The sequence below is a fragment of the Monodon monoceros genome, unplaced genomic scaffold (assembly GCF_005190385.1).
Source record: "Monodon monoceros isolate NGI ecotype Baffin Bay Population unplaced genomic scaffold, NGI_Narwhal_1 Super_Scaffold_16, whole genome shotgun sequence".
NCBI lineage: Eukaryota > Metazoa > Chordata > Mammalia > Artiodactyla > Monodontidae > Monodon > Monodon monoceros.
The window spans coordinates 11,058,450-11,130,355 of record NW_021703772.1 but is presented as its reverse complement, the minus strand read 5'-3'; the positions used below and the strand labels follow the sequence as shown (position 1 = coordinate 11,130,355).

Genomic DNA, 71,906 nt, shown 5'->3' with positions numbered 1-71,906 from the left:
AAAAATCATTGCCCAACCCAAGGTCATGAAGATTTACTTCTATGTTTTCTTCTAAGAGGCTCAGAGTTTTAGCTCTTATATTTAAGTCTATGATCCATTTTGACTTAATCATTAACATGATTAACATCATTCTTTTGCATATGGATATCCAGTTGTCCCAGCATCATTTGCTGAAAAGACTATTCTCTCCTCCATTGAATGGTCTTGGCACCATAATAAACAGTCAGTTGACCATAGATATGAAGGTTTATGTCTGGACTCTCAATTCTATTTCCTTGATCTATGTGTCTACACTTATGCCAGTATCACATGTCTTGTTTAGTGTAGATTTATAGTAAGTTTTGTCATCAGGAGGCTATTCGGGATCCCTTGTAATCCTATATGAGTCTGAGTATCTTCCATTTCTGAAAAGAACTCAGCTGGGATTTTGATAGGACTTGTATTGAATATGTAGATCCATTTAGGGAGTAGTGCCATCTTAACAAGGATATCTTCCAATCCATGACATGGGATGTCTTTCCGTTTATTTATTTATTTAAATTAAAAAGTTTTTTTTTCATTTGATATCACTTATATGAGGAATCCAAAAAAAGTGATACAAATGAACCTATTTACAAAACAGGAATAGACCCACAGGCATAGAAAACAAACTCATGGTTACCAAAGAGGAAAGGATGTGGCGGTGGGGGGGGGGGGATAAATTAGGAGTTTGGGATTAGCAGATACAAACTACTATATATAAAATAGGTAAACAGCAAACTACCCTATATAAAATAGATAAACAACAAACTACTCTATATAAAATAGATAAACAACAAGGACCTACTGCATGGCACAGGGAACTATATGCAATATCTTGTAATGACCTATAATAGAAAAGAATCTGAAGAAAGAATATATATATATACACATATACATATAACTGAATCACTTTGCTGTATACCTGAAGCTAATACAACATTGTAAATCAACTATAATCACTTATTTGGTTTGAAAAAACACCACTATAAGCATTTGTGGAAAAATTTTTGTGGGGGCATATGCACTCTTTTTGGGTGAATACCTAGGAGTACAATGGCTGCGTCATATCGTAAGTGTATGTTTAGCTTCTTTTTTTTTTTTAATTTTATTTCATTTATTTATTTTATACAGCAGGTTCTTATTAGTTATCTATTTTACACATATTAGTGTATATATGTCAATCCCAATCTCCCAATTCATCCCACCGCTCGTCTTTCCATTTATTTAGAAGTCTTCTTTAATTTCTTTAATAAAGTTTTGTAGTTTTAAAGTTACTTTTCACTTGTTTTGTTAATTTTATACCTAGCTATTTTATTCTTTTATGCTATTGTAAAAGTAATTGCTTTTTTATTCTATATTCAAGTTGTTTATTGATATTGTATAGAAATACAATTAATTTTTTTTGTATATTGATCTTGAATCTTGCAACCTCGATGAACTTATTAGTTCTAATAGTTTTTTAGTAGATTCTTTAGGATTTTCTACATACAAGATTATCTCATTTGCACATTAAGATAGTTACTACTTCCTTTCCAATCTGGGTGCCTCCCCCTTTTCTTGACTAATTATCCTGGCTAGAACCTCCAGTACAATGATGAATAGTAGTGGTTAGAGTGGACACGCCTGTCTTGGTCTTGATCTCAGAAGGAAAGCATTCTTTCTGTCTTTCAACATTAAGTATGATATTAGCTGTGGGATTTTCATAGATGACCTTTATCAGATTGAAGACGTTCTCTACTATTCCTAGTTCACTGAGCGTTTACTATGATAGGGTGTTAAATTTTTGTCAAATGCTTTTCACACGGTTTTTGTTTTTGTTCAGCTAATATTGTGTATTACATTTCCTAGTTTATGTCCTTTTTATATGTTGTTGGATACGGATTACTAGTGTCTTGCTGAGGATTTTTGTGTCTGTATTCATAAGAGATACTGGTCTGTAGTTTTATTTTTCTTGTGATGTCTCTGTCTTATTTTGATATCAGTGTAATACTGTCCTTATAGAATAGTTAGAAATTGTTTCCTCCTCTTCCACTTTTTAAAAAAGTTTGTGAAGAATTGGTTTTCATTTTTCTTTGAATATTTGGTAGAATTAACCAGCGAAGCTATCTGTGTCTGGACTTTCCTTTGTGGAAATATTTTTAGTTACCAATTTGATATCTTGTTACATATTCAAACTTTCTATGTCTACTTGAGTCAGATTCATAATTTGTGTCTTTCATCTATTTTATCTAATGTATTGGCATACACTTATTCATCATATTCCCTTTTAGTCCTTTTTATTTCTTAAAGTTGGTAGTGACGCCCCTTCTTTCATTCCTGAGTTTAACAATTTGTCTTCTCTTCACTCCACCCCTCCCTTGTTTTTTCTTGGTTAGCCTAGTTAAAGCTTGTTAATTTTGTTGATCTTTTCAAAGAACCAAATTTTGGTTACTTTGATTTCCTCTATTTTTTGCTATTCTCTATTTTATGTATCCCTGCTATACGTTTCTCTCTGAGCAGCTGCATCATGTAAGTTTTTGTATGTTGTGTTTTCATTTTCATTCATCTCAAAGTATTTTCTACTTTCTTTATGACTTCTTTGACACATTGGTTATTTAGCCATGTAATGTTTAATATCCACATATTTGTGAATTTCTCAAATTTTCTTCAGTTACTGAATTCTAATTACATTGTGGTTTGAAAACATTTTGTATGATTTCAATCCTTTGAAATTTATTAAGACTTGTTTTATGGCCTAACATATGATTTATCTGGAAGAATGTTCCATATGAACTTTGGAAGAATGCCTCTTCTATTGTTGTTGGGTAGAATGTTCTAGTGATGTCTGTTAGGCTTAGTTGGTTTATAGTGTTGTTCGAATCTTCTGTTTTCTTCTGTCTAGTTTTTCTATTCATTATTGAAAATATGGTATTGAAATGTCTACCTTTATTGTTGAATTGTTTATTCTTCCCTTCAATTCTGTCAGTTTTTGCTTTATGTATTTTGAGGTGCTGTTGTTAGATGTATATATGGTCATGATTTTTATATCTTTCTGACAGATTGATCCTTTATCATTATGGAACTCCCTCTTTATCTCTAGTAACTTTCTTTTGTTTTAAAATTTGTGTTTTTAGACATAGGCATAGCAACTCCAGTTCTCTTTTGTTTATTCTTTGCATGGCATATCTTTTTTGATCTTTTACTTTCAATCTATTTGTTTATAGTGGACAGTTCTTTTTTTATGATTTTGATATCTTTAAACTTTATTTTTTAAATGATCATCTAATACAATTCACTTTTTTCTTTTGATGTACATTTCTGTGAATTTTAACACATGTAGTGATGTGTAACCATTCCCATAATAGGATAGAAAATAACTTCGTCACCCCCCCAAAACTCCCTTGTGGTGTTTCTTTATAGTCATACCCTTCCTGCAAACCCAGTTCCTAGCATACAATGATATTCTTCCTACTTTTTTCCTCTTTCTTTTTTTTCTTCTGAGGCTTTGTATTGAGTTATGTAACCACATTAGCATGAAGAGTTATGGGCAGATGAGGGTCATTTTCTGGGCTGCAATGTTGATTAGAGTCATGTAAAATGTAGAAGATTTAGAAGAGTGAGATTGAAACTAAGATAAAGCTGAAACTTGAGCCTCACTTAAGAGCTGGTATTTTCCACTAAAACTGGGGACACTACTAAGCATTGCTATATTACCTGCTCTGCATAATAGCCCAGAAATTCAAGGTCTTTGGTGACAGCTGAGCAGCAACGATGAAATTGTAAATGCCTGAGTACGCTTGGTGTCCTGCCTCATCCTCTCCCTCCCCTATTGGCTCTGGAAAGCAATCAGAGTGTAACAATAGGAGTTCTGGGATGTTCCCGAGTGCGGCTTATCTTTGTATCATTGTTAATCCTTGTCCTCTCTTTTCAGAGACAAGAGATTAAGTTAAAACAGGACAGACATCTTTTCTGGGATGCAGGGCTGAGCTGCGTTTCCTTCTTTGCAAATTCAAAGGATTTTACAGGATTTTCCCCTTCTTAACCCTCCCTCCCCCTCCATCCTGCCCTTCACACCTTCCCAACATTAGGGAAAGGCAGGAAGTTTTCCCTGTGGTTTCTTCTTTGTGACGACATGATGGGGCAGGTTAATCAATGGGGAAAACCCCATGTGAGAACACGCCTTCTATGTGCATTCAAATATTTGCTATAAGTAGGGCCATCCCAGGCCCAGGCTGCTATCAATCATAACAGCTCTCCCAGGCACTAGGTACCCAGCACTGAGACATCTATTCTTTGAGCTGAAAATGATGTGCAGTAGCAAGAGTGTGCTCCTGGCTGCTTTGATGTCACTGCTGCTACTCCACCTCTGCAGCAAGTCAGAAGGTAAGTGTCACTCCTTCTGCTGGCACAGGATGAAGAACTATTTTCATTTTTCTCTAAGCCTTGAGCTCATTTAGGGGTCCCCAAGGGTTGGAAGCCTGTTAGACAATCTTCAAAAGGAAGTGATGGGGGTTGTCATCTCATTGGTGAGTGGAAGAGGGAAAGGTTACTGCTGCCTATCAGGATTTTTTCTCTGCTGTCAATCCCAGCAAATTTGGGGGACGGTGGTGGTGGGCTCTTAGAGACCCTCTAACTCCAGAACAACCCAAAGTGCTATTCTGGGAGAGATGTAAATTGTGTAACATTACCAGTGAATGGGGCCATTTTGAAATGTAGAAAATTCTCCCATTTCCCTAGCTTTCTCATTTCCCAACTGAATAGTTTTAGCAGAGTTCAAAACTCATCCTTTAGGGGTAGATTATGGCACCTGAATTCATCCTTGCAAGGCCTTGGGGACATCACTTGCCAACTTTGGGATTACATTTATCACTTACAGCAGGTCAAGGATACAGTAGGTTGTAATTTAACTCAGGGGAGTGCCCAAGAATTGCTTTATTACTAAGAGGACATCACTTTTAGCAACAGGTGCATTCCTGAAAATACACGTGTTGAACTTTTATGAACAAAATTCCCATTAACTAATATTACAATTTCAAAGTGTTTTAATTGTAGCTCTTATTAACAGCTCCTATAAATTACATTTTTCTTTGTAACTTCTTGTCCTTGCCCTCCTCTCAATATTCAGTAGCCAGATAATAGATTAAAACTTGCCAATTTACTTTTTTTTCTGAATTTAGAAGGTTATTTATAAGGGTTTCTTCAAGTGGAAGGTACTCATATTCTTGAGTGATTATAGTGAATGAAATAAAATACTGTCAGTTTGTGTTTCTTACTAAAGATATTCCTTTTATGAGACTGATGTCTCATGTGCTTCTAAACTGTATTATTGAACCAAAATTTCCCAGTACACAAACTATTTTTTTTTAAGAGAACTGGAAACTATGTTAAAATGGGTCTCAAAGATATTGGAGGTGTTCCTCTAAATAGTTTATTTACCATATAAATCAGATTCTAGGTTTTCCACAACTTCAAGTAGTTCCACTATACCTATCACAGCATAAGTTCATTCATGTGGACTCAATGTCTTTCATTTCTTTTCAGCAGCAAGCAACTTTGACTGCTGCCTCCAATATACAGAAAAAATCCTTCATCCCAAATTTATCGTGGGGTTCACACAGCAGCTGGCCAATGAAGCTTGTGACATCAATGCAGTCATGTAAGTTATTAAGGGATTCTAATTCATTTGTATTAGGAGTACATGAGAATTTCAAGTAGAAAAAGCTTTGCCTTTTTGGAGTTTCATTCAGAAATAACTCATGTGGCAAAAATCTAGCTGTGTTTTAGTAGTACATTTATTCTTCAAAATTCACTTTAAATGGAACTGGAATAAGGCAAAACTTAGTTTAAAAAAATGAACATAGTTGAGGGCAAAATCACTTTTGAAGATAAACTTATAAGCTACTAAGATACTATCTCAGGAAAATATGAAAAACCTAAACTTTGAAATGAGCATCTTCTACCAGAAAGTGGCTGAGCTATAAGCTAAAGCTCAGAGTAGTTACACTATCTCATATAATATTCTTTTGTTTTTTTTGCGGTACGCGGGCCTCTCACTGTTGCGGCCTCTCCCGTTGCGGAGCACAGGTTCCGGACGTGCAGGCTCAGCGGCCATGGCTCATGGGCCCAGCCGCTCCACGGTCTGTGGGATCTTCCCGGACGAGGGCACGAACCCGTGTCCCCTGCATTAGCAGGCGGACTCTCAACCACTGCGCCACCAGGGAAGCCCCTCATATAATATTCTTGATTTATATAGGGTATTATATTTTCAAAGAAATAAGGTATTGATCAGATGTATACATATTTCATGTAGCCACCAACAACAAAATTAAATAATTCTGGGACTTTATCTTCCTGTTACTGCACAACTTTTTGTTAGATTGCAGAGAAAGTCAGGGAGAATCACTTTTATTTCTTGCATCAAACTTTATAAGAAGAAATTTTTTTTTTGCAATTTTTTTCACCTCTGAAACAAATAGAATGTTTAGGGCGTAGAGCCACCAATTGGAATATGAAATTTCCATTGCATGTCCTGTGGAAAAAAAGAAAAAAAACCCATTTAAACAATAAATGAAATTGAAACATAAATCAAATTCTCTGACTTTTTTCAGCTTATACACAAAGAGAAGATTAGCTGTGTGTGCAGATCCAAAGAAGAGTTGGGTGAAACATGTAGTGCATATCCTCAGGTATGGAACTAAAGTTTACAATCCACCAGCCTCTCTCCAAATGTTTGGGAAAGAGTGGTGTTCAGAGTGTTGCATCACAGGCTTGCTGGGATGCTTTAGCCTAAGCACTATGACATTTTTAAAGGGTAGTGTGAATTGGACAATGAAAACAAAAAATTCATTTTTTCAACCACTTACAGATAATTTTAATTTTTTAATTATAAATTTATTTATTTGTGGCTGCATTAGGTCTTTGTTGCTGCGCACAGGCTTTCTCTAATTGTGGTGAGCTGGGGCTACTCTTCATTGTGGTATGTGGGTTTCGCGTTGCGGTGGCTTTTCTTTTTGCAGAGCACGGGCTCTAGGGTGCAGGCTCAGTAGTTGCGGCACACGGGCTTAGTTGCTCCGCGGCATGTGGGATCTTCCTGGACCAGGGCTCGAACCCGTGTCCCCTGCATTGGCAGGCGGATTCTTAACCACTGTGCCACCAGGGAAGCCCCATTTTTATTTTAATTGTTTTTAATTTAATGATTTTTCACACGACGTATTAGATTCCTCTATGCATTTGATTCTTGTTGCAAAGATACCTCTTATTTATATAATTTACAGACTACATGACATTCGTTTGTTAAAAGCTAAAAAATAAACAGTTAAAAAGAGATCAATGGCTCTGATTTACACTGATGATAATGGAGTGATATGTTATCAATGGACAGAATCATCTCACACCAGGGTGCCAGATACTGAATATGAAGACACAACCTTAGTGTTCATATCCTGTTTCTGTCCTTAGCTAGCTGGGTTATGTTGGGCAGGGTCCATCCTCTCTGAACCCTGATTTCCTCATATGGCCTCTGAGCTGCCTGGTATCCTGAGATGAGATTGGGGTGTCTGAGGCAATCTGTAGGCACCAAAGACATTCCCACACACCAGGCACCCCATCTTTGCTTATTTTTTTCTTCTTTTTCTCTTTATAGTCAAAGAGTCAAGAAGATGTAAAAATGGATACTCCCTGGACTGGAACTGGACACGGCCCACGAACAAAAGGAACCTAGCTGAGTCGGCAGTTTCACTTACACACTGTTGCAGGTTCAGAGCTTATCTGATTTGTGTCTCATTGGACTTGTCCAATTAGTGAAGTTGATTCATATTGCATCACAGTTTGCTTTGTTAAGCATCACATTATACTCTATTTTATGTTATGTTATTTATATATGTGGTTTTGTTTGCGTTTTGCTATTTAATACTAGTTTTCTATAAGCTATTTGGTTTAGTATGCGGTATAAAGTTATACTTGGAGGAATAAGATAAATGGACTTTCTTGCAAGCAGAAGGCTATTAAAAAAAAACACTTAACATTCTTCTGTTTATATAGTTCTGTTTCCTAAATTGTTGTAATTACCTTGTTAAAGAGGAAAATGATAAGAAGAATAAATATTGAACATAAAAGAACCCAAACTTGTTTGTGGATTGAGTTAAATAGCATTTATTAAGAGGTGTATTAAGAATAGTTAAGAGTTTAGTAAATACGAAAATGTTGTGAAAATTGTATTCCCCATTTACTTCTTCCTGGTTTTCCCCTTTATCTCTACCCCTTGTGGTCCTGGACTTCATTCTATATGGATTATAATGGAAAGGTTTTTTTGAATTAAAAAAAAAATTCAAAGTCATTTAAACCAAAAATTAGAAAGATTCTATCTGTGACATAGGTCAATATTTCTTGATATAAAACTTTTCAAAATAAAAAAAGTATACCTATCTATTTTGTGACTCCAGGGACACAACAACTATTTAGAAAATTCCTTGAGCAATCACTTAGTCTGTCATTCTGTCACCAGCCATGGTCCTAGGAATGGGCATCTCAGCAGAGGAACATTTCTCTACTTTATAAGTCCTCCTGAGTCATCTTTAAGCACTTTCCAAAAAGAAAATGATTATGCAGAGGGTTTATTTTTAAAAATTTATTTATTTTATTTTTGGCTGTGTTGGGTCTTCATTGCTGCACACGGGCTTTCTCTAGTTGTGGTGAGCGGTGGCTACTCTTCATTGCGGTGCGCGGGCTTCTCAATGCGGTGGCTCCTCTTGTTGCGGAGCACGGGCTCTAGGCACTCTGCTTCAGTAGTTGTGGCATGTGGGCTCGGTAGTTGCAGCTCACGTGCTCTAGAGCGCAGGCTCAGTAGTTGTGGTGCACAAGCTTAGTTGCTCCGTGGCATGTGGGATCTTCCCAGACCAGGGCTAGATCCCATGTCCCCTGCATTGGCAGGATTCTTAACCACTGCGCCACCAGGGAAGTCCTATGCAGAGGGTTTTTAGAAACCGATTGCCTCAGTAACCAGAAGAGAGACAACAAATGTGTGAAACCTAGCAAGAACCCAGAAATAAGATGAAAAGACCCTGTACCAGGGTAGTTCTTGTCACAATAGTCATGTACTTAAGTTCACAGAGTGCCCGACACAGCACTCTGGACAGTCTGCTTCAGATTCCAAAAGCCACGCAGGATGAGTGGAGGAAGACACACTGATGATAGGATTTAAAATCCAGACACGCACATCCATAATGCAGGCAATGGTGGGTCATTTGGTGTAGAGCCAAACACTCAGTAGGCTCTGAAGGCATCTCTGTGCTCATAAATAACAACACTGAGCCATCAGGGAAAGTATGCTCAATATCCTGTTTGACTGTTCATCAAACATGAGTTAGCACCTATTATGAGCCAGGCACCGAGCCAAGTGAAGCTGGAGATGCCAAGAAATTAAGTTAGCACTTGGTGCTCACTCCCAGGTAATTAGTGCTGAGCAGCGTGGGAAGAGAGAGGGGATGGCTAGAAAATCAGCTATGACAACACAGGGTGGTAAGCACTTGGATAAAGGAAGGCACGGGACAGGGCATTAGTAGTGAGGGTTTCCAGAAGAAAAGAATATTCAGTTGAACCTTATTAAATAGCCGATATTCGATGCTCTTGAACTATGAAGATGGCAATTGTGTATGGTTCAGCCCTTGTTTGAGTCGAGGTATGAAGGGCAAGTAGGAGACACCCAATTGGAAAAGGAGCAGCAGGGGGTGTTTGGAAATATCTGGGGGCATATTTTAGTTGTCACCATGTCTAAAGGTGGGATACTAAGGTATTCAGTGGGCAGGAGACAGGGATGCTAAACCCACTGGAATGCACAAGATAGCCTGGCACAATGAAGAATTTTCTTACCCAGATATCAATTATGCCACCAGTTGGGTAACACTGGATGAAGCGGGACGTATGCAAGGAGTGGGTGTAGGATGGAGCAGCAGCAAATTAAGTAAAACTGTTACCTCAACTAAGCATAGTGGTTTGAACTTGAACATGGAAACACAGGGGAACCATGGAAGAAGTCAAAGCAGGAGGAAAGGGAGGTGGGATGGAAGATGGATGCAGAAATACAGAGAGAGCTGCAATGAGTAAGGTGAGAAACGGTGGGACCTCAGTTAAGGCCATGGCAAAAAGAAAGGAAGCAGAGATGGGCTTGGAATTGTTGAGACTCATGCTAGATAACTCTCCCTCTGCCACCCCTCCCCACCACCACCAGTCACCCTTTCCTGGAGCAGCACAGCCAGAGAGGACCACTGTCAAGGGCAGTGGCCCATTTGGCCGACTGCTGCTGGGAGGTCTCACCAGGTGAGCTTTGCTGAATCAGGAAAGTAGCACATTTTGTTAGTGCTCTGAATGTGTGTGAATTATTTGGGACTAGGAGTCCTAACACCTATTAGCTGAGTTTCTGGAGCCAATTTATTAATCACAATGAGAACATTCCACTGTCAAGTGCATGGGTAAAAGCACCTGTGCAAATCAGTGCATTACCCCCAGGAGTTCAAATTGGAATCACGAAGCCAGATCGTTAAGCCTGGGATCAGAGTACAGCACAGAGTCTCAGCCGTACAATTGAAAGTTTAATCCATTAGTCTCACTGCACTAACCATGTTCAAGGATTAGAGAAGTTGCTCCCAATTCGCAGCTCTTCTTTTTCTTTTTTTCATTTTGGAAAAGGTATTTTCTACTTAATTTTTTAATTAAGGTATAATTTACATACAGTAAAATGCACAAGTCTGTAAGTGTACAGCTTAGCTGAATTTTTGCATCTGTACACGCCTGTGTGATGACTCTGGGCCATTCAAGATTACCCAGATGGCTCCCTCATGCCCCCGTACATCCATCCAGCCCCAGAGTAACAGCTTCAACCAACCAATGGCCATCTGGTTACATATATTCTGCCCAACTTCTCCCCACTTATATACCCTGACTTACTTTGAAGGAATTCCCCAATATCAAATTATTATATATGAATATAAATATATACTTAAACATGCATACACATATTTATATGTATTTTTTAAACAGGGATTTTTAAAAAGACACAAACAATCTCATTATCACAGATTTAAAGATCAACACTAATTCCCCAATATCACCAAATATTCAGTCAATGTTCTAATTTCCCTGTTTGTTTCAAAAAAGGGTTGTATTTGTTTATTTATTACAGTTGATATGTTTGAGTGAAGCTCCACATAAGGTCCACACACTGCATTTGTGTCATTTGTTTCTTTTTAAGTTTAATCTATGTTTCTTATCATTACCATCCTTCTCTTTTTCCTTTGTGATTTATGTTTTGGAGAAACCAGGAAACTTTTTCTGAGTTCCCACCTTCTGGGTTTTGGTGGTTGCATTCCCGTGGTGTTACTTAGTTTGTTCCCTGACTCCTAGTTGTAAATAGAGGCTGGGTTGGGGAATGGGACCAGACCACTTTATAAGTGGCATTGTGCCGCATGGTTATAAAGTTGCCTAAACTGAGGTTAGCCAGAGGAGTGAAAGAGGATGTAGTGAACTTGGGCCAGATTTTTCAAGGCAAGTAAAGAACTGATCAAGACCTTCGACTGACAGCCAGAAAGAGGAGAAGTAGATGGTCTAATGACACACGTGTACTTCAAAGAATGGGGAGGTGTATAGAAATGAAGAAGTGCCATCATGGAAGCACAAGAATGTTGGTTTCTACCTGCTTCTGGCTCTGTGGACATCTTCAGAAAACCATAAGGGGAGTGCTGTTGCCATAGACTCAAGTTTCAACCAAGACAAGGAGATAGGGGAGCAAAAGCTGGAAGGACAGGAAAGAATTGTTAGGAAAGGCCAGAGCTGGACATCATGGAAATGGGTTGGAGGTATACAGCAGTATTCAGATGAAAGCATGAGAAATATGAGAAAGGACAGATGCATGCAAGTGTTTGGGTTTGGGTAGTAATCACATCGTTAATAAAACCTAGACTAGTAAGCAGCAAGTGATATGCTAATATCATTTGTAAGTTCATTAGTGTATTATCTCATTTAAACATGAGGTAGGTACTATTTTTATGCCCATTTTGGGGACAGAGAAACTGAGGGTCAAGGAAGCTAAGGAATTTACCTAAGGTCACACGGTCTTTAGAGATATGATGGAATTAGTTGGTATCAAGTTTCTGACCAGGCGACTGGTATAAATGTGTTTCTGTGTCAGTAAGGCAGCCCTGTGGTGTCTAATGTTCCTTGACGTTGGTTCTCTTGTTGGTTCTTTGTCATCTTTATAATCATCTGTATGCTCTGGTATTTTAGATGGTATCAAAGTGTTAGAACAGAGAACATTTTAGACTTTCTTACTTTGGTATCAAAAAGACTTAAAAAGTTTGCCTTGTCAAGGAGTAAGTTCCAGTTGTGATTTGGTTACCTTCTTCCCCAGCAGTGCTACGCACGTATCACAGGTTTTTCCTTCTGGTTAAATAATGGTTTATTGAGTGAAAGCTATGTTCTCCACCCATTCATTCCTTCAGTCAACGGCTATTTATTGAGCACCTACTATGAGTCAGTCATCGTTCTGGTCACTGAGAATGAGCAGGACAAAGTCCTTGCTTTCATGTGATTTATGGAAGGAGAGACAGGAAAAAAACATATAACCAAATAAATGTATAATATGAAAGAAGAATAAAGGCACTTGGGGATGGGGATGGGATGTAGAACTTCCCCATATCTGTGAAGAAGCTGCCACAATTTACTTTCTTTCTTTCAGAAGCAATGCCTGTGTCTTCCCCTTGGTTGAGCAAGGAATCTAGATAAAGTAAGAAAGACAAACGTGATTAAACCTACCCAAGAGTATACTATTAATTTTCTGTGATGAAATAAGGTCTATGGAGGACTGTTGTACTAGGCTTTGGCTTACTCTGACTTTTTCTGACTGAAAAAGGATAGGTCATAAGTTCGAATTACTCAGACTGTAAACTATTCCTCATTGTATTGACTTTTCCACCAAGTGTCAAGATTCCAACTGGGGACTAACGTAAGGTACTTAACTATGGCCTCAATTTGGTGATTGAATTAGCACAAAGCACCATTTATATCCACAGACTTTGGTGATTTTGCAAATTTGTTTTCTTTCTATGGTTCTGACTTAACTGAAACAGATAAACAAGGTTGATGAATAAATCTGGTACAATAAAGTAGTTATAGAAAACGCTGCCCAAGCTCTGGCATGGTACAACACATTCTCCATTCCTCTAATTACTAGAATCTGGGCATTTAAAAAAAAATAAATTTATTTATTTTGTTTATTTACTTATTTTTGGCTGTGTTGGGTCTTCGCTTCAGCACACGGGCTTTCCCTAGTTGTGGCATGTGTGGGGGGCTACTCTTCATTGTGGTGCGTGGGCTTCTCATCGCGGTGGTTCTCTTGTTGTGGAGCACGGCCTCTAGGCACGTGGGCTTCAGTAGTTGTGGCACCTGGGCTCAGTAGTTGTGGCTCACGGGCTCTAGAACGCAGGCTCAGTAGTTGTGGCGCACAGGCTTAGTTGCTCCGTGGCATGTGGGCTCTTCCCAGACCAGGGCTCGGACGTGTGTCCCCTGCTTTGGCAGGCAGATTCTTAACCACTGAGCCACCAGGGAATCCCAGAATCCAGGCATTTTTAATAGTCAATGGTCACACGTTTGAAAGGCTTAACATGGAAAACTTTTTTCATGTTTCTTGTTCTTGCTGTCCTCCTTCTTCACTTGAATATCAGTTATCTTAACAGGAATATATTAAGGTTGTTTTTTTAACATCTTTATTGGAGTATAATTGCTTTACAATGGTGTGTTAGTTTCTGCTTTATAACAAAGTGAATAAGCTATACATACATATATATCCCCATATTTCCTCCCTCTTGCGTCTCCCTCCCACCCTGCCTATCCTACCCCTCTAGATGGTCACAAAGCACTGAGCTGATCTCCCTGTGCTATGCGGCTGCTTCCTATTAGCTATCTATTTTACATTTGTTAGTATATATAAGTCCATGACACTCTCTCACATCATCCCAGCTTACACTTCTCCCTCCCTGTATTCTCAAGCCCATTCTCTACGTCTATGTCTTTACTCCTGTCCTGCCCCTAGGTTCTTCAGAACCATTTTTTATTTTTTTAGATTCCATATATATGTGTTAGCATACGGTATTTATTTTTCTCTTTCTGACTTACTTCACTCTGTATGACAGGCTCTAGGTCCATCCACCTCACTACGAATAACTCAATTTTGTTTCTTTTTATGGTTGAGTAATATTCCATTGTATATATGTGCTACATCTTCTTTATCCATTCATCTGTCGATGGACACTTAGGTTGCTTCCATGTCCTGGCTATTGTAAACAGAGCTGCGTTGAACATTGTGGTACATGACTCTTTTTGAATTATGGTTTTCTCAGGGTATATGCCCAGTAGTGGGATTGCTGGGTCATATGGTAGTTCTATTTTTAGTTTTTTAAGGAACTGCCATACTGTTCTCCATAGTGGATGTTTCAATTAACCCACAGCCAACATAGTTCTCAATGGTGAAAAACTGAAACCATTTCCTCCAAGATCAGGAACAAGACAAGTTTGTCCACTCTTACCACTGTTATTCAATATAGTTTTGGAAGTTTTAGCCACAGCAATCAGAGAAGAAAAAGGAATCCAAATTGGAAAAGAAGAAGTAAAGCTGTTGCTGTTTGCAGATGACATGATACTATACATAGAGAATCCTAAAGACTCTACCAGAAAACTACTAGAGCTAATCAATGAATTTGGTAAAGTAGAGGGATACAAAATTAATGCACAGAAATCTCTTGCAATCCTATACACTAATGAGGAAAAATCTGAAAGAGAAATTAAGGAAACACTCCCATTTACCACTGCAATAAAAAGAATAAAATACCTAGGAATAAACCTACCTAAGGAGACAAAAGACCTGTATGCAGAAAACTATAAGACACTGGTTAAACAAATTAAAGATGATACAAACAGATGGAGAGATATACCATGTTCTTGGATTGGAAGAATCAACACTGTGAAAATGACTATACTACCCAAAGCAATCTACAGAGTCAATGCAATCCTTATCAAACTACCAATGGCATTTTTCAGGAAATAGAACAAAAAATTTCACAATTTGTATGGAAACACAAAAGACCCCGAATAGCCAAAGCAATCTTGAGAAAGAAAAACGGAGCTGGAGGAATCAGGCTCCCAGACTTCAGACTATCCTACAAAGCTACAGTCATCAAGACAGTATGGTACTGGCACAAAAACAGAAATATAGATCAATGGAACAGGATAGAAAGCCCAGAGATAAACCCATGCACATATGGTCACCTTATTTTTGATAAAGGAGGCAAGAATATAGAATGGAGAAAAGACAGCCTCTTCAAGAAGTGGTGCTGGGAAAACTGGACAGCTACATGTAAAAGAATGAAATTAGAACACTCCCTAACACCATACACAAAAATAAACTCAAAATGGATTAAAGACCTAAATGTAAGGCCAGACACTATAAAACTCTTAGAGGAAAACATAGGCAGAACACTCAATGACGTCAATCAGAGCAAGATCCTTTTTGACCCACCTCCTATAGAAATGGAAATAAAAACAAAAATAAACAAATGGGACCTAATGGAACTTAAAAGCTTCTGCACAGCAAAGGAAACCATAAATAAGATGAAAAGACAACCCTCAGAGTGGGAGAAAATATATGCAAATGAAGCAATTGACAAAGAATTAATCTCCAAAGTTTACAAGCAGCTCATGCAGCTCAACATCAAAAAACAGGAATATATTAAGTTTAAATTCACCCAAATTCCAGGTGATGAGGAAAGTGTTGGATTTAGATTCATTCAGACTCAGGCCATAACGAGCTCAGTGCTTTAGAGGCCCAAATCTGGGGAAGAAGAGAACTTCTGGATTCCTAAGGGATGAAGTCTAGAGCCTGACCCAGGTAGATACAGGATCCAAGGTGAAGGGCTGTTATGGGCTGAACTGTGTCACCCACCCCCAAAACGCATATGTTGAAGTCCTGACCTCCACTGCCTCAGGTGTGACCGTATTTGGAAATAGGGTCTTTAAGGAGGTAATTAAGGTTAAAAAAGGTCATAGGGGTGGGTCTTAATCCAATATGAGTGGTGTCGTTATAGGAAGGGGACATTTGGACACAAATATGCACAGAGGAAGACCACGTAAACACACAGCAAGATGATGGCCATCTACAAGCCAAGGAAAGAGGCCTCAGAAGAAACCATCCTGCTGACACCTTGATCTTGGAGTTCCAGACTCTAAGACTGTGAAAAAATTAACTTATGCTGTTCAAGCCTCCCAGCCTGCGGTATTTGTTCCAGCAGCCCTGACAGATGGATAGAGAGGCCAAAGAGAGCGAATGGAAGCTGATCCTGAGAACTTTGGGATTTATCACAGGTGTTGATAAATTCACTCAGCGTGGTGCATAAATAGGTTTTCACACAAGATCTTCAGTTCCTTAGGTGACGTCTTCTGTCACAGAAGCTTTCTTGCATCTATCTCAGCCATGTTATTGGGATGGGACTACGTTCATTGCGAGGAAAAGTATTGGCAAAACTTAATAAATGAAGGTTCCCATCTGATCTGAACTACCTGCCAGTGATTGATTCACCTCTCAAGGCAGAAGCTGACACACAGTTGCTCTGTGAAAAAGGGAAGGTTACCACTGAGTCCCCCCAACTCTGCCCCCAATAACAGGAGAGTCAGGAAGCTCTTTTTTCTTTGTCACAGACCCCAACCGCCTGCCCTTGGTTCAATACATGTTGGATAGAGGCTCCAAATAGATAGGTCAGGTGGCATCTGTCTCCTTTAGTAAATCGAGTCTTAGGCAATTGCAGTGAATGCCTTGACCTTCCCTCACCCTGTTCGTGGCTCCCTGGATTCAACACATCTGGTGCGGTTTCATCTGGCCTGGATTCCATTTGCAGCAGGGATTCCATTTCCTCAGCTTCCACCCTCAGGGCTCCCCGCTGCCTCTTCCAGCCACCACCTCCCTGCTCACTCAGCTCTGACTTTGTCTGGGCCTGACCGGCCCTCCACTCCTCTCTGCTCCACTGGAAAAATCGGCTCACAATCTCTAAATGCAAAACCAGCCTGCAGATGGGTCAGCCCACGTGGAAATGTCAGCTGGAGTAAAGGGATGTTTTCCCTTTTACAATTATGGGGGTAAAAATATTGTCTCCCCCCAAAAGTAAAAGAAACTCTGACAACAAAAAACCTAAATTGCACATTTGAACCTACAATTGAGGAAGAGGCTTTTTTTTTTTTTTTTTTTAAACCCATAAAAATCACTGTGTGATAGAAATGCTATGGAGGTTAAGGGACCAACATGGGTTCTGCCTGGGACTTGCAGAAGGCATCTGAGATCAAGAAACACAGGAGCTGAGCAGTGTGTGAGGACATGTTTCAGGTGGGGAGAAGGACATATGTGCACAAACACACACTTGCTTCTGTCTGTGTGTGTATGTATGCTGCAGAAGTGGCTGGAGAGGAGAGTGGAAGAGACAGTAGTCACATGAAGACAATGAGAAATCAGCAAAGGGATTCCAGCAAGGAGTGACGTGGTCAGACTGAGCTGACTCCTCTCTGAGGACAGCTGCCTCTCTTCTTGCTACTACTCCCGTTTCCTTACATCTGCTTTGCTTCATTTTTAAATCCCACCCAGTCCTCTAATTTCTTGATTCCTCCCTTTTCTTTCCATCTATCTTCAGGCTCCAATTATTTCCCCAGCCAGCCTAAACCCCATGATGTGCCACCGAAATAATTCTCCTGCCGACATCCTTGTCCTTTTGCTTCCTTGTGCCACATCCAAGCTACAACACTGCATGTGGGGTTCAGTCCAGCCCTTCTTATTCTTAATTTGCAGATGGCTAAGCCCTGGTGGCAGAGTTCCACCACCTATAGTCTGGTGCTATTGCAAATTCATGGTTTTTGAAATCAACTGGGCTTTCACTATGACTGTCAAAGCAAAAATGGCACTGCACAAAGTTAAATAAGCAAAGATGACTTTGTTCAAGGCTATTGCAATAGGGGAGAGAGGCCAGAACTAAAGTCTGGACCTAATTCCCCTGAAACAAAGGGCAGGAGGGTTCTTCAGAGCCGGGGTAGGCTATCATAGTCCATCTGTGTTTGCTAATTGGCTTTACCTACCACTCCCGTGACAAAAAAAAAAAGTAAACTTTCTTGTATCTTCATTGCATAAAGCAGTTTTGTGACTTGGTGCAAGGTGCCCACTGGGGTTAGGCTTCCATCCTTCCCAGAGTCTGGGAGGTAGCGGCACTATTTTCTTTGATGATTATATTTCACAGAGATGGTTCCCAGGTGCTTGAGAAAGACACTCCTGAGTTGTAAAACTGGCAAAAGACTTCAAAAAATGATTTAAATTTCAAAGGGCCAGAGAAAGAATTTATAATGACAAGTTTTCTATGATAGACGCTCTAAGGAAAGGGAGGTCAGGGACCTAGAGGGAGGAAGACACAGGTCTAAAGTTTAGTCAGGCTGGCGGAGATGGGGGAATGGTAAGGCCGTCTTAGCTCATGGCCAAGTGCTCCCTTTTAGGCGAACTCAGCAGCTTCTCCTTGGTGTGGACTCCAGGCTGGGGCTTGTTTTGGAGCTGCCACAGGGTGTTTGTTCTCACTGCCCTCGCCTTCTTTCTGCCGCTTTCACCACCTAAGAGATTTTCCGGCCTCTAATCTCTTCCCATGGGAACACACCTTGCATTCATTGCCATATTTATCCTCAAGAATCGATTTTTACCATTATAATTGGGTTATACATTTCTCCTGGGTTCCCATTACCTATCAAGTCCTCAGCCTGGGATTCAGGGCCCTCCACGATCCAGTCCCTTCCTGCCTCTTGGGGTAACTTGTGTTCTAAACACTGCGGGCGCACTGACTTCCTTTCCATGGCTTAGGCAAACTCTGTCATTTTCTGTTTTCACATCTCTCTCTACAGCTTCATTTAGAATGCTGCCCTCATCCCCATCTAGATCAAGACCCCCTTCATGTGCTTCCTCCTTCATGGACCATTCCCAGATCAGTCCGGTCCAAGCTATGCCCTCATCCCTCTGAGCATGTGTAGCATGTTGTGTCTCTCCCAGTGGTGGAGTGTTCACCTCGTTCTCCCATGAATTGTACCTACCACCTGTGCTTCATCTGTGCACAATGCTGGGCTCTGCTTTATGAAAAAAGCATTACATTGCTTCTACCTCTTTGAATTTTTTGCAGTGCCTAACATAGGGCTTTGTACCTAGAAGGTGCTCTTTGGATAACTTTGAAAGGCTAGGATCTATATCAAACTCTGAGATCCTGCTAGCCTATTTATTAGATGAAGAATATATATGAAGTTGTTAACCATGAACTTACTTCTGAACAGACCCAGATGAATCTCATGTTTATTTATTTACTAATGTAAATTCTCTACCCTAAAGGTCAGATCAGACTCTTTCTACGATATTTAACTATCATTTAGCCACTTGGATTTACAATTTTCGGAAAACAGTGTAGTGGATACCCAAAAGAGGGATGAGAAATTAAAAGGAATTTGGGTACAGCTGGAGTCTACCTCTGTCACCAATCCATCACCAATTGAAAGCAACACTCATTGTCACTATCAGAGTCAGAACCTTGGAGTGTTTGGCTTTCATTCCCAATTATTTTTCAGGTTCTCAAAGGTGATATTGGAAGAAATTTGCCCCTCCACCTTTGCTTTCCAATTTGGGTTCATTGTTTACATATCCATAATCACTGGGCTCTTTCAAAATTACAGATTTTTGTTATTTTTTTGTTACTTTATTTTGCTCTGTTTTCTTGTCTATCTTCAGTCAACTCTCCAACTGTTTATGTTGAGTTGGATCCACAGAAGGGGTGAAGTTAACAAGCATCTTGAGGTAAGATCCCAGTGAAAATTAAGGAATGATTAAGTAGGGAAATGAACATAAATTGGCATTTATTTGAAAAGAATCCCGAATGCTATGTTAAATACAGTGCTCTTTGCTCAGCCAACAGCTGAGTAAAAGACAAACATCAGGGCCTCTGGAGTCACTTTTTTTCAATGTCATAATTTTTAAGCTGTGCCTCCTACTCTAAAACAGGTCCCTGTTTTAAAACAATTATCTTTAAGATTACTTCTAATCTTGTATCCAGCAATTCCATGGTTCTGGGAGATACTACTTTGAGATCCTGTTCTGGCGTATTACTATATAGAATGTGCTTTAAGCTGATAAAAATATTCTTAAAGAGTTTAGTAGTATATCACATACCATTAAAGTTTAATATACATTCTGTAAAGTAAAATGTGGATTTTTCAAGTCACAATGTAACTTGGGCATTTCCTTTATTGCATAATTTTGGAAGAAGTTATTTCATTGTGAAGTGGCTTTTCTTAATAGAGTTTCTGCTAGGTTGGTAAATTACTGCAGACGATAACATAATCTGCAGGAGAGGAAGACTGGGAAATATCAAAATGTCAGCATTGAGATTCTTGCATCACATGGCAGATTAGGTCTCATGGCCTCTACAAGCCTTTAAACCTTAAAATCCTGTGTGCCTGTCTGTGGACTTCCATGCTAGGCAGGTTGCATCATAATCACCTGGGGGGGATTTAAAAAATATATCGTAGGCTCTACCTAGGGAGATCTTTTCTTTTTTTTGCGGTACGCGGGCCTCTCGCGGTTGGGGCCTCTCCCGTTGCGGAGCACAGGCCCCGGACGCGCAGGCGCAGCGGCCATGGCTCACGGGCCCAGCCGCTCCGCGGCATGTGGGATCTTCCCGGACCGGGGCACGAACCCGTGTCCCCTGCATTGGCAGGCGGACTCTCAAGCACTGCGCCACCAGGGAAGCCTGGGAGCATCTTTTAAAAGCCAGTCAACTGGATAGCTCCGGGCATACAGAGATGAAGATGCCCATCCCTGCCCATTGGATGGGCCAAGTTTAGAGAGGCTGTGGAGCAAAAGGAATTCCCGTAGACTGCGAGTTGGAATGTAAATTGTTACCACCTCTTTGGAAAACAGCTTGGAATTTTTTACAAAACCCGAACATAAGCACACACTGTGACTCATCAGTGCTGTCCCATTCATACCCTGGAGATGTGTGGGCACACATGTGCCAAGATTCTTGTACAAGAATGCTCTCAGCAGCACTGTTTATAGTAGCTCCAAACTGGCTCGTCAACCTTAGAATGGATAAACAGTGGAATATCGCATGCAGTGGAGATCTAAACGCAGCAATAGCTTAGAATTTTAAAAAAAATTTTTTGTTTTATATTGGAGTGTACTTGATTCACAATGTTGTGGTAGTTTCAGGTGTACAGCAAAGTGATTCAGTTGTACATATACATATATCTATTCTTTTTCAGATTCTTTCCCCATTTAGGTTATTACTGAATATTGAGTAGAGTTCCCTGTGCTATACAGTAGGTCCTTGTCGATTATTTATTTTATATATAGTAGTGTGTATATGTTAATCCCAAGCTCCTAATTTATCCCTTCCCCCGACCTTTCCCCTTTGGTAACAGTAAGTTTGTTTTCTAAGTCTGTGAGTCTGATTCTGCTTTGTAAATAAGTTCATTTGTATCATTTTCTTAAAGACTCCATATATAAGTGATATCATATGGTATTTGTCTTTCTCTGTCTGACTTACTTCGCTTAGTATGATAATCTCTAGGTCCATCCATGTTGCTGCAAATGGCATTATTTCATTCTTTTTTATTGAATAGCCTAGACTTTTGAACATAGCATTGAGTGAAATAAAAAGGACAAGAGAGAGCGATATATAGGATCTATCTACAGATGATCCCATTTTTATAAAATTCAGAAACAGGAAAAAATTCAACCTTACTGTTTAGGAATGCATGCAAAGGTGGTAAAACTAAAGAAAAGTGAGGAAATGGTTAGCATAAAGGCAAAGAGTACACTTATTTTCAGGAGAGAGTAAGGAGAATGTGACCAAAATAGGGCACTGTGGGCTTTTGGGGAGTCTAACCTGGGTGGAGGTTCTGTGAATTGTTATAAATATTTGTTCAGTACACTATACATTTGTTTTATGCATTCCTTTCATATGTTGTTATATCTGACTTGTTTTTTTAAGGTTAAATTTACAATTCTGCTTTGAATTTTGATTGAGGTTAAACCTATGAGGTGAGAAGGTGATATAAGTGGGAGAACTGTGGCATTCTATAATGATGGGATTGCTTTTCTTTAATTTATTTTATTTTTATTTACGTATCTATTTATTTTTATTGAGTATAGCTGCTTTACAATGTTGTGTTAGTTTCTGCTGTACAGCAAAGTGAATCAGCCACACGTATACATACATCCTCTCTTCCTTGGATTCCTTCCCATTTAGGTCACCACAGAGCATTGAGGAGAGTTCTCTGTGCTATACAGTCGGTTCTCATTAGTTATCTGTTTTATACATAGTAGTGTATATATGTCAATCCCAATCTCCCAATCCATCCCACACCCTCCTTCTCCCCTGAGGACATTTCTTTTTTTTTTTTTTTTTCTTTTTATGAAGCCAAAACAGGAAGACCTAAAGAAAAGAAGCGGAATAAGGAAAACTTAGAAGGGAAAACTGAGGCACAAATAGAAAGGAGAAGAGAGAGTAGGGAATGAGTCAGGAGGAAGACAGAGAGAAAGATATTAAAGACATAAAAACTAAAAATATAGGCAAGAGCTAGAGTGAAAAAAGGGAAGAAGGAAACAAAGAAGATCTGAGAAGATGGGTTGTTAAGACCATATCCCTCTCAGGTGAAGGAAGGGGGAAAATAAATGAAAGAGAAGCAAGAAACAAAGTTTTAACACAAAAAACAAAAGAGAAATTGATCAGAAATATCTAATGGGAATGTGAAAATTAAAAGTTCACAAGGCAAGAATAAAATGAGGCTTATTTTTCAAAGAACAATATCTATAGAAAACCAAGAAGGCCCAAAGATCAACAAAACCAAGTAATGGAAAAACCTCTAGAAAAGAAACAAGAAAGGCATAAGAGGAAAAAATAATCCTAGTAGTTCAATCATATAAAGATGTTAAGGGAAATAATCGGGTGAAAGGAGCAAAAAATTTTTAATTTATGATGCAAGTGAAAATACAGAAGAAGAAAAAAGGGTAAAAACTGTTAGATTTTCTAAATTTCAGGTCTCTTTGCATTTACTCTAATAAAAGTAAAAGAAAAATGGAAGGAAAAGATGAAAAACACCACAAAGCCATCCCTTTTGAGTCGCTCCAAGTCATTAAGACAGGGGAAAATCAACCATTGCAGGAAGGAATGGGCAACCTGGTGAAAGCTGGGAGAAGGATGGGAATATAAAAGTAGAGGGATGTCAAAATCATGAGTTCACTTTTCCTTGGGGGTGCGACACTCCCTCAGCTGGAAAGTCAAGTTCCACTCAAGTTAAGGGAGCAGTTAGGAAGTGACTTCATGAAAATCTTCCTCTGCTCTGGGGTAATTTGTGCCTTTCATGATTTAACTCAGTCTACCACATCTTGACCTAGTTGAAAACTGGGTCAGACCATTTTTTTAAACGGAAGCCTAAAAACCACCCTCCTTTAAACAAATTCATATTTTGCACTATTTTCTATGTTCAGTTTCTTAGTTCTATCTTTTTGGAAATGTTAACAAAAGCTGCTTGAGCCAGCTGAGGGCCCTGGCCTCTAAATCCAGAAAGGACTGAAAAGAAACCTGGGATTTCATAAAATATTCAACAGTAGGAAGACTTACTCACAGTCCCTCTTTGTATGGCCCTGGGTGTTAATTTATATGACACTTGGCTCATTTTGGCCCTGACATTTCTCTTTTTCTGAGCAATTATGGAGGTCCAGTTGAGTTTCATTTTGGCTCAAAGATTTATATGAGGTGCTGAAGGAAGACAGTGTGGCAGGAGTTGGGAAGTGTGGAGTGAGTCGTAAATGGGGCTGTGGAAATAGGTTAGGGGCCGGGATTCCTAAGCAATGTAAACGTGTTTGGGAGGATTATAAACAGAGTGGTACTGTGCACAGATTAGCATTCTGAAGCAGATTAGGAAGGGGCTAGAGTGGCTGGCAGAGTGACATGGGAGAAATTGTCCTGAGTGTAGAGCTAGTATGCGATGCTCTTCATCGGTGAGCAGACTTTCATCCTGGCCTGAACCATAAAAGCCCCTTAGAGAATGATTATCCATGCTCTTTTTGCCATCTGGCTGGTTGGAATGGATATGATCCCCAAGGAAGTTTGCCAGGTAAAATAGAGGATACCCAGTTAATTTTGAATTTCAGATAAGCAACACACTTTTTTAAGCATTATTATGTCTCATGCAATATTTGGAGCATACTTATACTAAAAGTATTATGTGCGCTTTATCTGATATTCAAAATTAATGGGGTGTCCTGTATTTTCATTGGCTAAATCTGGCAATTGTATCCTGAAGGCAGTCTTGGCAGCCACAAGTAGAAGAAGATACAGTCAAAAGATGGAAGAAGCCTGGGTCCCTGAATCAAATGCATCTCTGAATCTAAGCCTACATGACAACTGCACAGGAGGGCTACCTAGATTTTAGGACTTCCAACCTCCAGAACTGTAAGAGAAAAAAGTTTGTGCTTTAAGCCAGGAAGGCGGTGGTAGTTTGTTACTGTGACCATAGTAAGAAAATACATAGTCTAATACTTTGGAATTACTGAACCTCTTTTCATCTCTTTTGTTTTTCCTTTTTCTTCTTCTTTGTGTACCCCATAGACACAAAGAATGTCAGAAATGGAAAGGACATTGGAGATAATCAAAATCAATTTGCTTGTTTTCAGAGGAGGGAACCGAGGACAAAATCACCATTTAATCCACTTGCATAGTAGCTCGCAGCATTTTTTCCCTCGATGCTATCTACGTCTATCTACTCTCTTATATTTCTCTTCCTCTTTCTTCTCCTCATCTAATTATCTCCCTCTTCCCAATTCTTTCTAGTCTTCCTATTTCCAGCCCCCTTCCTTTTCTCCATCAGTTATCCAAACTCCATCCATCCAACTTTCCATCCTTCTATCCATCAATCCATCCATCCATCCATCCATCCATCCATCCAACATTCTCTTCCCTGCTTTGTTCATTATTCCAAAGAAACACTTTTCAAATTCATGAATCCCTGCTTCCCCCAAATACTTAGTCATTTTGATGTGTTACTAGTTATAGATCTATCTGAGTAAAGAAACTTCCTTTTTAAAAACGCAGTATCTTTACTTTGGTTGTTGAGTTTTCATAGGCAAGAAACATCTGGGGCACTTGTTAAGATGCCAATATTTTGGAGACACTCAATTTTGTATACATGTATTTGTATACTGTTTAAGTACTTCATATATTTGTATATTGTTTAAATACAGAAGGTCCATGACTTAATGATGGTTGACCTGAGATGTTTCGACTTTACAATGGTGCGATACGCATTCAGTGGAGACTGTACTTCGAATGGAATTTTGGTCTTTTCCTGGGCTAGTGAAATGTGTGGTACAGTCCTCTCTCGTGATGCTGGACAGTGGCAGTGTGTCTCAGCTCCCCACCAGCCATGGGATCATGGGGGGAAACAACCAACACACTTACAGCCTTTCTGGACCCAGACTACCAATTTGCTTTTCACTTTCAGTATTGCATAAACTGCATGAGATATTCAACACTTTATTATAAAATAGGCTTTGTGTTGGACAACTTTGCCCACCTCTAGGCTAATGTAAGTGTTCTGAGCACGTTTAAGGTAGGCAAGGCTAAGTTATGATGTTTGGTAGGTTAGGTGTATTAAAAGAATTTTTGACTTCTGATATTTTCAAATGAGTTTATTGGGACATAACCCCATCATAAGTTGAGGAAGATCTGTACTTTGAAAAGCACTTTGCAGAGGCTACCTTTTTCAAAGACTCTGGGATTTCACAGATCAGTTTTGAAAAAGGTGTGTGTTGCGGGGAGGGGTGGGAAGGGATAAGTTGGGAGATTGGGATTGACATATACACACTACTATATATAAAATAGATAATAAGGTAATAAGAACCTGCTGTATAGCATAGGGAACTCTACTCAATACTTTGTAATGGTCTATGTGGGAAAAGAGTCTAAAAAAATTGAGAGTGGATATATATATTATATATGAATATACATTCAGATGTACAGCATAGTGAATCAGTTTTACATACACGTGTATGTATAACATTCACTATGCTAACACAACATTGTAAATCAACTATACTCCAAAAAAATTTTTAGAAAAAGGTGTGGGAGATGCACAGTGAAGAGAGGTTGATGGACGTAGTTACCAATCCATTGTTTTTCAAAGCAAAGTCATTAAAAGCAACGAGCAAATACACCATCATTTCATTAAAGAAAGGATATTTTCACATTTTAAGCATGGGAAGAACAATTTCAGAATAATGGGAAATTCATCTTAAGAAGCATAGGAATCAAGTTATGTTGATACCTAAATGTCTTTTTTTAAAAAAGGAATATATTAAAGAATTTAGATAGATAAAAATAAATAGCTACATGACAGTTTATCTTACTTTATTTCAGTGTACTTTGTTTTATACAAGCTTGTCAATTTGCACATCTATATTTTGTGTGGTGTGAAATGAAGTGACAGTATCCTACTTCTTCTTGGATTTAACCTTTATCGGTTATTGTTGAAAATCTGTTCTCACATGCAAATATTGACAGAAATAGACACAACTTTCTTAAGGTTATCTTACTCAATCTAAAATGTTTGGGATAAATATAAAGAAGGGATCTCGTGGTGCCAACCATTTCTCCCGGCTTTCTCACTCTCAGTGACAGAACCTGCCCTGGTTGGTGATTTTCCTGATTGAGAAGGAAAGAGCCAGAGGCTTCAGGGCTCTGCCCTTCCTGGTAGCACTTCCTCGCAGGGCTGGCCCCACCGGGAGCTGAGTGAGAGCATCTGGGTCCAGATGAGAGGAGTCTGGACTGGGGAAAACGTCATCCGTGACAGATACCACAGCTCAGACTGCTGTCTGGGAGCCAACTTTTCTTCATCACCTTTGGAAAGGTGATGAAAACTCGCTGGCCAATGGTTTTCCAAAGCACATCAGAATCACCTGTATAGCTTTAGAAGCATAGAGGTACTTGGTCCCACTTGAAACCTATAGGATCAGAATTTCTGGGAGTGATGTCTTGGTGTACACACACACACACACACACACACACACACACACATAAAACCGCACAAGTGATCTGATGCCCACCCTCATTAAGAAACTTGCTATGCATTACTGATTCTCACCCATGGACGCCCATCCTACGTATTTGGGGAGCAATTCCAGGCTACGTATACCAGAATATCTGATAGAGGAGGGGCAGCCTGGGCATCAGTCGTCTTTCAAAACTTTGCAGGTGATTCTAATGTGTAACCAAGGTTGAGAATTTCAGGAAAAAAATTGTTTGTATCCGTATAATTTTGCACACCATTGCAGGAGTCCGCTATTAAGGAATCCTGCCATTGATGCTTTGGAGGCAAGAGTCAGTCCCTCCTTGGCGTGACTTTGTAAATCTCATGGGCTTTCTTGGGAGGCAGAGGCAGGGTAAGCTTATAATAGTAGCTAATGCCTCCCGAGTGCCTGGCCTTGCTCTAGGGGTTTACATGTATTGCTGTGTCTCACGAGGATACCAGCAAGTTGGCACCATTATTCTCCTGACTTTCCAGGAGGAGGAATGGAAGTGAACTCGGTTGCCTGGATTCACGCAGCTGGGTCTCGACGCAGCCTAGCTCAGCATCCGTCCGCTTTGCCAGGATGCTGTGCAGGAGGAAGCAGTTTGGCTGGGAAAGGGTTTGGAGGCAGATTATTAAGGAGGGCAGCTAATGTAGAGGCTTGCGACAGGCTGGCAGCTGGAGTGAGTCCAGAAAGACCCTTGCAAATGGCAGACGCTGAAGGAAGAGAACACTTCCCTGGTGGGAAGGAGAATTGGCGAGTGAAGGGAGCTGAGACAGCCGAAAACAAACGTCCTTGTCCTGTTTCAACAACTTCCCAGAGCTTTGTATCCAGAGAAGGGGAGGGAAACTGCTCCTCGTGTGAGGCGTGTAAACTGTAAACTGCTCTTCAGTGGTGAGCTTTTCCTATTCCCATGTGGTGCCCAAAGGAAAGTCATTTGAATTGAAAGTACAGCATGAAGTTTGTGGTCTCTAGAACGAGGAACATAACAGTCCCTTTCCTTTGCGCTACTCAGACCACACCAAGAGGATGCCATACTTTGAAAAGAAGAAGAAGAGAAAAATGTTTTCAGAGGGCAGGGTCATCATGAAGAGGGGACTGGAGAGTGGTGTGAGGAAGCAGTGGGGTTGCACGGTGGTCACGTACGGCCAGCTTCTGCTGGACTTTCCTATGGAAGATGACTTCGATTTGCTGGATCCAGTCTCAAGGGCTGAACTGGTGGTGGACACCGGCTGAGAATTTATCCTATTAGAAGAAAGTTCACCCTAACTGCCCCGAGAAATGTATTCTTTATTACCAAAAGGAAACAAGATAGGCTGTACATCGACTAGGGAGAGAGGGTACCTGTCAATGTCTTTGCAACTGACCTTCTGTTGTTCCGGGATGATTCCCCATCCTCATTCAATGACTGAAGAGGGCTTATTGTCCTTGGGCTAGGCACGAGGGATACAATGGTGCACACACACACTAGGAAAGCGGGGGGGGGGGGGGAAGAGAAATAAACAGCTTCACTCCTGCACTTGTGATCACTTGCTCCCAAAACCTAGAATTGGAATTCGGATTATTTAGCACTGTGTTTCCTATTATATTTTAGACCTACCATCACTCTCTCTCTCTCTCTCTCTCTCTCCCTGGCTTTGTTCAAATGACTTATATTTTTCTCTTCCTCTTTGTCTGCTTTTCTTTTTTCTTTATTTTTTTAACATCTTTATTGGAGTATAATTGCTTTACAATGGTGTGTTAGTTTCTGCTGTATAACAAAGTGAATCAGCTATACATATACATATATCCCCATATCTCTTCCCTCTTGCGTCTCCCTCCCACCCTCCCTATCCCACCCCTCTAGGTGGTCACAAAGCACCAAGCTGATCTTCCTGTGCTAGGCGGCTGCATTCCACTAGCTATCTGTTTTACATTTGGCAGCGTATATAAGTCCATGCCACTCTCTCACTTTATCCCAGTTTACCCTTCCCCTTCCTCGTGTCCTCAAGTCCATTCTCTACATCTGCATCTTTATTCCTGTCCTGCCCCTAGGTTCTTCAAAACCATTTTTTTTTTTTTAGATTCCATATATATGTGTTAGCATACGGTATTTGTTTTTCTCTTTCTGACTTACTTCACTCTGTATGACAGACTTTAGTTCCATCCACCTCACTACAAATAACTCAATTTTGTTTCTTTTTATGGCTGAGTAATATTCCACTGTATATATGTGCCACATCTTCTTTATCCATTCATCTGTCAATGGACACTTAGATTGCTTCCATGTCTTGGCTATGGTAAATAGAACTGCAGTGAACATTGTGGTGCATGACTCTTTTTGAATTATGGTTTTCTCAGGGTATGTGCCTAGTAGTGGGATTGCTGGGTCATATGGTAGTTCTATTTTTAGTTTTTTAAGGAACCTCCATACTGTTCTCCATAGTGGCTGTATCAATTTTCTTTGTCTGCTTTTTTTTGTTTTTGTTTTTTGCGGTACGCAGGCTTCTCACTGTTGTGGCCTCTCCCGTTGCGGAGCACAGGCTCCGGACGCGCAGGCTCAGCGGCCATGGCTCACGGGCCCAGCCGCTCCGCAGCATGTGGGATCTTCCCGGGCCGGGGCACGAACCCATGTCCCCTGCATCGGCAGGCGGACTCTCAACCACTGCGCCACCAGGGAAGCCCCTCTTTTCCTCCTCTTTAACCATCTGTCTTAGTTATTTGTTTCTCTCTTTTGTCCACCATTCTTCCCTTTACCTCCTTCATATCCCCCATTAATAAATAGGTGGAATTGTTACATTTATTAAACAATATCTAAGTACTATACTTACATAGGTATATACCTAAATATCAGTTCATTGTTTCGATAGTCCTGGTTATATTAGAAGAGTCAAATGAATGTAGTCTGCAACTATTTAAGTATGGCACAAAACTTTAATTAGGTTCATGAAGTATTTTAATAAAAGAGAAAATAAGTTCCTTCTCTCCTCCAAACCAGTTCTCAGACGTGAACTTCCTCCCTTCACCTTGAGCATGGGAAGTACTGAGCAGTTTATAACAGAAAATTTATCACGCATTGTATATTTTGTTCCCTGATAGTGAATAGCTTTCTTGTTCTGCTCTGGATTATCAGATACCAAACATTTATAGAACAATAGCCTTAGCAAGACAGCCAGCCCTGAAAGCTAACTTCACTTTATTGTTTCAAAAGTGGTGGTTTCCACTGTGAAGAAACACAGTTTGAATTTTTATTCTTTTCACCTCTGTAGGTTTAAGTCATGGGTGAATTCTGAGAACAAGCAATTCAAACAGTTCTGCTTTAGCATGAAAGTGAAGAGCATGTAACAACATATTTTAGGAACTTTGCCCTGGAAAGTACTAAAAAATAATAGATCACTCTAGGCTATTGCTAGGTATTAAGTAGCACCTTCCTGCTCCAAGAGAGGAGTAAGTCAAGGTGTTAGAGGAATCGGGGCAGCGGGGGTGTGGGCTGCAGCAAAACACAGCCCTACCCCTTATAAAACACTTAACTAGCACACCTGGTTAGAGAGCGATGTGGTCCAACGTCTTAACGTGTTATTGGCCCTAGTTTCTAATGGCGTCTTTTGTCCAGATAACTTTCTACTTCTAAAAAGAAATAAAAAGAAAAAAAGAAATCAGATCCTTGTTGGAGTGATGTTTTCCCTGGCTTTATGCCCAGTTAGATACTATCGTAGATGCTTTTCTTTTCCTTCCTGAAATGTTGCCCATTTTTTACTCATTGTATCTGGGGGAAAAGATATGACCAGTTGCCAAACAGATCAGTCAATTGTTAGGGGATGAGGAACCAACCTTTGGTGGTGTGTGCCAGGTACTGTACTAGGTGGTTTACACTCATGATCTCCCTTACGTCTCATGGTAATTTTCCCAGGGAGAGGTTATCATTATACCCACGGGATGCTGAGAAAGTCAGGAAATTGCCCACATTCCCATAGGATGCGGTAGCTGAGTAGGGCTTCAAACTCCCATCTTTCTGACTCTGTCTCCAAACTTTCTATCATAGCTGAGAACATAGCCCAAGACTGGGTTTAAGCACTTCTTTCTCCATTCTTTTTTACAGACCGCTAGGGTGGCAAGGTCCTCTGAGAAACCTGAGGTAGAAAGATGCCTGGGAAATGTAGTCTCGGGTTTCTCAGCTCCAGCTTGCGGTAAGTCCTCATACCACCAATACAAGGGGATTGGAATTTCTTGATTTGAGGAATATTTTCCCATTGTCTGCCTAATTTAGCAGGAGTTCCATTTCCCCTTGATGCACTTGCTGGAGCCAATATCCAATTCTTGCCATAGATGACATCTTTGGCTATTGGTGATACCCATGAATTTCCTTCTTCCCTCACAAACTTTCAAATCACAACAACTGCAGCAAAAAATGTGCCCATTATTGTAATGAAACCATCCCTCGTGCAGGTGAGAATACATTCAACTTCCCCCCAAAGCAGAGACTCCAAATGTTATCACATGCAGCATTCACCTCTGGGTGTCAGTCTTTCCCCCTTTAGTTTAACCACAGTATTGGTTGCTATACTATAACATGTGGGGAAAACTAAGCCCCATGTAGAACAGTAGAAAAAAAGGAGAGAAAAGATAAAAATACGACATAAAATGGTGAGAAGTAATATGTTAGCTACAACAATGTACATTTTTTGCAACTGATCATGAGTATTTGTTACTTGTATCTTTCTTACTCCTCTGCCTGTTCTATGTTGCCTTTGTCTTCAGCCAGCCCCTCATCAGGTTAGGGTTCTTTATTCAGGGGGTAACCCAAACCTTCACTCCTGAAGGGTATGAATCATGGAGGTCCTCGTTATATTGGTTCTCACGGTCTTCCATGGATTTTTACCACTTGACGTGGCATGAAGTGGGGTCCCCATAGAATTTCTTGGTTTGAGGAATATTTTCCCATTGCCTGCCTAATTTAGCAGGAGTTCCATTTCCCCTTGATAACTGATCTAATCTCCCCAGTAAATGTGGTCACCCTCCTTTCTTACCTGTTTATCCAGGGACACAGGAATCTGAAATGGCCAAAGGGCAGCTATGGGAACATTGTTGTGTCTAATGGAACAATTTTGTCCCAGGAATTCAGACATCTAAATTGGCAAAACCACACTTGAAAAGATGACAATCAAACTTTTGTGAGTGAATTAGTAGGTGGAATATTAAGAGATGCCACTCTAATTTCCATCCTTTGGATCCCAGAACAATGGATTCTAGCTATGGGAAAATCAGTACCCAGTATGTCTGCTGGTTCAGGGCAAATAAGCACATCAGGGGCAAACGCCACAATCTCACCAAGTACCGCTTTCCACCTGGCCCTGGAACGAAGTGCTCTGTAGGCCAGTGGCTTCCAGGTGGTCAGGTCATGGTAAGAAGAGCTGAGAACTCTTCGGCCACCTTAATTCTTTTCTTTTTTTTTAAGGGAAGTAATAGTCAACTTATTTATTTGTTTATTTATTTATTTATTTTTAATTTTCTCTGGCTGCACCACACAGCTTGCAGAATCTTAGTTCCCCAACCAGAGATTGAACCCCAGGCCCACGGCAGTGAAAGCGCGAGTCCTAACCACTGGACTGCCAGGGAATTCTGACCGCCTTAATTCTTGAGCATGTACGTGGTGCTGTGTTCAGTAGCAACATGGTTTGGATATCGTGATGATGCATGTCTTAGTCTGTTTGTGCTACTCTAACAAAATACCACAGACTGGGCAGCTTATAAACAACAGAAATGTATTCCTTACAGAGCTGGAGGGTGGAAGTGTGAGACTAGAGTGCCAACGTGGTTGAGTGAGGGCCCCCTTCCAGCTTTTTGCTGTGTCCTCACACGGGAGGAGGGGCTAGGGAGCTCTCTCTCTGACTTCCTTTTAAAGGACATTAATCTCACTCGTAAGGGCTCACCCTCATGACCTAATCACCTCCCAAAGTTCCCAGCTCTTAATACCATCACACTTGGCATTAGGATTTCAACAGATGCATTTTGGGAGGACACACATATTCAACCTACAGCAATGCATGAGGCAGACGGTGTGGCAGGAGGGAGCGTGGTAGGCAGAGAGGGAAAATTCTTATCCGGCATCAGGGTCTTTTCCACTGAGGGCAAGTTTCTGTCCTCTCCATCCTACCAGTAAGAGAAAAGAGAACTGAGTGAGCCAAGCTGTCAGCTCTGCCAAAGTGGCCAAGTAAGAGTTTCGGAAACAAAAGGACTTATCAGCTGATTAAATATGAGAAAAGAGAGAACAGGAAGTCTCTGCAAAGGAGCTGGTTTGGGACAAGGATGGTGTTACGTAGGCTGTGTTGGAGATGGCAATGTGGGACTAAAACATGAGAAGGAGAGAAATAGATCAGAAATGCAGGAGAAAGCAAAAGAAGCTTCGAGAAGGAAGCGTCAACGGGGTCAGAGAAAGAGAAGTGAGAGACAAAAGATGTGGAGCCCCACCTATAGCAGATCAGCCGAGAGAGTCAGCTATACCTTCCCAGAATTACCCACAATTATTGCTACACTGAGATGCTGGGAAGGAGATTTAAGTCCTGGGACAAAAGATAACAACAGCAATGACAGCAAGCATAATAGCACCGTAAAAAAAAAAAAAAAGAAAAGAATAATAGCACCATAAAAAAAAAAAAGAATAATAGCACCATAGGTCTCACAAGTTTTTATTTTAAAAAATGTTTTTGTATATATTCCCATGGAAAACAAAACAAAATAAGAGCAGTTTGATTCTCTTTCTGTTTTAAAATATTACTTTTTAGCAACCGTGCATTCAATTCAATAGGCACATGTGAAGTCAAAATCTTGGTTGAGAGGCAGCCGCGCTCTCATGGTCATGGAGTCTGTTAGACACTGTACCATGAGTCCTGCAGGGACTGTGGCTCTTGAGTTGACACAGACTCATCTCAGGAAAGCAGTATTATAAGCAGTTCTTTATTCACGATAAAAGTGCTACATTCGTAAAAATGAGAGGCAGGAGAAAATATAATTTTAGTTTTTTTTAAAATAAAAAATTTAGACTAAAAGGCAAGCAAAAGAGTTGGTCAAATAAAAGAACTACTTATAAAGGCCAGAAACAGGGAGAAGGAATCTCAAACTATCGTATCCTCTCAGAACCTCAGTTTCTCATCTGTAAAATGGGCATCGTCCTTACTTCATAGAGGTTTTGTGAAGATTAAATCAGGTAATAATTTGCGTGATGCACTTAACCCAGCGCCTGGCATAAAATAGGCACTCAGTAAATGTTAACTATTATTGTTGCCATTGCTAACATATTTGCATGTCATTAGCATGGCTATTCAAATTACACGTTTTGACTTCTTATAGCTATGCCGCCTAAAATTATCATTATTTTATTATACATTCAAAAATTATGTTTTTTTGTCACTCTCAAATATATTAAATTATGATTAAGAATACCGCAGTGACACATAAGGAAAGTTAAATGCAATAGAAAACAACAACAAAAAAATCTACCTCACCAATCTTGAATATGCTCTCAAAACAAAAAGAACACTTTCAAATTACAAAACCTCAACAAATAAATACAAAATTGTAAAAAGATAAAAGAAATAAGAATCTGTCTTCTGGACTGTTTTGGTATATCCGGGGAATGACTCTCAAGACAGGTTTCGTGAAGACAGGAGAAAGGTGTGTTCTCGGCACACACCTTGCTCTCTGGTTGGACCCTGGCTCTGAACTTTGAAAGGAATCAAGCGAAACTGCTCATCTATAACATATGTACACTGCTGCCCCCTGCTGCCAACGGGTTGCTTAGCCGCTAAATAACCATAACAGGATTGTAAAAAATCCCTCAAAGTGATATTTTATGTTGAACAGATGGTTAGATATATCGCGCATGTAAGTATTCCAGAGTTAGATAATTCAGTTACAGAGGCAGATAGCTGCAGCATAAGGTTTAAAAAAATTTAGGTGCCTACCAATTTAAAGAGGTACACAGTGCACTTCATATATTTACATCATTGAATCTCTGCAAGAATCCCATGAGGCGGATACTATTACTATCCCCACTGTAAGTGAAAAAACTGGGGTTTGAAAAGCTACTCAGCTAATAAGTGGCAGAACCACCATTCAGTCTTCAAAATCCTCTGACTCCTATTTGCATCCTTTCTAGGCCACGAAGTCTCCCTGAAGAGAACAGTGTCACCAACTATGTTCAACGAAAGTGTGACTCTTGGCAAGTCTAACCGAACCATGTGGCATGCTATCTTGCCCCACTTTCTTCTGCATTGAAAAGGAGCTTGCAAGCAAATGCACTACAGTAGAGAACGCGCCACATAGGGAGGTTTAGAGGGGTCAAGGCTTTTGTGTGAGCTCGGCTGTAAGGACCAACAATCCCCTGGGCATGAGTGGAGGACTGCAGGCAGTCTGGACAGCCCACTAAGCCCTGCCAGGGACCATGAGTTGGGGGGAAACCTGGCCCATGCTCATCTTGGGTCTGCCAGCTTTGAGAGTGCCCCTTTAAGCCTGGCCTTAGAGGCCCAGGGCCGGTGAAGAGATACCTTTATAAACCTCCAGGCCAGAGGTGACACCCTGTTATAACTTGTCCAAAGGCATGGCTTTTGCTGGTGCTGGCACTAAATAAAGCTCTGCTGGATGTGTTTACCTGCTTGTCACAAGACTAACAGAGGCCTTTTTCTCAGGCAGGCAGAGGGCATCAGCAAACTGACTGTAAACCAGTCCCACCCCCTAACGCCCAGCACCACTCTTACCAGCATATTTAGAAAACGACCCTTTCATCTGGGTAAAGAGAGGAAGAATGGAGAGAGTTCCTTATGGTGAGAGGTGGGGTTGGGGGGGTGAGAGAGGAGCATCTTTGGAGTTTCGGTAGCCAAGAAGAATAATACCAAGCTTCCCTGAAATGACACTGGAATCCTACAAGCAAGGAGCTTTCACGAATCACAGAAATGGGTGGAAATTGGGTAGAAATGGCCTCTCGATGCAGACTGGAGAGAGCCCCCTAGCTTCTCCTGGTCAATCTGGTGATTTTAGATAACTGAAAGTTTGCAGGACCCCTTAGCGATGCGTGGAAGTTAGCAAAGAGCTAGAGAGACTTCTAGGTCCCCTGGCCTAGAGGAGGAAATACAAAGGTGATATGCAGCGGGCGGTCCAGCTGGGGCCCAAAGCAGGACATAGCTACATCTCGGCAATTGGCTTCATCAAGGTGGCAGGGGGCACACTGACAAGCTGGGGGAGGGTTATAAATGCAACTAGGAGCCCAGGACCAGGGATAACCAAGACTGAGAATGTCAGGCCTTTTCTCCATCAATCCATAAAATGTGGCTATTGTGTAAGACCCCTCACTAGTTTATAATAAACTCCATCGGAGGAAGAAAAAACGACAGCTCCGAAGGCAACATTGTTTTAAACATGAAATGATTGAGGAATCACTGGGGTCACACGAATTTACCTGAGAGTGTCCAGATGCAGCCTTCTGAATGGGGGCTTAAGGCAGGAATTGCCTGGTAGGAATAATTCAGAGTCTGTGTTGTGAAACCTTTCCTTACCACACACTGTTGTATTGAATTGAATTGAGCCTGTGGAGAAGGTGATTCTAGCCTGGTAAGATTTCAGAACAGATGAAGTGGGAGGCTTATCAGGTGGAAAGAATGACAAGAATAAAAGCTCAGAGCATGAATAAGCTAGTCGTGGTACGCTGAAGCTGCATGGAATGAAAGAGAGTGATTTACAAATGAGTAACCAAGGGTTGGAAGGACAAATGACTTTCTTAAAGGTAGGTCATTGATGTGAAGGCCAGGGTTGGAACTTCTATCTTCCAACTAGCAATCCACTGTTGTTCACCTTTCCACATTTATTCTCTTCTAAAAACACAGGCAGCACAAAATCATGGAATCGTAGCATCCTAAGGGAAATCAGACCTCTCTTATCTAGCCCTGTCCCTCAGCTAATTTAGCACTGTGTTCTACAATAATTCTGGAAGCTGGACAAACTGCCTCAGCTAGAACACTTCCCGTGCTGGGAAATTCTCAGTACTTTTGGACACATTACTGGACCCACTGGCACAAAATTCTTTATACTGAGCTGAAATCTGCCTTTGCGCATCCGGCTCTTTTAGCCCTGCCCTCCACGTGCACTTAATCAACTCCTTCCTCTTCCAAATGCATCCTCCAGATTCTTGAGCATCAAGCATTAATGGAGGACCTACTATGTGCCAGACATGGAAGGTAGCATCATGACCACCCCAGGTCTCCTTGTTCATGTTCCGGACATTCTCAGGTCCTTTAACATCTGTTGTTCATTGTTCTGTTCGGTCCAAGCCTGGACTATCTCCAGACTTGTTAAGGTATAGAACCCTCTCCATGCTTCTATTGAATCCCCACCAGCCATTTCTTTATGAAGACAAATCTATTTGGGTCTACAGAGAAAGTAGTTACGTCTTAAGAAACGTAAGCTAGTTTTAATATTTATACCAACTATACTAATATTAATTAACATAAGTCGTAAGTTACACCTGTTGTTAACTATCGTACAAGGGACTCCAAGATGAATGTAAGTGATTATCAGAATAATTGTCGACCCAAATGATCAGGTTCAATAAGAACACTATGGACACACCCTTTCCCCAGTTTGAAACATCGTAGGATAATAAATGCTTATTGTTAGCATTACCATCCTTGATACTTAAGGAGTGTTTTTGATTGAGCCAGACTCAGCGAGAACAGCTCTGTTATTCGATACTGCGATCATTCCTATCTTTCTGGTGATGAAACTGGAGCCATAGAGTTTACAGACCTTGCCCAAGAGCACACGGCTGGTAGATGGCAGAGCCAGGCTTCCAGTCAGGCAGTCTGCTCTAAGGAATTACAAGTGGCAAATCTATGTCAATCAGCCCTGCTGGTGCGATCTGCATGTCTCACTAGTAGCCTTTCTGTGAATGTAAATGTGGTCTCACCTAGAGACGTGCCCCCTCTCCAAAAACGCAATAGTTTCAAACCCACCTGAAGTCTGATTCTTTCTATGAACGAGTCCCCTGAAATATTTTTTCTTGGATACATGCCTGGGACTCATAGGTCCTCAACACATACTGATTGAATGATTCAGTCAGTAGACCTTGGCCCACCAGTTTTCTGGTCCCAGGTAAGGTCAGAGGCTTTGTGAGCCCTTCAGTGGGATGGAGGCAGGATGGGAAGAAAATAAAAACGGATGTGTCATCAGTGTGTCTCTGCCCTGGTGCAGCTCCTTGCTTGGGGGCTTGCTGGGGCAGGTAACTGGAACCCCTCCTGCACCACCCGTCCTTTGTCAGTGCTGAATCTGGATCCCCCAGACCGCCTCCCGCCTCCCTCCCGTCATCCTTCTCCCCCTGCTTCTCTCCCTCTCCCATGTGTAGGGATCCTCTTCTCTCCCCATCTTCCCTCCCAGGAGCCTTCTTCTCCCACCCTAGTCTGATGTCCATTGGTCTCTCTCAGTGCACTGGAGCACCTGAAACACAAGTATGCAAAGAATTCCAGTCTCTTCCCATGTTGTTTCTGGGTCTTATTCACATCATCTGAGCAACCGGTTTACTGTCCCTGACAATCAGGGAAGACTGTTCAGAATACACAAAGGGCCTAATTGCAGGGAGAGGGTATCCAATTTCATTCAGGCCTGGCCAAGCCAATGGAACCTATTACACTAGTGCAGTGGCTTTCAAACTTCATCATTCATCAGCATCACCAGGAAAACTTATCCAAACACGAATTGCTGAGCCTCACTACCAGCACTTCTGATTCTGTAGGTGGTGTGAGGTAGGGCAGGGATTTGCATTTCTAGCGAGTTCCCAGGTAATGCTACTGCTGCTGGTCTGGGGACACACTGTGAGAACTGAAGTTCAGCATGGCTTCCACGCATTGGACTGAAGCGATTTGGGTGAATAACATTAATGCTAACTTTTCAGTTTCTGATTGGTCAAGGCAGGTGTCAGTGGGAAGAAACCCAGGGTCAATATTACATTCATACGTACAAATCCATATGAATTGCAGTTGTTGATCTAGCGAGTCAACGTTCAGATCAACACAGGATGCCATGAATTGATTAAAAGTATTTTACAACTTTTAGGGAGGCCTCTAAAAGCCCTGTGAGAACGTCCTACCAAGTGCTCTACACACCGGGATATGCTCCCATCACCAGGATAATGTAGGAGTTTTGTTTTTGCAAAATTTTGTACATCATTTGAGACTAATGGCCCTCCCCTGGGGGTGATTTAAAGTGCAGCAGTTATTTCCTCAGGCTGAGAGATTCATGCAGGAGCTTCCAGGAACGAGTAGATGGTGAGTCAATTAAGCACAGCTTTAACCCCTTCTTCTGCCAAGGCCAAAAGAGAAATCTGCCTGCACTCAGGACTTTGATGACTTCTCTTTGGATCACCACCTCATTTGCATATAACCCTACTGCCTTCCTAGAAAGGGGGACGGGGACATATTCGGTACCAGGATTCTGGGCTGTTAAGTCAGAATACTAGGAGTCCTATTAGCAGAGAGGTCCTTGGGAAAAATTGTGAGAAGAACTTTGGAAACTGAATGGACAGTCAGGGTGCTTGGACATCCAGATAAATGACACTCAAGCAAAGATGGAGGTGAAGGCTGCGGTGGGCATGGGCTATGGGAAGAACGGACCTCATTTCCAAGGAACTGTGCTCTGAGCTCTGGATATCATGGGATGGGGGATGATTAGCAGGTTCTCTAACCTCTTACGTGGGAGAACTTTGCTTATGCTCCTTGAGCAAAGGGAGAGATGTCAAAAGCTACAGAGCTGGAATTTTTTTTAAAAAAGCAAAGGACAACACTTAAAAGTTTGGTTCGAGGAAGTAGGGAAAATCTTTCACCTGGAACAGGAAGAAAAGAGCCACTTAGGGAGGACAGGAACCCGTGGAAATGGAGGGAGTGGTGAAGGGTAGGCAACGATGGAGGCTTTGGGTCCTATAACTAGAGGAAGATGGAGGTGGAATTAGGGGTGAAACAGGGAGTGTACTTGAACTTGGACTCTCTTAACAGAACAAAAGTGGAGCCAAATAGTTCTGTGATTGCCACTGATATCCCAGAATGTTCTGAAGCTGGCTTGGCCTGTGGGAAACAAAGGCCTCTTTTTATTTTGCAATAATTTCAAATTTATGGAGAAGTTACAAGAGTACTCAAGGAATACCCGAAAAAGAACCCTTCGCCTAGATTCAACATTTTGCTCATTGGCTCTATCAACACACGTCTATACTTACACATAAGTTTTCAAAACCATTTGAGAGTTGATTGCGGGTATCATACCCCTTTATCCCTAAATAAGTCAGTGGGTTTTTCCTAAGAACAAGGACATTCTCTTACATAACCACAGTACAATGATCAAATTAGGAAATAACATTGATATAATATTAATAAAATATACTCTAAACCTCAATCCCTATTCAAATTTCATCCAGTGGTCCCAATCATGTCCTTTATAACTATTTTTTTCCTGGTCTAGGATCCAGGGTCACTCAGTGCATTTAATTGTTCAACTTCTTTAGTGTGCATGAATCTGGAGTAGTTTTTCAGTCTACCTTTTTCTTTCTTGACCTTGACAGTTATTTTGTACAATTTCTTCAGTTTCTGGTTGTTCTGATGCTTCCTCATGATTAGAGGCAGGTAATGCATCGTGGGCAGAAATTCCAGAGAATTGCTCTGTCCTTTGCAGTGCATTGTAATGGAGATACAGATGTCAGTTTGTCCCAATATTGGTGACGTTAGCTTTGATCCAGTGGTTAAATGGTGTCTACCAGATTTCTCTACAGCAAAGTTATTATTTTTCCAAAGGCCTCATTTTAAATGGCACAAGCATAAGCAATAACATGGGTGAACGAAATCTACTGGAGAACCCCTCATTTCTACAGATGAGCTCTTTGCCTCTGCCTACTTAAACCCTTTCCGGAGTCTTAATCATGAGGGGAAAGTTTGAGCTAGAAGGTGTCTTAGATTTCATCTGGTTCCCCGCTTCCCAAGTGTGGGATGCTTACTGCTGGTGGGATGAGGTGATTTTTATGTGCTGTCCATTTGTATTAGGTTTAATTGTATCACTTAGCAGCAGAGGCTTTCTTATTTCAATCTCTCTCCAACATTCCGAGTATATGAAGTAAAAAGGTTCAGTTGTGTGCTAGCTTGTCTTGAAAATTTCAAATAGTTGCTAATTTTTCCCTTTAAAAAAAAAAAGAAAGAAAGGAAAGGCCTTTTTATTGCAGTCTGGCAGGCAATAGCATAAAGTATTTCAATAGTGTTTTTTTAACATCTTTATTGGAGTATAATTGCTTTACAATGGTGTGTTAGTTTCTGCTTTGTAACAAAGTTAATCAGTTATACATATACATATGTTCCCATATCTCTTCCCTCTTGTGTCTCCCTCCCTCCCACCCTCCCTATCCCACCCCTCTAGGTGGTCACAGAGCACCGAGCTGATCTCCCTGTGCTATGTGGCTGCTTCCCACTAGCTATCTGTTTTATGTCTGGTAGTGTATATATGTCCATGCCACTCTCTCACTTTGTCACAGCTTACCCTTCCCCCTCTCCATATCCTCAAGTCCATTCTCTAGTAGGTCTGTGTCTTTATTCCCGTCTTACCCCTAGGTTCTTCGTGACCTTTTTTTTTTCTTCTTAGATTCCATATATGTGCTAGCATACAGTGTTTGTTTTTCTCTTTCTGACTTACTTCACTCTGTATGACAGACTCTAGGTCCATCCACCTCACTACAAATAACTCAATTTCATTTCTTTTTATGGCTGAGTAATATTCCATTGTATATATGTGCCACATCTTCTTTATCCATTCATCTGTTGATGGACACTTAGGTTGCTTCCATGTCCTGGCTATTGTAAATAGAGCTGCAATGAACATTGTGGTACATGACTCTTTTTGAATTATGGTTTTCTCAGGGTATATGCCAAGTAGTGGGATTGCTGGGTCGTATGGTAGTTCTATTTTTAGTTTTTTAAGGAACCTCCATACTGTTCTCCATAGTGGCTGTATCAATTTACATTCCCACCAGCAGTGCAGGAGTGTTCCCTTTTCTCCACACCCTCTCCAGCATTTATTGTTTCTAGATTTTTTGATGATGGCCATTCTGACCGGTGTGATTCAATAGTATTTTTAAAAATTGAATTTATTTTTATAGTTACCTGCTGCTCCTCATTGAGAATTATACAAAATTTTAATTCACAGTATTGACAACAGTTTTCTTTTAAATTACGTTAAAAAATGTGAAGTAGAACAAGTGAGCCAGTTCAGAGAAATTGTAAGAACTTAAAGAAAACCCTTAGGTATGCAGCTGATAAGGCGCTGTGGCCCAAGGCTATAAAGATACCTCAGGAATTGCTTAAGTTTGGGAAATTCTAATTTAGTGATTTAGGCCAAATTCCTTAGAGGAAATTGACAACCTGGCTAGCTGACTCTTCCCGTCCACAGTCTTCCTGATGGAAACTCAACATGGCAGGCAAAGAACCCATGCTGGCAAGAAACAGAACAAGTCAAAAGGCCTCCAAAGCCTTAAACCCAGGGTTAGGAGCACAGGTGGAGCCTCCATAGGTGGAGGCTTCCAGGTATAGGCTTCTGACACGTCTGCCTTCCCACCTGCTTCTCTGTGACCTTGGGTGGTTGGTTCTGCACTTTCTCTAATGCTCAGTTGTCTCATCCTTGAGATGGGGTGGAAATAAATGGTGCATAACTCATACCTTTGTTCGGACTGGGAATATAGTGGATAGAGCCCTTGGCGCAGTGCATGGCACTGGAAATGTAGGCGATTACGTCGAGGTCATTTTTCTTTTGTGGGTACAGGGACAGGGCATGAGGGGCCGAGAACAGTAACCGAGCGTGGGATATTTCTCCCACCCTTCAGTATTGGAAACCCAATGGGTTAAAGTGCGTGTGGCCCAGACTGTAGCTGAGGCCCTTGGTCCTCGGCCGCGCCTCGCCCCTTGTGAGGTCTCCCTTACTGAAGACACGAGTGGCCCTCGTCCCACCCACCCCAGACACCAAAGGGTGTAGATTCCGGTGGCCGCGGCGCGGGCAGGAGCGCACTCCTTGAGCGGCTCCCGGAACCCGGCGCCCGCCCTCCGGAACCCCGAGGCAGATGTGGGTGGGGGGGAGGGCGGGGCGCGCTCTGCGCCCGAGCATATCCCGGACCCCCTCACCCCGGCCAGCCCCGGGACGCCTGAGCTGCAAGACGCACCCCAAGACCTTAGGCTCTAAGCCGCGAGTCCCGGGAACTTTGTGCGGCGCGCGCGCATGCGCGCCGGCGCCTTCCGCTGTTTGGCCGTTTCCATGACGACCAAGTCTGTCGGCTGGTGGTTCCCCTGCGAGAGAATGAAGCTCAAGAGCCTCCTGCTCCGGTATTACCCGCCAGGTACAGGCCGGGCCCCGCTCTGCCCTCATGTGAGAACCTGCACCAGGAGGGTCTGGGGCAGAGGAGGGTGCGGGAACCCGAGAGGTGGGGTCCAGAACGAGTGATCCCTGTGGGACGGGAAGCCTGGTGCTTCCTAACGTGGGCCCCTCACTGCTTTGGATGCTGGACTCTGTTCCTCATAAGTTTTAAAAAGACTCTTTCAGTTTTTTTTGTTTGTTTGCGGTACGCGGGCCTCTCACCGGCGTGCCCTCTCCCGTTGCGGAGCACAGGCTCCGGACGCGCAGGCCCAGCGGCCATGGCTCACGGGCCCAGCTACTCCGCGGCAGGTGGGTTCCTCCCGGACCGGGGCACGAACCCGCGTCTTCTGCTTTGGCAGGCGGACTCTCAACCACTGCGCCACCAGGGAAGCCCTCAGGAAGTCTTTAAACTTTTAAATTGCTGAGTCATAATGCTTTCTGGTTACTTAGGAATGAAGTGAACGGGGAGGGATAGGAGGTGATTATTGATGTGGTGGAATATTGGTTTCTGGAAGGGAAGACACCGACAAGGACCACATTGATTTCTTTTTTTTTTTTTTTTTGGTGCAAGGGCCTCTCACCGCCGTGGCCTCTCCCATTGCGGAGCACAGGCTCCGGACGCGCAGGCCCAGCGGCCATCGTTCATGGGCCCAGCCGCTCCGCGGCATGTGGGTTCCTCCCGGACGGGGGCACGAACCCGCGTCCCCTGCCTCGGCAGGCGGACTCTCAACCACTGCGCCACCAGGGAAGCCCTCAGGGAGTCTTTAAACTTTAAAATTGCTGAGTCATAATGCTTTCTGGTTCCTTAGGAATGAAGTGAACGGGGAGGGATAGGAGGTGATTAGTGATGTGGTGGAATATTGGTTTCTGGAAGGGAAGACACCGACAAGGACCACATTGATTTCTTTTTTTTTTGCGGTACGCGGGCCTCTCACCGCCGTGGCCTCTCCCGTTGCGGAGCACAGGCTCCGGACGCGCAGGCCCAGCGGCCATGGCTCACGGGCCCAGCCGCTCCGCGGCATGTGGGATCCTCCCGGACGGGGGCACGAACCTGCATCCTCTACCTCGGCAGGCGGACTCTTAACCACTGCGCCACCAGGGAAGCCCTCAGGAAGTCTTTAAACTTTTAAATTGCTGAGTCATAATGCTTTCTGGTTACTTAGGAATGAAGTGAACGGGGAGGGATAGGAGGTGATTAGTGATGTGGTGGAATATTGGTTTCTGGAAGGGAAGACACCGACAAGGACCACATTGATTTTTATTTTAAACGCACCAGAATGACTAAGTCAAGGTGTGTTGAGTATGAAAATAAAAATGCATACTTAATAAGCATATTACCTTAGTGACTGAATTCCAGACTGTACATATCAATCAGTCAGCACATTTACTGAAGGCCTACTCTGTACACACTTTGTGCTCCTTGTCATGGGACTTTGCGGTACGCGGGCCTCTCACTGTTGTGGCCTCTCCCGTTGCGGAGCACAGGCTCCGGACGCGCAGGCCCAGCGGCCATGGCTCACGGGCCCAGCCGCTCCGCGGCATGTGGGATCTTCCCGGACCGGGGCACGAACCCGTGTCCCCTGCATCGGCAGGCGGACTCTCAACCACTGCGCCACCAGGGAAGCCCTGAGTGACTATTTATTGTATCCTGGAGACTCTTGATCCCACCTACGTCTATTTTGGCATGCCGTCACCATGTTTAGGTTTAGCACATAGGTTCTGGTCTGCTTCTGTGGGCTTTAATTACAGCGATACTTTAGTTTTCTGAGCCTTTGCCATGTTATTCTGGTCTAATTTGTTTTTCTGGTGTAAGACTCCTGCTTTGCTTTGTCTTAGCAAGACTCCTGCTCAGTCTTCTCTGGTGCCACCTGCAGGGGCAGAAGGTATGTCCCCAGTGTGCCTGTTCTCACTGTGTGACCTTCTGGGGGTGGAGGACAAGCCCCTGGGCCTGGTTGTGCCACTGGTTGAAAGGCAGGGAGACGCTGCTTTGGTGCTTTGCTGTGGAATGGGGTCTGGGAGGTCCTGGGACTTCGCTGATGCTGCTGTAGGCAGATCAGATGGCCCCCTCAGACGGCAGCTAAGGAGCAGGGATGGTGAAGGTCTGCGGCTTTGCTGCTCCAGCTGTTGCAGGCAGATGAGACTGCACTGGGGCCCAGCTTTGCAGTGGGGACTGGGAAAGCCCAGGGCTTCCACTGTGGGTGGAACTGCCTGCAGGGGCCCCCGTGGTGGAGCAGTTCAGGGTTCCTCATCAGTACTTTGTCTGACTTCTCTTTTCCTTGTCCATTGGCCACAGAAAGCAAGCTTTTTTGTTGTTTTTTGATGTTTTGATATCTGTGCTTTTCGGTGGTTTCAGGCTGCAAGTCCTTTTGGTCCCCACTGTTGGGATACATGTGAAATGAAAAGAAAACCCAGGGAACTCACGGTGTTGTCATTCCTCAAATCCTGAGGCCCCTATCCATCCACCTTTTTCTATCCAACTTTCAATTATTTTAGCATTGCGTGCTGAATGATTTCAAGTGTATTTAGAGGACAGACCAAGGAAAAGTGGGTCTACACCATCTTGTTTTGAAATCAGACATCACTGCATATGTTTTATGTAGAAAAATGGAAAAACAAAAATGAAAAAGTTATGTCAAAGTAGGTTAACTTTTGGCATAGGCTGTGATCATAAGTGTTTTATAACTTAATATTTGTTTATTTCTTAGGAATTATGTTGGAATATGAAGAAAGTGGACAACTAAAGACCAAATCCATAGATCTGCTCGATCTCCATACCAGGTAAGTTAGCTATATAATGCAATATGTATTTCATATCCAAAATTGTGATTGGGAGACCCTGACATAGGATGGTGTGTGGATGAGCTGCATAAGCTACAGACAATGCATTACTAATTAAGTTGTTCCGGGGTATATTATTTCCTGTTTGTTTTGTTGAATTTTATTTGAATGTCTTGCTGAATGAGGAGGAAGTAGAAAAAGGATCATCAATCTTTCTTCTTCTTCTTCCCAAACCAACCGTATTTAAAAAGAAAAAAAATAAACCTTTTAGTTTGGAAATCTGTTTTGATTCATAACATTTGTTGGAAACCTTTCCAAGAGGCATTATTATCTTTTTAATTCTTATGAAAGTATAACTATTTTGACAACTGAGTTTTTCAAAGTCATCATTGTGAAACATCTCTGATTCATTTCCATTCCAAATATTCACTTTTATTCTGAAAGACTGTGTTTCTTGAGAGCTGGGACCGTACCTCTGACACTCCCAGGACTCAACCTACGGTAGGTAATAAATGTTAAGTTGAATGAATGGTCTCCTAGCTCAGTGCCTTGCACAAAACTGGAGCTCAGCCTATGTGTGTGTGAACAGAAGGAGGATGCTTATCGGATTTCACATTTCTGGGAAGCAGATGCTGAAACAGAAGTAGGTGGGGACAAGGTGACTGGGGAGTGACACCTGGGACAGATCAGAGGATGAGGCACGTCTGGGCAGGAGGAGACATCAACCTTGATGATGATGCAGGTTTGACAAGAGTCTCTCCAGCCCGTGGGGGAGCTCGGAACAAAGCTTGCGGGTTTGAGGAGCCCCTTACGGGGCAGAAGTGGCCAGGCTCTTGCGCGGCCCCCTTGCCTAGCCAGCGGCCGAGGGCTGTGGATAAGAGCAAGCCGTGGGCTCAGACACTAACGTGGATCCTGAAGAAGCTGCAGCTGGAGGCTGTCAGCCAACTACCACCTCCTTCACGGCAGCTGGGTCCCAAGTCCTTTCTCGATACGCATTTGTGACATGTTTTGCAAAATGACCCTATTTTGGATGTTTTGTGGTATACAGACATTAATATTTGTCTTGAATTAATATTATTCTGGACTAGCAACATTTACCATAATTGCTGTAGATTATTTGAATACTGGGGAAAACTTGAATCTGTACTTTTCACACCAGTTCTCTTTCAGGGACGTAATGTTATAGCCCATAAGAAATCTAATAATAATAATAATAGTAATTCTTTGAATGTTTGTTTTTGGTTAGGTGCTTTCTCTTTCCCTAAAAATATTGCAAACCTAACCTTTCTGAGCCTCAGTTTCTTCATCACTAAAATAGTTGTGAAAACGCATTAAATTAGAAGGTTGTTATAGGATTAAATGACAGAACGTATGTAAGGTGCAAAGTGCAGTAGGAGTGGGCACATTTAATATATGTTCATTTAAAAGAAAAAAGAAACAGGAAAAAAATAAATAAAAAGAGCTCTTGTTCAGAAGCAGTATGCACTTGGCCTTCTTAGGTAAGCAAATGAGAATCTTTGTACACCTTCCTCAGGAGAAATCTCAGTTAATGGAAAGGCATTGGAGAGAGCCCAAGCAGCTTTCATCTGTGACACAATGCTCTTCAGTGATTTCTGTGGTTTTTTTTCCCCCCAGAAATCTCTTGGTAAAAATGATGGTGTTGTTGACATTTTATAAATCTTATGCTTCATAAAGCTATATAATCCTTTATGTAATAAATGTATATGCAATTTTTGACAAAGACAAAAATAACTTTTTTGTTCTTGGTGAATTTCAGTACAGATGTCAATGCCTTAGTAGAAGAGATACAGAAAGCAGAACCTCTGATCACAGCTTCACGAGCAGACCAGGTCAAACTTTTAATACAGAGGTTACAAAATAAACTCGGACAGTACAGCAACCACAAATTCTATCTTTTTAAGGTAATGTCTGTTTCAAAGATACTAAGTAGAACTTCAGTGAATTAATTGATGTTCTATTAATCTGAGGTAAAGTACAAATCATGTTTTCTCTTTTCCTCAGTTCCTCACACATTTTTGCTAAGTCTTAATAAATGTTCGTTGAATGAATGAATGAAATTCAAAAATTCACTTCTTAACAGGTTCAATAAAGATTTGTACTAGTAACTTTAACTTTTCTTTATAATGATAAATCTAAAGGATAATCTAAGTTATTGAATAATTAAAATTTTTTCCCGTTAGAGTAACATTAAGACATGTTTCATGGTGTATCAATATTTCAAATTTTCTGCTTCCATGTGAACTAAACTATATTTTAGCAAATTATTTATTGACATGGATTGCATAATTTAATTCAATGAAAATATGCTTATTTTCCTGTAGTATTTTGGTGACTAAATTAAAACAAATGTAGTCATTTATTCAACAACAGCTTTTATTTTTTTCTTTATTATTTAACAAAATTTAATGATTTATTCTAGAATTGCTTTATATTACACTGATTTTATTTTTTATGACTTAAGTAGACTTATTATTAAATACTCAGCTTATTTTGTCTGATGCAAAATATTCAGGCAATCTTCTGTATTCATCTGTTCCCTTCACCAGAGGATGGTTATTCTTGTAATAGTTCTTTGTCCAGCAGGTGGCACTATTTAACTTCAAATATGAGCTCTATAACGCATGACCTTGTAATTTATCCTCCAAAGGGAACATTTTTGATAGTGAAAGAGGACACTATTAATAGTTACACTCTGGCAGTAGACATAACTGGAACCGTCCCAGTCTAGCCAATCACTCTGTCCATAAACAGACGATCCAATTTAAGTATATTCATTCAATAAATATTAAGCATCCACTATGTGCTAGACAATGTAGGGATGGAAAGATAAATAACACAACGTATCCTGACTCTGAAGGAGCTTTAAGATTCAAAAAGTAATGATACATTGTAAATCTGTATTTGAAACATACTTAGGTTATTTCCTATATACACTGTTTATGCATATATACAAAACCATGTGCAATATGTGAAAGAAAATATAAATTAGTGCTATTTGGTATTTTATAGCCATAATCTATCTAAAGGTAAATTGATGGAAAACACAGATCCTATTATGTTTCTGTAATTAGTTGTAACCACCAAATGTGTTATTAGTCTTAATAATAGAAGGTCCATGTAGTTTTCTCATTTGTTCATATATTTGATATTGTCCATTTATTAAGTATAATTAAGACACATTTGAGTGCCTTCATTGGTTTGCAGTTAAAATGAATGAACTGAAAAATTTTGTTTAAGTTTAAAATAAGTGGTGTTTTCTTTCATTGAAGGTTCTCAGAGCACATATACTGCCATTGACTAACGTTGCACTTAATAAATCAGGCTCATGGTAAGGTTCTCTGTTTATTTAAAACAGTTTATTAGACTTTATTTTTTAGAGCAGTTTTAGGTTCACAGCAAAACTGAGCAGAAGGTACAGAGGTTTCCTATAAAGCGTGGGCCTTGTGCCCCTGCACACAGCTTCCCTCACCATCAGCGTCCCCACCAAGACCTGCATCTGTCACAGTTGTAGCCGATATTGATAGCGACACATCATTATCACGAAAAGTTCATGGTTTACATTAGGGTTGACTCTTGGTTTTGTACATTCTGCAGGTCGGCAAATGTATAATGACATATATCCACTGTTGTGGGATCACACAGAGCAGTTTCACTGCCCTAAAATCCTCTGTGCTCTGGTTCTTTATTCCTATGTGTAAATCTGTGTCTATTTCTATTCTTTATTTCTAAGTTTTAATAATCAAGGGATAAAAGTTTTAAAAGTATACATGTGAGGAATACAACAGGATGATTTGATATACATATACATAGTGAAATGATAACTACAATCAAGTTAATTAACATCTCATCTTCATAGTTACCATCTTTTGTGTGTGTGATGAGGGCACCTGACATCTATTCTTTCAGCATATTTCCGGCATTCAATACAGTATTATTAACTGTAGTCATCACGTCTGTGCGTTAGATCTTTAGGCTTATTCATTCTATGTAACTGCAACTTTGTACCCTTTGACCAATGTCTTCCCATTTCTCCTCCCCAGTCCCTGGTAACTACTGTTCTGCTCTCTGCTTCTGTGAGTTCAACTTTGTTGTTGTTTAGATTGCACATATAAGTGAGATCATACGGTATTTGTCCTTCTGTGTTTGGCTTATTTCACTTAGCATCATGTCCTTCAGGTTCATCCATGCAGTAGCAAATGGCAGGATGTCCTTCTTTCTCATGGCCGAATAATATTTCATTGTAAACATATATATGCACCACATTTTCTTCACCTATTCATCCTTTGACAGATATTCAGGTTATTTCCATATCTCGGCTATAGTGAACAATGCTGCAGTGAACATAGGAGTGCAGGTATCGCTACGAGATCCTGATTTCGTTTCCTTTGGATATATACCCAGAAATGAGATTGCTGGATCATATGGTAGTTCTATTTTTTATTTTTTTTGGTAACCACCATCCTCTGTTCCATAATGACCATACCAATTTACATTCCCCAAGAAGCTAGGAGGAAAATGCCTAGAAGAGAACCACAGATATACTGCCTTGTCAGCCTTCCTGTTTAGTTGGGTGTAGATCAGAATTTGTTTCACCTTTTATCATAACCACTTGTCATTAAGACTGGCTTTTCAATTTTGTGCTTTTTGTTCTGTGCTTGGGAAATATTTTTCCTAATGGAGTATTTAAGGAATAACTAAGATACTCTTAATTTAAGCTATTAGAGGTCAATATATTGATACTAACAATTCCTATAGTAGAATAGTCACGTTAAAGGATTGTTAAATATTAAACAAATATTTATTGAACACTTAGTGTGTCAGTCATGTTCCAGGGCCTAGGGATGATGGTGGTAAACCAGGCGGGTAGAAGAACTAGCATGTATGAAAGAAACAATACAGTTCTTCAGAGACTAGTGGGAAGGGGAACGTGGCTGATCAGGGTGTGCTTTCGGGAGAAGTTGAGGTCCCAGGTGTAGCCAGGACTGCTGGCCTTGCGGACCACAAGCAAAGTTTGAATTTTCCTCTAGATCACTGGGAAGCCACCTGAGGAAGTTTAAACAAAATAAATCCAATTTTGGTGAGGGAAATAGATTTGTAAGGGACATGTGTGAGTCAAGCCCTATTAGAAGGTGGTTTTATTTGTTTGGGCAAGAGATGGAGACAATGGAGCTGGTGAGAAGTGACCCTACTAGGGATGTATTCTGAGACTGGGCTAATAGAATTTACTGATAGATTGTGTGTGGGATGTGAGGGAAAGAGAGGCATCAGAGGTGATGCTAAGACTTTATGGTCTGACCAACGGGAAGAATGATGTTATTTGTTGAGATATATTAGAGTTTCAGAAAATGTTACTGATTATTAATATTATTTAATGATGTAACTATTTATATTGTAAGAATGATTATTGGAAGGATTACTCTTTATTTTATTTAGTAACTAGTAACTCCTTTTTGGGTTTGGGTTAAAATTGGAAAGTTTCCAGGTCAAAGGTTAGCTATTGCTCCCAATTTGTTTGTTCTGCCTTCACAACTTCCATTGTAAAAAGCAAGGTAAAGGGGGTTATAATTTTGCAGGCAAAAACAATGAGGTCTTTATTAACACATTGCTAGTTTCACCTTGTGGTGTATTTATATTGCTTGTGTTAGCTTTATCACAGGAAGCTATGATCGGACATGCAAACTCTGGGACACTGCCTCTGGAGAGGAACTTCACACCCTGGAGGGTCACAGGAATGTGGTTTATGCCATAGCATTCAACAATCCTTATGGGTAAAAAGACATTCACTTGTTCACTTATTCCTTATTAATCCATTCATTCTTTTATTCATGTCTCCCTCTATCTATTGGGGAAGGAAAAGAGGAAGACAAAGAACTAAAAGTTATTGAGTGCCTGACACGTGCTTTGAAAACCTCTTAAATACCTTCTTCAGTGCTTAAAGGAGCTTTGGGATAGGTATTGCTGGTTTCATATAACGTATATAAAGTTCAGATACCCTTCCCAGGTTCACACAGTGGTAGAGAGGTGAGTAAGGGTTCAAGCTTTTGCAGGGCTGACTCGCTGCCCTTGGGAGCTCTCTGACAGCGAGTTCCTGGTGATGTTTATAGCACTGGGCTGAACATGTAAACTGATACTTTTCAAAAATTAGAACTCAAAATATTTTGTTATAGAGTTCACTGAAATAGATATAAGATTGCTTGTCGTTTCATTTTATTTTTAAAAAAATTTTATTCTATATTGGAGTATAGTTGATTTACTGGATAGGTTATTATTTTAAAAGTGAAATAAACTTCTGAGTAGATAGAGATCCATGTATTAATATCTCTTCTCTTAATTCAGTGTATCAAATACTGTGGTTGAATTTGTTTTCAAATTCCATATATATTCTTTTTAAATCTTAGTGACAAAATTGCCACTGGGTCCTTTGATAAGACTTGTAAACTATGGAGTGTAGAAACCGGAACCTGTTACCATACCTTTAGGGGTCATACAGCAGAAATAGTGAGTACATTTATTTTATTATATTTCTATGTTGTCATTCTTTTTGTTTTTGTTTTGTTTTACTTTCCTCTTTTTTCAGTAGAACTTATTTTTTAGAGCAGTTTTAGGTTGACAGGAAAATTGAGTAAAAAGTACAAAGACTTCTCACCTTTCCCCTCCGCAGCATGCTCCATTATCAGCATCCCCGTCAGGGTGGTACGTATATTACAATTGATGAACTTACACTGGCACATCACATCATTGTTATTTCTTTTTAGAATTCCATTGTAAAAGTAGTGGCTATACCTTTATAATTAATTTTAAAGCCTATCTGATATTTTCAGTTTCTATATATCATGTATGGTGGTATTGATATAATTTATAAACTACTCTAGTCTTAATATCTTGCCGATGCTGTAAAAGACCCATATCCTGCTTTGACTAAGTAGGCAGATAATGGGATAAGTATATGAACACAATATCCAACCTGACTTTTTCTATTTCACTGACTTGTCTTTAGAGGACTGACTTGATGAGGGTTGACGAAGTTCTTAAAGTAGCTTTTAAAATAAGTTTTTTATATCATGTAAGATATCTAAGCTGATGTTTTCTGGATATAATTAGAACTCAAATTTGCATAAATAGTTTGATACTCGAAATGGCTTTCACTATTGGGAAGCCCTTGTCCTTGGCCAATTCTGTGCTACATCTTATAGCACTTAGTGAGATAATTGGCACCCTATGGAACAAGTGATAGCTTTTAAAAATAAACAGTCTACTTATTTTAGGAATAAAAATTTATTTATATTCATCCTTCAAATTCATTGTATGTTCATCCAACAAGAGCTCACGCTATGTTCAAGGTACTTTGCTAAACACTGGGGGTACTGCAGTTAGAAATTGTAACTGACCCTTTAGTGGCACTCAACATGCCTGAAGCACCGTCCTAAGCCCTTTACATATATTAGCTTAGTTGTCCCTCGTAACAACCGTAAGGGGTAGATATTTCCCCCTTTTACAGTTAAGGATGCTGAGGCATAGAGAGCTTAAGTAATTTGTCCAGGGTCATAAGAAAGACAGAATCCTCATTCTCATAGTGTGGCCATGTTTTCATACTCCCTTGGAATTTTGTAAAGGCTTCTTTATTTATAGTTCCTAGGAAGGCATTTCGTATTTTTCGCAGTCAACAACATCAATCCAATGAATGTTTACTAAGTATTGACTGTGTGAAGCCCTGGCCTATGTGTGTGGGGTACCAAACAGAATCAGATGTAGTTCTTGGTCCCCCAGGGATTTTGCAGTCTTGTAGAGGGAGTAGAGGTGTCCATGGATAAGTTTAAAGATGTGTTGTAGGTGGGCTAGAAGTTGGCAGGGAGCTCAGTGAGGGCACAGAGGGATTGGCCAAGCCTCCGTGGCCAGGACTGGTATTCAGGAAAGACTCTGCAGAGAGGTGGCAGGTGTGTTCCAGGCAGAGGGAGCTGCAGCAGCAAACGCCCAGAGGAGGTGTGTAATCGTGGTTTGTGCTTAGAACTCAAGTGGCTCTGAGCGTCCAGGGCAGCGCTTCCCAGCCTTCCCCGCACAGAAGGTTTCTGGTGGGATCTTGGGAAGATGGAGAAGAGAAAATTTTAAAAGATACAATAAAAGAGACAAGAAGTTAGAGAAGAAAAGCAGAGCACTATCAAAGCAGTCAAGAAGGAAGAAAATATCGAGAACCTCAGGAATGTCAAGTGAGATGACCAAGACCAACCAATTGCCTCTCAACTGGACATTGATCTAGAGTGGTTCCAGTAGAGTTGAAGAGTGGAAGATGGGCAGTGAGTGATGGTAGACTATTTTTCCAAGGAATTTGGTTGTAAAGGGAAAAAAAGGTAGTTAAAAAATGGATATGTAGAGTCAAGGGAGGATGAGTTTTCATGTGGGAAGAGCTCAAGCATACTTATAGGCCACTGGAAAGGATCTAGCTCCTTCTAGAGGGAAGGAAAAGTTGGTGGGCTTATCTCTCCTAGGTGTACAGGGAACATAGTGTCTTAAAATGGCAAAGTGATCCCTCTGAATCTGAGACTGGAGGAAAGGAAAGTGAGGGCCAGGGGAGGAAGCTCTCGACTGATAGGTAAGTCTTTTCAGGGAAGTATTAGGAGGCCAGGTTATCTGCTGAGGAGGAATGAGGATGGGAGTGGAGGCAAAAATGGGGAATGGGAGAATATATTGAATCCGAGGCGTGTTAGACAAAATCGGGAAAGCTACTGAGGCCACAGCTGAGGACAGAAGACATGAATGAACATCACTAGTATCTGCTATACTGTTTTCTTCAACTGCCTTGGTTGAGGGTAGGGCAGACAAATGAGTGATAAAATCCCAGATTGATACAAGTTTTTAGGAGTTATATGAAGAGTGCAGGTGAAAAGACAGGGACTTGGAGTTTTGGGATGCTGGCAGGAGTGATGCTTCCAGGTGTCATCTGAATGGGGGATAATGGACCAGGAGAAAAGAGAGGGGTGTACATGAAATGGAAGGTATCCTATGGGGAGGTTGGAGGGGAGGCTTGGTAAGGAAGAGAGAAAGTAGAAGTATTGGGAAATTATAACTAGAGACTGATGTATTGGTAGTGAATCTTGTAGAAAAGGTGACATCAAGGTAAGGGTGTTGCCATGGGAGTGATCCCTGGTTGGGCAACTAAGGCCCCAGTTGCCCCGCGGCGTGGCCGGAAAAAAAAAAAAAAAAAGATGGGAGCCAGATAGCATGAATCTCAAAGGAGCTGGGCTTTGCTTTTGTTCTTGTTCTTCTATGGTCTGGAAGTGACTAAGGGGAGCCAGTGCCTCTCCAGGCCTGAGCTGGGTGATGTGGGAGAACAGCAGCCTCTTCTCAAGAGGAGAATGCTTCAGGATCTACCTGCAGTTAAATGGCTACTCGTATCTGGTATTTTGCTGCATATCTGTACAAAGAACTAGGCTGAATCTGCCGAGAGAGTCACATCTCCAAGCTTTTCTATATTAGAATTAACAATTTAAAACTCTGTCTTTCTAACATCTCTCTCGTTTCATGTAATTCAGGTGTGTTTATCGTTTAATCCTCAAAGCACATTGGTGGCTACTGGAAGTATGGACACAACGGCCAAACTGTGGGACATTCAGAATGGAGAGGAAGTGTTCACTCTCACAGTATGTTACTAATGTTAATAACATCAAGAGTTTTACATTTTCATTAGCTATTCCTTTGGGTAAGCCTTTTACTTGTGGTTTTTTTTAAAATAAATAGATTAATTAATTTTTATTTTTGGCTGCGTTGGGTCTTCGTTGCTGCGCGCGGGCTTTCTCTAGTTGTGGCGAGCGGTGGCTACTCTTCGTTGCAGTGCGCGGGCTTCTCATTGCGGTGGCTTCTTTTGTTGCAGAGCACGGGCTCTAGGTGCGCGGGCTTCAGTAGTTGTGGCATGCGGGCTTCTGTAGTTGTGGCGCGCGGGCTTAGTTGCTCCGCGGCATGTGGGATCTTCCCAGACCAGGGATCAAACCCATGTCCCCTGCATTGGCAGGTGGATTCTTAACCACTGCACCACCAGGGAAGTCCCTTGTGTTTGTTTTTATTTGTAGTTTTATTACAAAATGAACTCTAAGTTAGAAGATGTTTTTGAGTGATTGGTTTTCAGACTGTAGTAGAAGAGCGTTTCAGCTGGTTTGCTGACTATTCCTAAAGACTTAAATGGACGTGCTGGGGAAGCCCAGATGGGCTTTTTATTTTGACTAACTTCAGTCTGTAAGCCGTACCAACTATTGCTTAAAACCTATGGTCACCTACCTGGCTAAAAGCAAAGGAGATGGAGGCTGGTACCTTTTGGAAGAGGCAGAAGTGGAGGAACCTGCCAGAAGATTTCTTAAAGAAACTCCCTTCTTTTCTATCCTCCAGCCTTAGAAGCCTCTGGTATTACAAAGTCTGAAGTATAAGGGGCAAGTGGCAGGAAGTGACAAGGCCAAAGGGCACTGCCCGCAGAGTGGATGCTGGTGGTATGTCGACAGGGGCCCCTGTCTGTCGCCACCACATGTCCGTCCAGAACCATCCTATGACTGCTACCCTCCACTTCTTCCTGCCTCAGCGAAAACTACCAAGCAAAAAAGTGTGATGCTCTGTGGCAATCAGTGGGGACAATTGGATGGGAAATCACATTATTTTATTCTTTCAGATTATAAATGGATTTAAAAAATAGGATCCACTTTCTAGGAGAACTTTTTCTAGAAGTTCTCCTTCTAGAAAAAGTTAAAATGGACTAGAAAAAAAGAGGAAAATCAGTGTTTTTAACTAACACCAAGAGTTTTTCTTTCTTAAATCAGAGAGCCTCGTTTTATTCATGTAAGTATACTTTTCCTGATCTTCGTACTCATCACTTCTGTGGGTCACGCTTCTTCACTGCCTCTTCTTTCAGATAAATGCCTAAGAGCGTTAGAAGGTGCGTGTCCTGCTCTACACGTGTCCTTTATTAAAATTAAATGGAGCCGAACATTAAAATTCTGAGCACATAAATGTATTTCAGCTTGTTTGCAGTCTCTCCCTATCCAGCCAGCCACTGATCTCTCTTCTCCCTATAGAGCTTTGCCTTTTTTAGCATTTTCTTTTAGACTATTACGTTATACATTTGTAGAAATCGTTTCATCTACAGGTATGCATGATGATATCTGGTCTTTTTCTAGGGACACTCAGCTGAAATCATCTCTTTGTCCTTTAACACCTCAGGGAACAGAATCATCACGGGGTCTTTCGATCATACAGTTACAGTGTGGGATGCTGATACTGGAAGGTATTCTTGATTTTTAAGAATTTTTTTCTAACCTGCATCAGAAGATTAAGAAGATAGTCTTTGTTATTTATCAGCTTAATGTCAAATCTATTCTTTACCTTGGATTCCATAGGAATAGGGACACATTGAAAGCAAATTAATTCATTCTTTAATGATTTTTCTGATCCACCAAAAATATACGCTTCCTTGGAATTCTGAGGAAATAATGCCAAACAGTAACATAAAAGGAGAATGTTAACAATAGCCTGGTTACACAGCTATTATTTATTCCAGGTACTATGTAATCAAATTTCAATGGCTTGTCATTATGGTAGGCACGGGTATCATGAATAAATAAAATCATGGCTAATGACCCAAATTTAATTTTGTCCAAGAACTTCAACTTCCTTCCTAATTATTTTTGGTTCTGGTTGCTAAGAAGTTAACTAAATTAGCCTACTTTTGTTGGAAAACGCCACTCTTGGACTTGTCTGCGTTTTGATAGAGGGACCAATTATCAGGGGTACCGATCAACATGGTTGCAACAAGAAATGAGAGGGGAGGAAGGGTTCTCAGACGACTGATGGGTAGTTTCTGAACAACCAAGGGGTCCACCTATCTGGGGTAAAAATAGTTCTAGAACTTCAGATTACCTTTATTATTTTTTATCCACGCCTCTCTGAAGTGTTGTCTTAGGTAATGTTGTTATCTTGGGTTGTTAAAAGTTTAAGCATAGTTTTTGCTGAAATGAAATTAGTAGCCTAGTTGACTCTTTTTGGAGCTACAGTTAAGCCATCTTTGATTGGTCATCATAGATATTATTTTGTGAAAAGTAAAATTCAGACTCTTACACCAATGGCTTGAGATCATTCTTTGTACGCATTCTTGACTAAGGAATCTTTCACCAGTCTGAACCATTTCCATTTTGTAGGAAGGTGTATACCTTAATTGGGCATTGTGCTGAGATCAGCAGTGCCTTATTCAACTGGGATTGCTCTCTGATATTAACTGGCTCTATGGACAAAACCTGCATGGTGAGCTCAAGAAATATCTTTGCTTCATAATTCTTATGTCTGTACTTTATACTGTGTCAGGTATTCATTGCAACATTAACAAATTTTAAAGGTGCTATAAAATTAAGATATTAATTTATCAACAATTGGTAATTTTTAAATTTCAAGTTTCTGATCCTCCAAGTTTGAAGAAATTATGATGTAAAATAGTTTTAGTTGATTTAAATGTGTTGAAAGATCTTATTATTTTAAAAGGCACGTTATTTTTGTTTAATGCCCCTCTATTCCTTTATTAAACTTCAATTAGAGTGAACTTCACGAAGTCTCAACACAATGCCTCCCTGCCTTTACGTTTCTGTTGCTAAGAGCTTATGTTCTAGAATTATTATTAGATATATAGGTTATATACCAAATGTATTATAATCTTAATGTGCTTTTCATTTTCTAGCATTGTAGTTTTAGATCAAGCGCTTTACCGTTTGATGCCCTTTGCATGAAAAGAGGATGCTTCCATTCCAATCAGAGAAGCATGCACTTTGAGATTTTTTTCCTAATGTAGTGGCAGATTTGTCTACCCATTCTAAATGTCTGTCCTTGGTCTTCTCTGTGTCCAAAGTGTGCCTTGTTAGATGGTTGGCTGTGGTCTCCGGTCATGAATCAAGGTAAAATGAACAAACGTGTGAAAATTATACACATGATTTTGGCACAGTTAATTTAGCCAGCCATAAACATGTCGTAAAGACTACTTCTGGCCACCTTTGCACTTTAGATAGGAAGTCATAGTCTTTGTCATCTTCTTCTTTTTAAAAAAAATTTCAGCTGTGGGATGCTACAAATGGAAAATGTGTGGCAACATTAACAGGCCATGATGATGAAATACTAGACAGCTGTTTTGATTACACTGGAAAGCTTATTGCAACTGCTTCGGCTGATGGTAGGTAATCTGTTGGTACATTTAATTTATGGAGAGATTTATGTTTTGTTCGATAAACACGTGTGATTCTACACTATAGGTCATCTCCCTGGTGACCAGCTGTGATAGAAACTACATGTGCCTCATCTCTATGATGTCCATGTACGTCAGTACACTGTGTCTCCATCATATTCTTGATAATCACATGTGATGCTATAGAATGTCTGCATCACCTCCTTGACAGCCACATATGATGTTAAACTAGATCTTCATCTCCTTGATAACTATATATATTGGTGTACCTTGGGTCATCTCCCCCTAATGATCACGCATTATGCTACACTATGTTGTTCTCATCACCTTGACTGCCACTGATGGTTCTATCATAAACCTGCTTTGTCTCCTTTATAACATGCGCTGCTCTAACATGTCTAGTGAATCATCGTGATGAACGTGTATAATGAGCTATACATCACTTTCTTGTGATTCTACACCATGTCTGTCTGATCTTATTGGTAACCACGGTCTGATGCTACACTGTGTCTAATCATCTACTTGACAGCACTGTATAGTTGTATACTTTGCCTCATTTTCTTGACAATAACAAATGAAGTTATGCTATATCTACATCCCTTTAAAGTAAATATATATGTTGTTATGCTGTTGTTTATCACACTGATGACACTATATGATGCCATAGTATGCCTGTGTTGTCACCTTTACACCCACGTATGATGCAGTGTTATACATGCAAAGTCTGTTTGGCAGGCACATGTGATGCTATATTATGACTGCATTATCTCTTTTTTTTTTAACATCTTTATTGGAGTATAATTTCTTTACAATGGTGTGTTAGTTTCTGCTTTATAACAAAGTGAATCAGCTATACATATACATATGTTCCCATATCTCCTCCCTCTTGCATCTCCCTCCCACCCTCCCTATCCCATCCCTCTAGGAGGTCACAAAGCACTGAGCTGATGTCCCTGTGCTGTGCAGCTGCTTCCCACTAGCTATCTATTTTACGTTTGATAGTGTATATATATCCATGCCACTCTGTCACTTTGTCCCAGCTTACCTTTCCCCCTCCCCGTCTCCTCAAGTCCATTCTCTGCATCTGTGTCTTTATTCCTGTCCTGCCCCTAGGCTCTTCAGAACCTTTTCTTTTTTTTTTTAGATTCCATATATATGTGTTAGCATACGGTATTTGTTTTTCTTTTTCTGACTTACTTCACTCTGCATGACAGTCTCTAGGTCCATCCATGTCTCTACAAATGACCCAATTTCGTTCCTTTTTACGGCTGAGTAATATTCCATTGTATATATGTGCCACATCTTCTTTATCCATTCATCTATTGTTGGATATTTAGGTTGTTTCCATGTCCTGGCTATTGTAAATAGTGCTGCAATGAACATTGGGGTACATGACTCTCTTTGAATTATGGTTTTCTCAGGGTATATGCCCAGTAGTGGGATTGCTGGGTCATATGGTAGTCCTATTTTTAGTTTTTTAAGGAACCTCCATACTGTCCTCCATAGTGGCTGTATCAATTTACATTCCCACCAACAGTGCAAGAGGGTTCCTTTTTCTCCACACCCTCTCCAGCATTTGTTGTTTGTAGATTTAGGATGATGCCCATTTTAAATGGTGTGAGGTGATGCCTCATTGTAGTTTTGATTTGCATTTCTCTAATAATTAGTGATGTTGAACATCCTTTCATGTGTTTGTTGGCAATCTGTATATCTTCTTTGGAGAAATGTCTATTTAGGTCTTCTGCCCATGTTTTGATTGGATTGTTTGTTTTTTTGTAATATTGAGCTGTATGTGCTGTTTATATGTTTTGGAGATTAATCCTTTGTCCCTTGATTCATTTGCAAATATTTTCTCGCATTCTGAGGGTTTTCTTTTCATCTTGTTTATAGTTTCCTTTGCTGTGCAAAAGCTTTGAAGTTTCATTAGGTCCCATTTGTTTATTTTTGTTTTTATTTCCATTACTCTAGAAGGTGGGTCAAAAATCTTGCTGTGATTTCTGTCAAAGAGGGTTCTTCCTATGTATGTGTATTTGTCATTTTTCCCTTGTTGCTTTTAACAATTTTTCTTTGCCTTTAATTTTTGTCAGTTTGATTACTGTGTCTCGGTATGTTTCTCCTTGGGTTTATCCTGCCTGGGACTCTCTGTGCTTCTTGGGCTTGGGTGGCTCTTTCCTTTCCCATGTTAGGGAAGTTTTCAATTATAATCTCTTCAAATATTTTCTTGGGTCCTTTCTCTCTCTCTTCTCCTTCTGGGACCCCTGTAATGTGAATGTTGTTGCATTTAATGTTGTCCCAGAGGTCATTTAGGCTGTCTTCATTTCTTTTCATTCTTTTTTCTTTATTATTCTGTTCCGTGGCTATGAATTCCTGCATTCTGTCTTCCAGGTCACTTATCTGTTCTTCTGCCTCCGTTATTCTCTTATATATTCCTTCTAGTATATTTTTCATTTCAGTTATTGTATTGTTCATCTTTGCTTGTTTGTTCTTTAATTCTTCTAGGTCTTTGTTAAACATTTCTTGCATCTTCTCAATCTTTGCCTCCTTTCTTTTTCTGAGGTCTTGGATCATCTTCACTGTCATTCTTCCCAATTCTTTTTCAGAAGGTTGCCTATCTCCACTTCATTTAGTTGTTTTTCTGGGGTTTTATCTTGTTCCTTCACCTGGTACATAGCCCTCTGCCTTTTCATCTTGTCTATCTTTCTGTGAATGTGGTTTTTGTTCCACAGGCTGCCGGATTGTAGTTCTTCTTCCTTCTGCTGTCTGCCCTCTGGCGGATGAGGCTATCTAAGAGGCTTGTGCAAGCTTCCTGATGGGAGGGACTGGTGGTGGGTAGAGCTGGGTGTTGCTCTAATGGGCAGAGCTCAGTAAAACTTTAATCCACTTGTCTGCTGATGGGTGGGGCTGGGTTCCCTCCCTCTTGGTTGTTCGGCATGAGGCGACCTGGTACTGGAGACTACCAGGCTCTTGGTTGGGGCTAATGGCGGACTCTGGGAGAGCTCACCTCAAGGAGTACTTCCCAGAACTTCTGCCAGTGTCCTTGTCCCTGCAGTGAGCCACAGCCACCCCCCGCTTCTGCAGGAGACCCTCCAACACTAGCAGGTAGGTCTGGTTCAGTCTCCTCTGGGGTCACTGCTCCTTCTCCCAGGTCCTCCTGCACACACTACTTTGTGTGTGCCCTCCAAGAGTGGAGTCTCTGTTTCCCCCAGTCCTGTCGAAGTTCTGTAATCAAATCCCGCTAACCTTCAAAGTCTGATTCTCTGGGAATTCCTCCTCCTGTTGTCAGACCCTCAGCTTGGGAAGCCTGATGTGGGGCTCAGAATCATCACTCCAGTGGGTGGACTTCTGTGGTATAAGTGTTCTCCAGTTTGTGAGTCATCCACCCAGCAGTTATGGGATTTGATTTTACTGTGATTGCCCCCCTCCTGCCATCTCATTGCAGCTTCTCCTTTGTCTTTGGATGTGGGGTATCTTTTTTGGTGAGTTCCAGTGTCTTCCTCTTGATGATAGTTCAGCAGTTAGTTGTGATTCCGGTGCCCTTGCAAGAGGAAGTGAGCACACGTCCTTCTACTCCGCTATCTTGAACCAATCTCTCTTATTAACAAATTCTTAAAACAGTCGGATCACTTTTCTTTAAGGCTTTTGAAATGTCCAACCAAGTTGCAAGTTTTATATTTTAATCATATTAATTTCTAACATAGCAGTTTTTGTCTACTTCTTCCTGAAGTTGATATTGTCAGAAAGATAAGTAAAAAGAAAATTTATTAAGATATTTTGCTTTTCTCCATATTAAAGTTAAGTAACCAAAATTCCCTATCCTTGCTAATTTTACCTTGATGTAATCTATAATTTGTGGTGAGACAGCATCCTTCACCTGGGCAGATAAATTTCAATTTTTTTTCTGACAACAATTTTACTACTTCTGTTTTTCTCCTTCTATGCTTATTTAACTCCTCTATTCCTTTTTTTTTTGTTTTTAAAAAAATTTATTTATTTATTTATTTTTGGCTGTGTTGGGTCTTCGTTGCTGCACAGGCTTTCTCTAGTTGCGGCGAGCAGGGGCCACTCTTCGTTGCAGTGCACAGGCTTCTCATTGTGGTGGCTTCTCTTATTGTGGAGCACGGGCTCTAGGCGCACAGGCTTTAGTTGTGGCACGCGGGCTCAGTAGCTGTGGCTCACAGGCTGTAGAGCGCAGGCTCAGTAGTTGTGCTCATGGGCTTAGTTGCTCTGCAGCATGTGGGATCTTCCCGGACCAGGGATTGAACCTGTGTCCCCTGCATTGGCAGGCAGATTCTCAACCACTGTGCCATCAGGGCAAAGCCCCAACTCCTCTCTTCCTTAATCCTAAGGAAATGTATCTACTATTGTACTTCATCTGTACATCCATCCATCCATCCATCCTATATCTATTTATTGTGTTTACTATGAGTTTGGCACTTCTGGGCACTGGGGACCCGATAGGGAACAAACCATTCTCTTAGCCTTTTCTGTTGAAAGGGGTTTCTTAGTGCCTGTTCTTCATTCATTGAGTAGTGAACGCTGTTCCTTCTCAGGAAGGCCTCTCGATCTTCTGTAACCCTAGACTCATGTTTGGTGTATGATGTTAGTCTTGCTGTTTATTTCATCCTCAGCCTCTCAGAACTTGTTTTAATTCCCCTTTTTTTCTCTTAAAAACTTTATTCTTTTTGGATTCCTGTCTCCCCACTCCCATCTACCTTGGAACCCAGTATCTCTTCTAATAAGCTTGGGGCTAGAGAGACTCTCCTTTTCACTCTCTTCTCCTGCAGTGGAACCAGCTTGCATTTTAAGTATTAAGTGGCTGGTTCTCACCGCAGGCAAGAAGACAAACTTAGCACAGAGTGTGTGTGTCAGAGGGATAGATATTTAGATAATTCAAGGCATGTGGTCAAAGTTCTGTGTTTCAGATGAATTTATATATATCTCAACTCCTCTCAAAAAGGAACAGCAAGAGTTTTCAGTGCAGCCACGAGAAAATGCATTACCAAATTGGAAGGCCATGAAGGTGAAATTTCAAAGGTGAGTTGCTTTCTCATTTGGAGCAGTTTATTTATTTTCAAAAAAATAGGCAGCTGGCTTAGTATAAATAGGTCTATTGGCACTGATGGTACCAAGGTTTGGCCAGTTATCTCACATTTTCTAGAAATCAGTTACCTCAAGACTTTATTTTTAAAAGTGTCCTGAAACTCAGCATAATAAATGATTTCTAAAACCTTTTACAAAGTATAAAACAGCATTCTCCTCAGCCATGAGCAAAAGATTCTGTTAGCTAAAAATACTTATTAAAGCTATTAAGAAGCTAATAAAGTATTTTTCCTGGTTCTAGTAAACACACAAGTTTATATTACGCAAAAGACACGCTGCACAGCAAATATCAAGTGTCCTGTAGATTAGATGCAATTGAGGAAGTATTTCCTGGAAATATTTAACACTTAACGAAGTTAAAAATGACCTATTTTGAAACTTGAAAGCTGTAGTTTAGGATTTTATATGAACTCCTCCCAAAAGCTTATGCACAGAGCAGGGCCATCCAATCAGGGGTCTGAGGTTTAGATGTGTCCTCAGAATATTGTATTGAAGGCTGGGACTGGTGACTCTCAGCCCCTAGTTTGGCCCAATTCTTTGGTCTCATACCTGAGATAGATTTCTCGTTCCTTGTAAACTATCAGCTTGATGGTTTCAGGTCTCTGCAGGCTCCTGCTGGAGCCCGGGGCCGCCCGCTGCTGTGCTCTCTCCCCATCTCCTGCCTTTGCACCTGCTGCTGGTGGCCACTGCCCCCTTGCCCATCAGGGTTGGTCTCTGAGACTGTGCAGGACACATCCTCTTCACAGGCTGGGAGGCCTTGGGGACTGGCAGGAAGAGGGATGGGATGTGTGACCGTGGGAGACAGGCCACAGAGGGAGCCCAGGCCATGTTGCTGAGAGTCTGGTGTGTCACACTCAATAAGCGCGCGTGTGTGTGTGTGAATAGAAAGAGTTCTCAAACTATATTACTGCATTTTATGCTTGTTAAGTATATATTACCTATTGAATTGCCATCCAGTAATGGCATTTCTATGGGGTGCCAAGCTAAGGTATTCATTCATTCATTCGTTCATTCACTTAGCAAATACTTTTTTTTTTTTGCGGTATGCGGGCCTCTCACTGTTGTGGCCTCTCCCGTTGCGGAGCACAGGCTCCGGACGCGCAGGCTCAGCGGCCATGGCTCACGGGCCCAGCTGCTCCGCGGCACATGGGATCTTCCCGGACCGGGGTACGAACCCGTGTCCCCTGCATCGGCAGGCGGACTCTCAACCACTGTGCCACCAGGGAAGCCCAGCAAATACTTTTTGAAAGCTCCCACTGTGCTAGGCATTATGCTAGGCCCTAGTGACACTGTGATGAAAAAAGCCATGGCCTTGGGACTTGCCCTCATCAAACCTTCAGTTACAGAGGAAGTGGCCCAAATGGTCATCTTCTGATGCTTTAGAAAAGGTTGTAAGCATGATGTCCAGAGGAACCGAGGACTAACACTTTTCTCTGCTGCTCAGATACCATGTGACGATACCTGGCATGTAGGGGCTCTCAGGACACATTGATGGAAAGTTCTGTGCTTTAAGTAGCAGCAGACAGAAAGTCCTCCCTTAGTGGCTCTGACATTCTGTGCCACAGATTGAAGGACGATCCCTATGCTTGTGATGACAGAAAGTTGGTTTGCAGCGGTGACATCGAGGTTTGGGTATGAAGATGCCTGGCTTGGGTTCTCATCCACACCAGGGCTCTGCCTCTTGGTTTGCATGGGGAGATTGGCATCAGGAGCCTTTGGAAAGAAGCTGGGTGGGGAACACTCAAAGTATGACGGAGCTTCGGTTTTTATCCTTAGAACCGTGTATGATGGGTGGGCAATCAAACTTTACTGTCTAGATTTTAATTTTCATGTATTAGTCCCTGCAATATTTTTCCCATCCTGAAGGAACTGTTCTATGTAAGAATAAATACCAGGCTGAGAAGGTGACAGGTACTTAGTAATGTTTCCTTTCTGCTGATTAAAAATATAGTGGGAATCAAATTACACAAACCTGTGGTCACGTTTCTTCTTTCTTGCTTATAGATTTCTTTCAACCCCCAAGGGAACCGTCTTCTCACTGGCAGCTCTGACAAAACAGCTAGAATCTGGGATGCTCAGACGGGTCAGTGCTTCCAGGTTCTTGAGGGACACACAGATGAAATCTTTTCATGTGCTTTCAACTATAAAGGTGACATAATCATTACAGGTAGGGGAGAAATAAACACCATCGACTTAGTCTTCCTTTCAAATTGGCTGTTAGAGTTACGAAGCTGGATACCAAAAGGAGACACCCCCATCCCCACCAGGGCCCCTAGCTCATCTTGGTGCCTTTTATGTCCTTTATTTCATTTTAGCTGCATTGCAGAACCACAGGAGTGAGCTCTGCCACTGACTGTAAGGCCTTATGAATTCTCAGTTTCAGTTGCTCCAGGTGAAGTAAGAATTCAGTAGCCTGCCTTCTTCCTGTTTCCTACATTTCCCCAGGTACAGTCCATCAGATGGTCAATACTCAGTTGACGGCAGTAAATGTTAGTAACTAAAACAAGTCAGGACCTGAGTTCTTCACAGTGGAATTTATAGCCCATTAGAGATTTGTTCTTTGAGTGAAATTGTTTTCTCCTTGGATGTCCCCTCGTGACACATTAATATTGGGGGAAAAGAACACATATTGAGCAATTTTTCAATGATTAACGATTTATTGTGAATAACATATTAGCGATATTTTATAAGAACTGGATTGAGATCAGGTTAATTTAGATTGTGGAAAGGGGAAAAAAAATGACAAGAATATGGCACTACATTAGTGCACTGCCTCTGGAGGAAACCTTGGCAGGGAGCGGGATGCTACAGTGGTGTTGGGTAGGGATGCCCTCAGAGGGCACAGAGGAGCGAATCTGCCTAACTCTCAGTGATTCTCATCGTGTCCAGAAGATTTTCACATTGCTTAACTCGTCTAGTAAGTGAAATGTCGCATATACGAAGTTGGCTTTATATATTGGCTGATTCGGTAGCTTCCTAATCATATAACTTCAGAGGTGCTGAGAATAATCTCCCCTTTGCCGTGAAATACCACCCCTTTCCACCTAACTATGGATAATTTCTAAAATTGCAGATTACTTCCTTTGGGCTTACGGTTAGCGAGTGTTACTAAAACGTAGGTACTCCTAAGACAACGCCATAATAAAGAATGTTGGATCCTTTCTCACAATGAGGAAGGAGGTGGGAGATTGTGACAGGAAGCACAGGAGCTGAGGGCCAGGCTTTCCTAGTCTACACCGTTCATGTTAAGCCGGGTCAGCTATGCAGTACCTCTTCCCCTCAATCACAGAAGACCCTAAGAGTTAGGGAAGGAATATGTGTTGATTGTGCCTCGTTTTAGTGGTGGCCTTCAAATGCCTGAGCTCTTTTAAGATATTATCGATTTATTTAGTATTTCCCAAAGCACCAACATGCTAAATACTGACCCACTAGATGCCAGCGCTTATGAGAATGGGGGTGACACGTCTGCCTGGCCTTCAGCAGAGCACTGGGTTTGAACTGATCTGCCCTATTTCTTGTCAGACCCCAGTGTGATTAACTGCATGCATTTTTTAGTGGACTGCCTGAGGGTTTAGAGTCACTAAATGGAAAGAAACTGTCCGGTGTGATCATGACACTTTTAAAAATACGAGGTGCCTTTGCGGGGAATGTGCGGTTTTCACAGGCTTTCCCGATCCGTGCAGCCCTAACACTTCCTCTGTCGATGGTACCTGCCTGGCCCCTGAGGTTGAGAGAAGCAGCAGCGCCCAGCACTGCTCCGTACCAGGGCCCAGGGCCGTCGTTCCCACAGACAGAATGTGAATGGCGTCCCTGGGGGAGGAGTTGTATCAAGGCTGCTTTGGAAGAGTGTCAATCATAGTCGTGGGGCGGGCAGGAGGATGCAAATTTCACATTCTGACCTACGATGAGAAAAATCTGTTGACGTTTTGAGACGTTCCAAAATGGGATGGGCTGCCCCCTCATAAGCTAGTCACTCAAACCTGGAGATGTTCAAAGTCACCATATTTCCACCTGGTGGCCATGTGTGAAGGTGGGGTGGGGAGATGCCATGAATCTCGCGGGGGTGTGTAAGTAGAATGTGAACTTGCCCAATTTATGACTGACATGGAAAAATGCAAAAAAAAAAAAAAAAAAAAGATCCCCCCCCCCCCCCCCCCAAACGCCTGAGCTGCTGAGGGGCTCTGCAGCTGGGCACTGAGGCTCTAGCACATGAAACATACTGATCATCGACAATGACCCAGAAAATGTCAACCTGTAAAAACAGAGAGAGTTAAGTGAGTAAAATAAAGAAAACTAACTTTGTGAAATTTGCTTTATTAGGTAGCAAGGATAATACCTGTAGGATATGGCGCTGATTGAAGAAAGCCAGTCCATGAGGAAACTTGCCGCTTGGCATCGCAGCCAGACAGCAAGCTATTGTGATAGTTCATGTTTTCTCTTTGTCCACAAGTCAACGTTTCATACACTGTCGTTAGCTTCACAGATAAGACCATTAAAGCTGATGGACTTATATCATTCCTTGATATTATTTGGTAGAGATGACAGGAGCAAGCATACTGTGTGGCAAATGTCACTGGTTATTTCAGTTTTCTTTCTGGATAGCATCACAATACTGATAAATAAAACGAGTAATGTAACGACGTGTCTCCTAGATTCTACTTTGAAGCCTATTATTATAATTTCTGTTGAATAAAGTTTTTGGAGAAAATGTTTTGTGAATTTTTGTGAAAAATTTTTTGTGCATATCTATGTTTACAATGTATGTTTTCTTCCTTGTGACGAGAACTTTTAACATCTACTCTTTCAGTGGCTTTCAAATATGCAGTACAGTTTTATTAACTATAGTCACCATGCTGTGCATTACATACCAACAAGTTAATTATTTTATAACTGGAATTTTATACCTTTTGACCCCCTTCACCCATTGTGCCTCTGTTCTCCATATGAGTTCAGTGTTTTTCGTTTGTTAGTTTGTTTTAGATCCCATATATAAGTGAGATCACATGGCACTTATCTTTCTCTGTCTGACATTTAATTTTAGTCTAATGCCCTCAAGCCTCATCCATGTGGTGGCAAATGACAAGATTTTTTTCTTTTTTATGGCTGAGTAGTATTACATTTTGTGTGTGGCAGACTAGGGTCCTAGAGAAGCATCATCCCAGGGTCTGGATGCTAGTTTCTTTTACAGAACAGGGAGAGGGGGAGGTGAGGAGGTAAAGTAAAAAGGGCCATAAGTTTTGCAAATATCTCCTGGTTTTGCCAGACTGGGGGAGGTGATATGTTAATTTCTTCTTTCCTGCAGCCATCTTCTTGGATTCCAGCTTTCTGAATTAAGCCATTGCTCCTTGCCCCAACACCTCCTCCCCCGATTTACTGGCCTGTTGAACGAGCTTGCACTTGGTAACATGATTGCAAGAGCACCTCAGCAACAATAATTAGGGAACTTTGAAAAAAAAACAAGGTTTATTACACACAAGTCCTGTAGGGTACAAGTCACACCCAAGGGCCACACAGGAGGTCAGGTGGAGGGAGGGAAGCATGGGGGTTCACGGCTTCACACTTCATCGGTGAATTTAAAACATAAGGGTGGGAATTAGGACACGGGAAGGGAAGAATCGGGGTCACTCAGGTGTTTCGTTCTCTAGGTCACCCAGGGCTTTCTGAAAGAGGAAGTCCATGGGTGAGGTGGCCTGGCTCCTGATCTGGGTTTTTTAGCTAGTGTATGTGCCGTACAGCTGGCAATACATTTATTCGAGATGGATGTCTTTGAAATGGATGCCTTGGCAATCAAACGCTTCTTTTCTGGCACTTTTCACTACCTATACCGGCTTTACTTTCATCTGGGTATTGTAAGGTACAGTGAAGTGTGTGTAGGGCCTGGAGTCAGATTGTCTATGTATATATTCTCATTCCAACTCTTCATTCTTGGACAAGTTACCTCACCACTCTGAGGTTTCTCATCTGGAAAGTGGTAACAATAATAGTTGTTGTCTTGAGGATTAGGAATATCTGGCACATAGCAAGCATGAGGATAATGTTTCCTGTTATTACGATCAATAAACTTAGCAGTTATCTTTAAAAAAACTGTGCTTCATATATAAACACGTCTTTCAGGAAAGAACAGTGTTGTTCACTCAGAAATCATAGTTGAAATATAACTTGTTTAATGTATTAGAGATATCTTAGGGAGGGTTGTAAATCAAATTTTTATCAATGAACACTTAAGAGTCTTGGAATAATTGTCCCTTTGTAACCAAGCAGGACCCTATGGGGCCTTCCCAGGACAGGCCTTCTCCCGCATCCTCTGCTTTAGCTCCTCTCTGCGGTACCTAGGTAGCAGTATTTGATGCACATTTCCTGAGTTGTTTTACAGATGTGACCCACCTCCCTCTCCCCGCCTCCACCAAATGGAAGACATTAACTACTTGATGAACTTGAGCACAGAGCCCCAGGCCTCCTGGAGGCTAAGGACAGAACATGTGAACCCCTATGACACCACCCTGTTACCTTACCGTCAGCCAATCAGAGAACTGTGCACCAGCTGGTCACATACGCTTCGACACCCGCCCCTGCCCCAACCTGGCTTTTAAAAGTGCTTTGCTGAAACCCTTCGGGGAGCTCAGGGCTTCGTAGGGCATGAGCCACCCGTCTCCTTGCGTGGCTCCAAACTCCGACGTTTTGGTTTGTTTGGTCTCACTGTGCCTTGGGCACACAAAGTTGCGCTAACACTTGTGGAGGTTTTCTTTCAAACAGAGGAGCTGAGACGTGAGATCATTAATATAGATGATTATGGCTTAATCTCTCCTCATATATTTAGATTTCATATAGAATTTTATGAGTGAATTGTGCTCATAAAAATGGAATATCTTTTCTAACAACTCACATCTAAACCTGCAATAGCTCATGATTTAACATAATGTCTTATTTAAAGGCAAAATAAATGCTTTTAGAACTAAGCAGCGCTCTTTATACGTGAAAGTCTTACATTGCCACTTAAAAACACATCTATAATCTTTAAGTTACAAGTGAATTTATTATCCTATGTTTTTCCACTGCTCCTGTTACTCTTAATTTACCTTTCTTGGGTCTCGAAAGGGATGAGATTTGAAGTAAAAAAAAAAAGCTATTACGATGTTAAAAGACATAGTCCTTTTCAAAAACAGGTTTGTAAACTGACTCAGAATTCCTACAGTAATTTTAGTTATCTTACCAAGATTATTTTATGTTTTGTTTAACTTCACTGTTATC

At 41.2% G+C, this 71,906-nt stretch overlaps 2 protein-coding genes across 3 annotated transcripts; both read left to right on the top strand.

The window, feature by feature from the left end:
• Nucleotides 1-4,272: 4,272 nt before the first annotated feature.
• CCL20 (C-C motif chemokine ligand 20) lies at nucleotides 4,273-8,115 on the top strand. Of its 2 annotated transcripts, none has more exons than XM_029225930.1 (4): nucleotides 4,273-4,383; nucleotides 5,545-5,656; nucleotides 6,609-6,686; nucleotides 7,643-8,115. In XM_029225930.1, the coding sequence occupies exons 1-4, from the start codon at nucleotides 4,305-4,307 to the stop codon at nucleotides 7,662-7,664; spliced, it is 291 nt and encodes a 96-aa protein (XP_029081763.1). In that variant the 5' UTR covers nucleotides 4,273-4,304; the 3' UTR covers nucleotides 7,665-8,115. The 2 variants fall into 2 exon arrangements, with proteins under 2 accessions (XP_029081763.1, XP_029081762.1); XM_029225929.1 differs by having other exon boundaries at nucleotides 4,277-4,383; nucleotides 5,542-5,656.
• A 35,347-nt stretch (nucleotides 8,116-43,462) lies between these two features.
• Nucleotides 43,463-69,357, top strand: DAW1 (dynein assembly factor with WD repeats 1). Its single transcript, XM_029226163.1, has 13 exons — nucleotides 43,463-43,544; nucleotides 46,267-46,339; nucleotides 48,117-48,261; nucleotides 49,630-49,688; nucleotides 52,006-52,128; nucleotides 52,759-52,858; nucleotides 55,888-55,995; nucleotides 57,514-57,620; nucleotides 58,531-58,633; nucleotides 59,432-59,546; nucleotides 64,516-64,592; nucleotides 66,663-66,825; nucleotides 68,979-69,357. The coding sequence occupies exons 1-13, from the start codon at nucleotides 43,463-43,465 to the stop codon at nucleotides 69,011-69,013; spliced, it is 1,290 nt and encodes a 429-aa protein (XP_029081996.1). The 3' UTR covers nucleotides 69,014-69,357.
• The last annotated feature ends 2,549 nt before the right edge of the window (nucleotides 69,358-71,906 follow it).

Excerpts from the sequence above, each read along its gene's own strand:
- DAW1 (XM_029226163.1), top strand. The coding sequence starts at position 43,463 with ATGACGACCAAGTCTGTCGGCTGGTGGTTCCCCTGCGAGAGAATGAAG. Across the intron at positions 46,340-48,116 it reads CTGCTCGATCTCCATACCAG|TACAGATGTCAATGCCTTAG; the intron begins GTAAGTTAGCTA and ends GGTGAATTTCAG. Across the intron at positions 66,826-68,978 it reads AGGTGACATAATCATTACAG|GTAGCAAGGATAATACCTGT; the intron begins GTAGGGGAGAAA and ends TTGCTTTATTAG.
- CCL20 (XM_029225929.1), top strand. The coding sequence starts at position 4,305 with ATGATGTGCAGTAGCAAGAGTGTGCTCCTGGCTGCTTTGATGTCACTG. Across the intron at positions 5,657-6,608 it reads TGTGACATCAATGCAGTCAT|CTTATACACAAAGAGAAGAT; the intron begins GTAAGTTATTAA and ends GACTTTTTTCAG. Across the intron at positions 6,687-7,642 it reads CATGTAGTGCATATCCTCAG|TCAAAGAGTCAAGAAGATGT; the intron begins GTATGGAACTAA and ends TTCTCTTTATAG.